Source organism: Nicotiana tabacum, chromosome 9 (genome assembly GCF_000715075.1).
Source record: "Nicotiana tabacum cultivar K326 chromosome 9, ASM71507v2, whole genome shotgun sequence".
Classification (NCBI taxonomy): domain Eukaryota; kingdom Viridiplantae; phylum Streptophyta; class Magnoliopsida; order Solanales; family Solanaceae; genus Nicotiana; species Nicotiana tabacum.
Window position 1 is genome coordinate 97697224 of NC_134088.1, and position 72089 is coordinate 97769312.

The 72089-nt window shown below is 38.6% G+C and overlaps 2 protein-coding genes across 2 annotated transcripts; one reads left to right on the forward strand and one right to left on the reverse strand.

Moving 5' to 3' along the window:
• Positions 1-4308: 4308 nt before the first annotated feature.
• Positions 4309-9798, forward strand: LOC107778551 (FAD-linked sulfhydryl oxidase ERV1). Its single transcript, XM_016598867.2, has 6 exons — positions 4309-4607; positions 5587-5664; positions 6094-6141; positions 7570-7634; positions 9026-9103; positions 9386-9798. The coding sequence occupies exons 1-6, from the start codon at positions 4395-4397 to the stop codon at positions 9492-9494; spliced, it is 591 nt and encodes a 196-aa protein (XP_016454353.1). The 5' UTR covers positions 4309-4394; the 3' UTR covers positions 9495-9798.
• Positions 9799-11071: 1273 nt separating this feature from the next.
• On the reverse strand, positions 11072-20051 carry LOC107778476 (uncharacterized). Its single transcript, XM_016598768.2, has 3 exons — positions 19787-20051; positions 14172-14419; positions 11072-11754 (listed from the first exon to the last, which is right to left on the reverse strand). Exons 1-3 carry the CDS (start codon positions 19971-19973, stop codon positions 11353-11355), a joined length of 837 nt encoding a protein of 278 aa, XP_016454254.2. The 5' UTR covers positions 19974-20051; the 3' UTR covers positions 11072-11352.
• Positions 20052-72089: the final 52038 nt, after the last annotated feature.

Sequence of the window (72089 nt, forward strand, 5' to 3'; positions counted from 1 at the left end):
AAGTTTATACTCAAGGGAACTGACAGGGTTGTTAAAGAAATAAAAGCATTTGAGTCAAAACGCATGTGTTCAGAGGCTCCAGAATCAATAATCCATGTATTAGAATTAAAAACTGAGAAACAAGTTCCAGAATATCTTGCAATGGTACTAGCTACAATATTGGCGTTGATTTCTGCTCCTGAATTTCCTGAATCTGCAACCTTGACTTGCTTAATCAGTTGCACTAGCTGAGAAAAATGATCTTGTGATAGGTGTTGATTGATCACTTCACTCTGACTACTGCTGTTTTGTTCTGTCTATTCCATTTGAAATGCTCCATTTCCTCTGACTTGCATATGATTTCCCTTTGTGAACTCAAAATCTTCTGGAAAACCTATTATTCTATAGTAATCACTTACAATGTGTCCAACTTTCTTGCAATGACTGCAAGATACATTAGGATTAAACTTGGTTTTCTTTCCTTTGGAAGTTGAATTTATCTGAATGGAATTGTTAGTTCCTTTTTGCATGTTGTTTCCAAACTTTGGATACTGTGCATTCCCTTTTTGAGTATGCCTTCCTCCTTTTTGTGCAAAGTTGTTTTGGTTGGTGACCATGAAAGCTGATGAATCATGACAAATGAGTGGATTGGTAAAGATCTCTTTCTGGCTTTCATCTTGTAGCACAAGAGAGTATGCATGATTGATGCTTGGCAAATGATTCATCATGAGGATGTTTCCTCTTGCTTGTGTATAACTGTCATTTAAACCCATAAGAAATTGAATGAGTCTTTCATCATCTAGTGACTTTTCTAATCTCTGCTTTCCTTCACACACACACACAAGCAACTGCACTTCACATCACAATTTAGTGAATCCAACTCATCCCATAGTCGTTTGAGTTTTGTGAAATAGCTTGCTATGTCACTTGTCCCTTGGACTAATCCTGACAATTCTTTCCTCAAGTGATAAAGCTTAGCTCCATTTGACTAACCAAATCTGTGTTCCAAACTGGTACAGAGGTCCTTAGAAGATTTTGAGTAGATGACACTATCCCCTATGTCCTTGGATAGTGAGTTGAGCAACCAAGATGTCACCATATCATTGCATCTACTCCAGGGCTGGAAATCCTTTGTACTAGGAGTTGGAGCAGGGCAATCACCATTGATGAAGCCTATCTTGTTCTTGGCTGACAGAGCTTTGAGCACTGACCTTCTCCAACCTTAAAATCCTATGCCATCAAAGGCAGTGTTGACAAGAGATATGCATGGTGCATCAGAGGAATGAAGGAAATAAGCATGATTGGAATCGATGGGAGATATTACACCAGTGGTGGTTTGAGTGATTGTTGCTTCAGTGTTATCAGCCATGGTTCAAGAATCACACTGTAAAGAAAGAGATGATGGATCGAGCTTCTATTGCTCTGATACCATGAAAGAATACTGTAGAGAAAGCAGTATAGAATTTTTTGTATTTTATTCATTAACTTTACATGTATTTAAACAGATAAAAGAATCAAAAGTTGTTTAGCTACTGTACAGGTGTACTTGTCATGACCCAAACCGATGGGCCGCGACGGGCACTCGGTACGTTACTCAATCGAGTACCAACATAACGTATCTTTTCGTATCATACTATCATAGATAACTGAGCCGGAGAGGCTGTCGTGAGATAGGTAGAATACAACATGTAATATCAACTTATACATAAGACATATGGGCCTATAAGACCAAAATAACCACCCGTACACTGAACATAGGCCGACAAGGCCATACAATCTTTTACGTATATAACATTTGTCTACAAGCCTCTAAGAATACATAATTATCATACGGGTCGAGACAGAGCCCCGCCATACCAAACAATATACATCTAAATCATACTGACAAAACAAGCAACTCCAGAGCAAATGAAGTACACCAACATCTTCTGCTGAGCTGATCGCCTACTTGGAGGACTCTCGACCTGTCTATCGAGACATGCGGGCATGAAACGCAGCGTCCCCGGGAAAAAGGGACGTCAGTATAAATAATGTACCGAGTATGTAAGGAATGAAAATCAGTAAATAATAGACATGAGAGAAACATCGAGTAAAAGACTCGACATGTATGTTTGCATAGCTCTGTGAATCATTTCATTTTTATAATGTCATGCACATGCGTATAAATGTCATACCATGCATAGGTATATGCGTTCATAATATCATCAAGCCTCTGAGGGTGTCCCATCATATCATTTCAGCCACTGTGGGCAAATTATCAACGTATACTAGTTGATCAGGTGGTGATGCGTATATAATGCCATAACCTTTTTCCATATCTCATATACATATAATATACATATATACGCGTATATAACGCCATCTGTTCATGGGTCAATGTACATGTATAAATGAATAAAATGCATATAAAATATGTCAATAAAATCTCTCGGAACGTCATAAAAATAATATGCCTGTCGGATAAATTTTATTAAATACGTATTTTTCTGAGACCCATGAACAGAAGATATAATAATAATTCACATGGGGAATCAAGAATATAGACACCCCTAATAATTTTATGAATAGAGTAATTTATGAAAATTGTGCATTTGCTCGTTTCGTTCGTGTCGTATAGATCACGCCAAAAGAAAGAAGGGATAGCCTTAACATACCTGAGTCGATTCTCTTGAGAAAGATTACACCGTATTCCCTTAATATTGCAAAATTTCATAATAGTAACATAAATACAACGCCTACTAAGTGCTTCACCATGAGTAATTTGGTATCGGGATTGGAAAAATATTATGATTTTCTTCAATTCTGGTCTAACGTAAGTTCCTTATAGAAAGAACATTTAGCTTGAATCTCTTGAAAATTTTAAGAGGCCAAAATGGTCTCAAATCTTAAGTGATCTTGAATGAAATGTGGGCCCACTTCAAGTGGTGACTAATCACTTTAATCTTCAAAATAAGAGTCATATTAATGTTTGGGGGCTGGGCTGGGGGGCTGTCACGTTTTTGGACCCATAACTTATCCCTAAAGTCTTAATTATCTACTAATAATTTATTTAACTAATTAATCCCTCATCTAACCAATAATTAACTAATTATCCATATAATTAAGAATTATCTCAAATTACATAAAATGATACTCATTTTTTATACACTTTATACACCTTACTATCATAGTCATGTGGTACCTTATATAATACTAGTCCATAAATACAGGGTATTATAGCTCGAACCGTATTTTATTCCAAAATATCAAACTTCGACGAAATTTATTTTCTTCGATTTGCTTACCCTCTCACCTTCACGAATTTACTCATCACTTGATTGAAATAGCATAATGCTTATAATCTCCAAAATAATCTCATTCCCGAACTTACGTCAATTAACTTACGACGAAACCTTAACATACAAAAATGCAGAATGTAACATCTCATTTCCGGGCTTATATCAATTTATTTATGGTGTACTTCCATGTACGAAAATATGGGGTGTAACAGTACTATTTCTATTTGTCTAATCCTAACCAACCTTCTAATATGCAAGAATATAAAAACAAATTTCTTTGCATTGTCACGTGCTCACATGCATAGGGAATAATTTAGAATAGGTATCCTAAGTTGATAGGTGTGCCAAATCAACGGTGTTGGTTAAAATGAATCCACATGAGAGAACGTTTGAGATTAAAATACTTGCTCTGTATTGGACGGCTGAGATCTGTTGAATTATTAAAGGATAAAAGACTTTGGTTATGCTCTCATTGAGAACATCATCTTTCGTGTACTCTTTCTTGTATCACCTAAAACCTCATAGTAGATGTTGAATAACCAGCTGAATAACTATCTCTAACAGTTGATGATGATGTTTTTAAGTTTAAAGGGTTGAGCTATTCTTGTAAGGATTGTAGTACAAGAATCGGCTATTACAATATTAACAATGTCAAATTATTATGTAGTGTATAAAAACGTAATATTTGTATAGGGTGAATATAAAGGTAGGAATTGCCTATTTTTAATGCATTTTTGTCTTTATATTCTCTTATCAAGGTATCACTAAAACCTATTATTACTTCAAGTCTAATTTTGAATAAAACAATATATAACTTCTCGCATAAGTTATGCAAGAATTAATAATACAGAATTAACTAGAAAAATTTAACTTTGATTAACTAATCAAATGTTGTGTTAACAGAAATTAGATAATGAGTTTTATATTGCAAAGCAAATGATTAGCTATGTAAAATTTTATACTAATATTAAATTTTTTATTTTAATTTCTTAATTTGCTTTGGGGGCTCGACTAAAAAATCCCCTATTAAGATAAAGTGCTCCTACCAAAAATATAAATATGAGTTCAAAATACAAACGAATCAACGGGTTTGGCTGGAGAAAACATTCTCAATCAAAGACTCTTTAACTCCTCCAAATGTCTGAAAATCCATTGCAGCTTCTGTTCAGAACATACGAGAAAGTATCAAACTCTATCCAAACTCAGCTTTCTCATTTAATATCTCTCCCAAAATCTCCTTCATCTCATAATGATGACCACTCCTTCTCTTTGGGGCTCTCTTCATCTTCTTCCAAGAATCTACCTCCTTCAAAATCTCCAACTTCTCAACATTCTGAATTGCCCAAGCAGGTAATTTTCCTTAACGGCCTTTAATTATTTTGTAGTTTCGAGCTGTGTTTTAGTGCTGCTGCACTTATTGAAGGATTGGAGGTATGTAGATAATGCCTAATAAGTGTTTGATGAAAGTTCTCACAGATAGTCTGAGCGTCTTTTTCTATTATACCGTAATAATATTGTTGGCTGTTGAGTTGAGATAGGTTTTTAGTTACATAAACCGAATTGACAATGATGCTAGAGGACGCAAGTTTTCACCATATACTACTAAAGAAAAAAAGAAAGATTATTTTTTCGAATCAAATGCATGAAGGGTGTTGAACTCAACCTATATGAAAAGTGTAGCCAGTTCCAATGCCAGATTAAAAAAAAAAAGCAGTGTTGCCGTGTGTAGATAGCAAGCCTGAAATAGCTAGTTATGATAAGCCTGAAATAGCTAGTTATGATAAATTTCTTAGTACTATTGACTTGCTTACTTAAATACGCGCTACATTGATGAAATGGAATTGACTTGAGTATAGCGGAATGGGTACTGAGGATTCATATAGCTGATCTGAATTGGTTGGTGATTGAGGTTTTAGTTGATGATATCAATGCATGAGGATGTTGCAGTTTCCTCCAACAGGCAAAAGATTACATAAGGAATAGATTGATTTCTTCAGGAGTCTGGGTAGAAGAGGAGGAAAGCGAGTATACTGGCTAATTGGGTTAGTTTGAGCTATGATTTCTTTGACTTGTAACAAATTCATTGGTGCGGCAGGTATAGTATTGGACTTTATGTTTAGCATTGGTTGTTTTTGGTTGAGAGCTGTTGTTTTAGACGGCGAGTATCTTGTGCAGCAATTGGTCTTAGTATGTTAAATCTGGGAGTTGATGCATATGTTAAGTGCTCTTTATTCTCCAAGAGAATGTCACCCAGCATATCTTGGTTTTCAATTGCTTGCTCTTTTTTTTTTCCGCCGCAATACAATTTTTGATCAACCATCCTTCTCAGGAGAGAAATGCCGGCCCAGTGACTAAAGAAGATCTTGGAAGAGCTACTTGGACTTTTCTTCACACTCTTGGAGCTCAGGTCAAGTATCCACTTTTTCAATAGCAGAAGTTCTCTTTCTACTCAAGCTGTAAAGACCTTTCAGTAGAGAAATTTTAGTCCGAGTTGCTTAGGCATTTCAGTTGTCAACTTCTTAGGAATTGTACAGCAAGACACTTTCATTAATAATATTGATAGCACACAGTTAAGCAAGGTGAGGCCACTGAATTATTCTATTTTGATAATTAATAGTCTGGTTATAGTTTTGCTCTACTATTTTGTTGTATATCTAGTCTACCCAATGCTCTTGATGGTTAATAAATTGGGCAATATACAATAGTGTTCCAAAGGGTTCCTTATCCGCCGGGTTCTTTTGTTTTCTTGGTGCTAAAAAATAAATCACTTTTATTTATTGAATATTCTTACTTGTTGACCTATATGATCATAATAGCTCAATTGTATTTTTTTCAGTATCCAGACAAGCCAACCAGACAACAAAAGAGGGATGTGAAAGAACTGGTATGGTACTCAGTCACCCTAAATGATTATTTTTCTTGATTTCAGAATTGTGAATGTTTAGAATCCCAACTGCTTCGTCATCAGATTCCAAGGAAATTTTTGAATATCTTCCTGCAAAATGATAACATTTTGACCTTGTCTTCTCATGCTGTGGACATATCCAAAAGGATCTCTTCTCTTTCGAGAGCTCAACTGAAATTGATATTTTGGATTTCTGTTTGCCTGCATTTGAGGTGCAAGGTGGGTGTCCATAAGAAATAAGACAATCATTTGGGAAATTCTTGTGCCATTATAAGAGTTAGAGGTTTATGCAGTTCAGAAGATGGGAAGTAATAGAAGGATAAATTTTGAAAGGAAGTAAACAATAAGTGCTCTATAAGATAGTGGTGTGAATAATTGTTACCCTTTCTCAAAAAAGATAGTGGTGTGAATAAGTAATTTGAGAATGCTGCCGATTCCACGACGCCACTATCATTGTTGCTTTTTTTTCTTTCTTTGCATTGATTTCATATATAACTTACCCTTATTGGGAAGTTTGGATTGCTTAATGTTGATTAGGAATTTTTCATTCTAATTTTCTTATTGGATAATGGATATGTGGATTTGACATCTGTCTTACTGTGAAACCTAAGATTAGTCCCTATAATGCCAGATTTAAGTTTTGGACGTATGGTTCTTACAATTAGAAAAAACAAATAAAATTTAATTTTATAGAAAAGAAGGAAAAAAGAAAAATGGAAACAATGAAAGGAAGTGCTTTAGGAACAGGAAAGTACGGAGTGGAGAAGCAGAAAACCAAAAATGAAGACATAAAATAGGTATTCGTGAAACTAGCACTACCACCATACTAGGTACATCTAAACTATCCTCACCCCAGCCCGCTGTCCCTTGGGACTGCCCTTCCTTTATCATCTGCTCCTATATGCCCACCCCAATGACCCATTATCAGACTACCATACCCTCAAAATCGTGAAATCTATCTTGCAGTTCACTTTTTTACCCACTCCCATTCCCATCCCCTGACTCAATTCACACCTCTACCTTCTCCCTCGTCCTCATCGGGTCCAACCCCCCCCCCCCCCCATGTTAGTTGTGTTTGGAAGGTGATGTTACATATAGACGCAAGGATCTGCTTTAAAATATTGAGGGCTTATCTAGGGTAGAATAGTTTCCCTTATCATAGTTCAAAATGCTCAAAATCCTTTCTGTTATGATTTCCATAAGCAATGAGACAAAATTAAGGTGACCGTCAGTATGGGAAGTGTTATACATTGATGTCCCCAATTTATGATAAGTTTTTCCATTATATTTACAAGGATTTTATGTGTTTACAACTCTGCCTGCAATAAGGATTTTGTTCATAGGGTTGGAGTGAAAAATGGGGCTGTCTTTTGGAAACTAAAGGATTGCTTTTCTTTTTGCATGCAGATGGCAATATTATCTCGCATGTACCCTTGCAAAGAATGTGCAGATCACTTTAAAGAAGTTCTAAGGTACCTAGTTTATCAGCTTGCATGAGAGCAATTGGTAAATTTTCTTTTTTCAGAATTTTCATTTCTAGATTTTAAACTACAACAAACAATAACGCCTCAGCTCCAAACAAATGGGGATTGGGTATATGAATCCTCATCATGTTTCTCCATTTAGACTCATTGTCTGTCAATATTATATAAAATAAAAAGTACTACCATAATTTCGTTATATTTTCTACTGCATATAAATATTAAGCTGTTAAACCTATCGGTATGCAGTTGGCTTAATATTCTTATGTATAAACCATCCATGTGAAAGTCACCCGTTGGTGACATGTCAAACGAAGCAATGATATAATGGCACGTGTAACTTTTGGGGAAAATTGCCACCTGTAATTTAAAAGAGAATTACAATAATTAAAAAAACAAAAAAAATTAAAGAAAAAAAGGGCCTCGAACCTCCCCCTCTCACTTGTCCAAAATAGTGAAAGAACAGAGAAACAACCCTCCTTAGCCCTTCCCCATATCCCCTCCGTCTCCCCCATCCCTTACCGTGAAGGAGTTTCAAATCACCAATAATAATTTACCTTGGTTAGTAGGATCATTTTGAAGCACCAAATTGTCACTTGAGAGCCAAGAACCCTAATCCCTTTTCTCAAAATGCAAATTTATCCCGAAATAGTTATATTTATAGTGTTGGGGTTCCATGCTCTGGCCATGCGCTGCATGGCCATTGAATGGCCTGTGACTGCACGGCAACCCTTTGTGAAACGGCCATAACTTTTTATACTGATCTTCAATTGACGTACGATTTGAAGTGTTGGAAACCAGACTTCAAGGGCTACAAGGAACCTTGGAAAAATTCCTTATATATTAAGAGATTAATATTTTTGAAGTTGGGGTAATTGTTTTCACTAAATTTCAGGAACCCCATGCAATGGACATGCGGCACATGTCATGGTTCCAGGATTTGGGTTGTGAGCCAGTGACATGCGATTCCCATGCAATGGAACCTTAGTCCGTTGCCTCCTCTGTCTTCTTGTCCAAACTTTCTTAGTGTCTCATGGCCTGGAACTTTCCACTTCGATCCGTTTGCTTCTGTTTTCTTATTCCCCGATCCAAACCTCTTCCAATCCCTTAGGCATGTTCACATATACCCAGGTCATTGTTACCCTCGTGTGAGCCAGCACGCCCTTTGAGACTAATTAAATCACAGTTTAAATTTGTAATTAGCTTGAATTAGATAAAAAAAAATTATTAGGGGCTTTACAATCTCGATAGTCGGTGACGTCATTGGGCCATAGTGCCTTTCTGTGATGTTATGACATAGCCTGCCGCCGTGAATGCTCAGAATACCTTATAGAGTTTCTTATTGTATGTTGATGAACTTTGTTTCTCATGCTAATTGACAGAGCAAACCCTGTACAAGCTGGCTCTCAAGCTGAACTTTCACAATGGTTATGTTACATGCACAATGTTGTCAATAGAAGGTACTGCATCTTAAAGCTTTTTCTGTTTTCAGCTATGCATCTCTTATGTCAAGAACGAGGACTTAAAACTCTTAAATATGATGTGAACTCATTGGCTCCCAAACCGTTTAACCTGAATCCAGTTTGCGACAGAACTAGTTTTCGTAATTGCTCCCCAATCTTGTCTTCAATGGGTCTTTTAAGTATAAAGTTTTTTTCATCGGGTTAGTTCCTGTCTCTTTGAAAAAATGGTATTTAATTTATTACTGAATTTCTGAAGCAAACTCCAACTATTTTCTACAGTTTGAACAAGCCTATATTTCCATGTGATCGAGTTGATGCACGATGGGGCAAGCTTGACTGTGAACAACGTGCATGTGATTTGCAAGGGAATGATAAATTTTGGCCATGAGGTACAGTGAAGCTCTTATATTATGAACAGCATATACAGAAACCATAATCCAGAATTTGTTCTCATTCACACCACCAATCCAAGGAAACAAGATACAGATTTTGCTAGCTACACTTAAAAGAGCATTCAGGTAGTATTATGTATCTTTCCATTGATGACTTGAAGTCGCAACCCTTTCCGAGGTGAAGCTCTGTTCACAGGGAATTGTATAGTTATTCTACAACGCAAAGTGGCATCTGTAACTATATTCTTGAGTGCTGATTATAAACCATCCAAAGCCTGGAACAAACTCCAGTTGTGTGAATGAACTCCCAAAAGATTTTTATTATGTTTTTATTTAGAAGTGACAAGGTCTAATTGACCAACTGAGTTATAGGCCGTAACCTACATCCAACTTGAGAAAGCACTTCCCTAAGAGACCAATTTGCTAACTTAGCTAACACATGAATACCATTTCCCGAACCTGTTAATATAAGAGAAACTATAAGATCTAAAGAGCAATTTCAGCACCCAAACATCTTCTCAAATTGTTGACACCTCCCCAAGAGGGCAGCATTCTTTTCTTTATTATGTGAACAAGTATATCTTTGCAACCAGTAACATGTGCACATTTTTCATCCTTCGTTAATAGCCAGAAGAGTAGCAGTCCTAATTGCAATGTTTGGTCTCTGTTATTGGGCAACCTTATGTTGACCATTGAATAGTACTTGAATCAAATGGGATAATGATAGCTTCAATTCTTCATTGTTATTTCAACCGTGTTCTATGGAGAAACAAAAGGTAGCCCTATAATATTTGTAAGTGCCAACCAAATAGGAGACAATGTCACTGTTTGCCTTTTAAAACTAAAATATTCTGTGGAGAAATAAAGGGTGTGTTATGTTATAAAGGGTGTGAAAAATAAAGGGTGTGTTAGTTGGCTGATCAAAATCATTTTCAAGCCCAATGGAAGAGATGCCCTTTCCATGTTTGTTCTAGGAAATATAGGGTAGAAATGGCGTCCGATAGCCACTTTTTAACATGGTATTTAATTTTTATCCAGTATTTTTAATGCTGAGCAAAAATAGCCATCACTCTATTAAAATAATACGAAAAGATGTTACCCTTTCTTCATGAGTGTTCTGTAAATATTAAGGACATGGTGTCCTTAACATTTACACTGCACACATGAAGTTAAGGACGCCGTGTCCTTAACATTTACACTGCACATATGAAGTTAAGAACATGATGTCCTAAAGTTTAACAACGGAAGGTGTAATTACAGGACACTTTGTCATTAATATTTATACAACATTCATGAAGTTAAGGACACCATATCCTTAATATTTACACAACACTCATAGAGTTAAAGACACTATGTCCTTGATATTTACACTGCACACATGAAGTTAACAACACCATATCCTTAACATTTAAACTGCACATATGAAGGTGCCATAAAACCTTTAGGAAATATTTATCTAGGAGTATAGCATGGCAGCTCAAGAAAAACTTACTCAGATCGGCGCATTCACATTAATATCATGGTTCCTGCGAAATTGAGGTAAAATACATACTCTATTAATTACCATGGGGACTGATGCACTTCTTACTTTTTGGTATTCCGTAGTATTAATAAACCAGTATAAAATCATTCAACAACTGTAACATACCGATCGTCTTCAGCAATCCATGCCAAGACCATGAATCCTCAAGATGGACACTAGAAGGTTAAAGGCGAGAATAGTTTTCTTATTACAGCATATGATCTTCACTGCCATCTGATAAAAGCTATAAAGACAAGAGTATGATATGCCGCTACAAGAACCTAGTCAAAACAAACTAAAAGATAGAGTAGATACTACCCCTAAGCAGTTACTCAATAGTAGCGTGAACCAGTGTCATAAACACGACCCCCAGGGTATTGGACTCTAGGTTCATACCCATGATCCCTTCCACTGCCAAGATATCGAGCATTCTCCCTATAAGAGTCATAATTATCAGCATTATAGGCTGCTGCTTGTCGTTCGCCTGATGGGGAGTTCATTGCCACAAATCCACGAGCTGCTTGCCGTTCTCCTGATGGGGAGTTCATTGCCACAAATCCACGAGCATTGTTAACGCTCATGCTACTACGTGGATAGTTATCCAAAGCAACTTGCTCATACTGTTGTTTTCTGGCATGAGACTCCCTTCTAAGGACTTCATCTCTGCGACTAGCATGCCGAGAGCGAAGGGCAACTAGTTGTTCTTGATATTGTGCATTGATTGCATTTATCCGCTGAAAAAACATAAGCTAGTAGTGTTACTCTCATGGAAACAAGAATTGTATAACAATAAAAGATTCACACTCATTTGAAGCAAAACCTGTACAAGAACAAGGAGAACCTCTACTCCCAATAGTTCTTTTTCTTTTTTGATGAAGTACCTCTACTCCCAATAGTTACCCCTGACTGATCTAAAAGCAATCCTAATGCAAAGAATCGTGCAAGATTTTGCACTGGATTGTCCATATATGTGCCTCAACTATGTACTGACATTTTAAATGTCAAGAGTAATTTATAATTTACAAAAATAAAACATCATTACGTGACATGAATAGAATATAAAGAACAGAAGCATGTGGGGTAATGTCATAAACTAAGAATCCTAGTCTTGACCAGTTCATTTTCAAGGCTAATTACATCATAACATGACTAAATATTCAAGAAAACTATGAAGCAGCACCGAGTCTAATAATAAATTTCTTCAATTCTATTCTTTAATCGCACATTCCAGACATGAGGTATGTATTACTACTGATATTGGAAGGAAATCTCAGTAGCAGCTATGGCAGCTAAGATGTAAATTCAGTCTCAAACCCTACTTTTTCTTTCTTCTATCCTCCAGCTACTGCCATTATTATACACCCTCCTTCCCTCACTCCGAAGACTGATGCTGCTCCCCTTCCTCTCACATCCATGTAACATCCTTTCAACATCGTCACCAGCAAGAAGTCACAGCCTAAAAATTTCACTTCAGAAGTCATCTTACAAGCCAGATAAGAAACCTATTTTCCCTTTACCGTAACTAATTTTCTATTAGGCCCCTTTACCATAACCAAGAACCACTTCTCCCTAGAACGCCACCTGCAAAGTGTCCAGGCTCAGATATATCACGGCCTAATTCTACCTGATTCCCTCCACAATTATTCCCAATTCCAATGTTTTTTCCTCCAAAAGAGAAGCCATAGATGCTGTGATTGCCATTGCTGATTTTCAGCTTCATTTCAAGAATAATTTTCTGCACTTATTCTATCTATCTAATTAGCAAAACAGCTGAAAAGGCATAAAGCATCAGGGAAAGTCTTTTTATTCAACCTACCCCCAGTCTCGCAAGCATCATCAGTTAAATAGACATCTCTAGAAGACACAAAGACAAAAGCCTCAGAAAAATTCTAGACCTAGCAACCCTCTTTTACACCATGTACTAGCTGACAGTCAAACTTAGTTTAGGTGTATCAAGCTTTCTTGATCTGACAGGCATAGTGGAAACAAGAAAGTTATACACAGAGTTCCGGTTCTGTAAAACCAATTTATTAAGTCTAAGAAAATTCATTTGTAGCTTATTGCAGCAAGTAGATATGACAATTTCTCCTAAGGGGGGTATATTCTAGAAAAGCGGTAAAAGAGCAAGGACAAAAGTTTTAGCACCTAAATATATGCAGAAGGAAAAACGGATAATAGAAGGAACGTCAAAATAGTGTAACCTACAATAATTAAACAATGAACACGGTACATCTTTTAAAAACTTGAAAGTACAAGCTTAAGCTTGGATCCTTACTCTCAACCTCATGTACGAGACTCTAAGTCAATCCAAATATTGGAAGACAAAGAAACATCGTTCAAACTCATTGAGTGGCAGACAACTTTGGGAAAAGTGTCCATAGAAAATGTCCACTCATCTACAAGTAGAGCATGGTAAGAGCACAATTTCAGAAAGTGCTCTAACCACTGCCATTCCTAGGAGTAAAGAGCAGTTTTTACGAATAATAGCCAATATCAAACCGCTCTAATGCAGTTATTTGTTTGCAGCTGCTAGGACAAAAAAAATTATGAGGTAGGGGTTTAATCCCTAATGCAGTCAAGTTTAACCCCTATCAAACCGCTCAAATATTATGATTCTTATGGTTTATGGATTGCCATCAAACTTTGACAAAAATAATATGAGGTAGGGGTTAATTTTTATCAGTTTGAAGCACATATAACCACAACTTGCAAGACATTTTCTGGTTACTAGGCTTGGATATGTAATTTTAACAATTCTCTTTGATCTAACTTATTTTGTTGATATGTCATATTTTGATCTGATTTTTCTGTAGTGCCTATTAAGGTAAGGTGTCGGTTTTCTGTTACAAGAACCTTAAGGAGAAGGCAAGTTTTGAGGAATTGCAAGATTGCTCTTTGTTAGTAAGAACTAAGATGTTAAGATAATATCTGGGTCTCTCAGTTGGATCTATCCAGTTCTGCACAGAGCCACAGAGTTGATAGCTATGAAATATGGTTGGAGATTGAAAGCTGTGCATAAATATTTGTTTATCCTAAAAAGATATAGATGATGCAAATTGCGGTATCGCCCTTTTGATGAACCTCTTTAGAACTTGACTTACTAACGAAGAATTTACCATGTTATGGCAGCACTTAAGTAAGCTGAACTAACCTCCCTATGCCTAAAATTTTCTGCATCTTCGGCATCATTTTGTTCCTTGGTGAGTTTCATTATATCATCAAGAAATTTTTTTTCTAGCCCTTCCAAAGACGGCTGCACAGGATTATCTTCGTAACCAATATCCATGTCTTCTTCACGAGGCTGTGCTCTGGGATCCTTGCCACCTTGATTCTCTAATGCCATCCTTGGATCGGTCCTATGGCCCTGGTAGTAGGACCTAGATGCTTCACTCCCCTGACCTATAGAAAAGGCACCGTCGAATGAGTTGAAGCATAGAAGGACAAACATTAGTTTTCAAAAAAAAAAAAAAAAAAAAAAGCTGAATTCAGCAATCACCAGCTTATAAAGTTACCTATTTATCACTAGGACAGTAGAGTGCCCATAATTGGAATGAGCAAATTCAACACACGCAAACACATTCTAACATTGATAAGTCAGTGTTATTAACAAGAGAGGAAGTAAGAACGAAGTAAACCCATATATGGAAAGATAGAAAGAAGCCTAAAAACTACAAAGCTACATTATCAGCTTGGATGGACCCACACCATGACTTCAATAGCAGTTGATGTGAGCGATCAAGACAGTTGTGACCTCATTGTACCTAGGGGTGGCAAAACTAACCCAAACCCATTTGACCCGCCCAAGTTTTAATGGGTTTGGGCTGGAACAGTTTTGAAGATGGGTTGTTTTGGGCTAGCCCAAGTTAACCCTTCACAAATCATCAGCCCAAATGGACCCTATGATGTTGACCCATGGAAATGTTCGATCTTAAAGTTCTACCTTGACCTATGTTATAATTTCAATCTCTCAGGCACTTGGTAATTAGTAATTTCTTGAAACAAAAAAAAAAGATGTATCAGAGAAGATAAATCATAAATAATTCACTAGAAAATATCTTCTGTCTTTCGAAGACGTCGTCTTTTGCCTTTTTATTGTTAAAATATATTATCTAGCATATTAGCTAGGAACTCACCCAAAAGTCTTCGCTTTGCATTTCACGTGTAATGAATTAAGATATGAAGTAAAAAATTTCTTTTGCAAATTTAAATAGGGAAAAAGGTCATATTTTTCCTTCTACTTTAGTAAATTGTTCACGTTTATCCCTAGTTCTACTATCCGTTCAAATATGTCCTTATCATTAAGAAAGTAGACAAAAATATCTCCAACCCTAATGGTTGTCCACTGTGGCAAGGGAACCCCTCAATAAAAATGCCACGTAATATAATAGAAACGGTGGATTCTCTGTGTGTCTAAAACAAAAATTAGAAATGAAATAAAAAAAGAATAAGAAAAATTAAAAGGAAAATATAAATAAATTAAAAAAAGTAAAAGATCTATGCTCATATCCTTCCCTTCCCCCTCTTTGTTCACTTCATCAGATTATTCCACGCCACCTCCCATTTCCACCTTATTTTCCTCTTTCTGACCATATTCCCCATGAACATCTCACGTCAATTCTTATTTCTCAAGCTCTCACTTTCCTCATTCTTTCTCGTCTTTGGTCATAAACCACCTCTTCCACTATCTCTCATTCAAGTGGCTCTCAATCGTTAAAAATCTAAATAGAAAATTTTTTCGGCAAAGTTTTTTATTTCAGGCCAAAGGTTCTTTTTTTTTAAAAATAATTATCTTCTTTGTTTGAGAAGAAGACTGTTCCATCAAGATTTTACTGGTTCTGATATGCTCAAGCAATGAAGAAATTCTAATACAAAGAGGTGAGCGAAAAAGGTTTTTCTGATGTTAGATGGAATTTTAAAGAGAAATAGGGGATCGCTAGTAAATGGGTTTTGACGTAGGTTTTCTTTCTTCTGGATGCTCTTCTTCTATTTGTAGGAAAGGAGTGTTGCTGGCCGGTTATGGCCATTAGAGAGGAGCTAAGAGGAATTGAGGTGTTCCCTTCAATTAGTAGTCAATTTATGCACTTCAGCTTTTAAGCACAATAGGAACACTAAGTAGTCATACTTATGTTGATCTATTAGATGGAAATAAAATAAAAATAATTTTATCTTAGATATAAGATCTTGTCAAGATTGATCCCAGTAAACAACTCAATATTCTCCTACTCTGTCACTCTTGTGACTATTTTCTTGCTCATATCCTTTACAAAATTGAAGGGGAACCTTGGAGCAACGGTAAAGTTGTCTCTTTGTGACCTACAAGTCACAGGTTCGAGCTGTGGAATCGGTCACCGATGCTTGCGTCAGAGTAGACTGTCTACATCACACCCCATGGGGTTCGGCCCTTCCATGGACCCTGCATGAATGCGGAATGTGGAATGCACCGGGCTGCCCTTTAATCCCTTACAAAATTATCTATTTTGTTCATAACTTGACTATTGTTACGTTTGCTGCCACCCTTTTTTATTTGATTTATAAAATCAAAATTACATCACAAAACAACTACTTCCATTCTATATGCAATTTATTCAAGGGTACATCTGGATTCTGGAAGTGTGGAACAGATGTGTTGGTTTTTTACAAAGAATGAAGTACTCTATTCGTCTCATGTCTGACCAGAGAAGCTCTCTAGAATGAACAGTCAGTCCCTCTAACTCTATTAAACCATAGGCAGAAAAACACATTTCATGGAAACTTTTGCATTCATACTATGCCTAAGATGCAAATACCAAACACTGATAAAGAGTTGCTTCACCAGAGGACTCAAAAGGGCTTCTCAAATATAGCAAATGATCTCTACCAAATATATTTGAGCACTCCCTCCGTCCCAGCAAAGAATGGGAGTTTTGGAGTACGAGGGTCAACTCATCTAATTATCCAAGGGAATTCTGACATCAATTCTTTATAAATCATAATTTTTTATGTGAATATACTTTTAAAATGTTTCAAAAATCATAGTCAAAGAAAAATTCTTTGACTCGTAAATAGTAATAATGCCAGATAAATTAGGAAACATGGAGTAATTAAGCACCTTGTACATCAAAACAGTAACAAAGTCAGGAATGAGTCAAAACCAGGGTTCTCAGAGTTGCATTCACAGAGAAGAACAAGAACATTCAGGTATGACAATGAGGATAACATAGATATCCATAGCATCAATTACCTGGGCTGAGACCTAACAACCTGCTATGCTTCTATAAGCCTATGGTAGGTTTAAGTCAAAAAATACAGAGATGGACTTAATTAAGTCTGTTATCCACATTGAAAGGCACATCACTCATCAAACCGCTATCAAACAGGAATAAAGTAACTACATGCACATGACGCTTCTGTTTGCCATTGAAAAGCATGAACAGAGGAGATCCCTGACACTCCGACCACCATCACCACCCAAAGAAAGAACACATAATACACACAAAAGCATACATAGAGCACGAACAACCATGGATAGGAGATCATTCTCAATGCAAAGCATGAAACTTCCAACTATATCTGTCATATAGCATTGAAGCAAGAAACTTTCCGTGCATCGGGATTTTCTTGGAAAAAGCCCAACACCAATTAGTGTTCCCAAATTCGATCACAGAATTCAATTGTGTTCAGACCATCAAGTAGCTGGGATCAAACTCATTTAATCAAAAATAAAATTCCAAAAACAAGGGGGGAAATAAACAATTGAAACAACAATGAGTACAATTTGACTTGGATGGTGACCAAAATGAAGGGCGAAAATTAAAGCAACACTGAGTCAATCAATCAATCAACTATACCTCAATTCATTGGGGATCAGTCATATGAATCCTTTGGAACCATTCCGCTCTACTTCGACCAGAATCATTCGGATGCTACTTTACACATAAATAATTTGCCTTAGGAAATATCTAAATTAGAGATTCTCTAAATCTCACACTTATCCTTACACGGGCATGCTAAACTTTAATTCCAAATAATTGGTATCACCTATATGGATCGTTTGCTACTGAAATATTGTCCTTAACTAAGTCCACATTGATTCTGATAAATTGTAGGTCTGTTGAGACAACTTATCTCCGTTGGATTTTAGGTTTGCATCATTCTACTTTGACACATTCCATCATCATAGAGTTGCATCCATGAACCAATAAATGTAGGGGTCTACATAGGACATGACTAAACTATATTAAGCGACATCCATTATTTTATCAAAAGGGTAATTAGAGCCTTTTTTTATCAAAATGGATGTGTGTTCGCAAAGACACTTATGTGAGCATCCGATTCAAATACTTAACTTGAATATATGCCAAAGCGCTCCATATCGACGGATTATAATAGCAATACAGAACTATAACTTTTTCTTCGTATGTATTACTTCACCCTCTTATCACATGTGATAATGATTTGCCTTGTCAGATATTGCATGACTACAGCGATGTCAAGATAGACATTTCTAAAATACTTATCTTGTGATATAACATTGCTGAACTCATCATAATTCTATCAAGTTGCCTTTTACTCAGTTAGGTATCTTACCATCGCAAAGCAATCCAACAGCACCCCTCATTCCAGACATCCTATTTTATTTTTATGTGTTACATCTGCATCTATCATGATGTCAATTCTCTTGGAAGACTGACTACATATCGTAGTGTATTCATTAAGGCACCACATTCTCGTCTAATCTCGCTTCACATTTATTCTTCTCATAGAGGCTAAACTGACAGGACATATCTTCTAATTTACTTATTTCTCCATAATGCCAGCTTTTGATTGACTCTCTTCCTAATTCCGTTAATTAATACAATATCATCCGCCAACGGCATTCAGAATCGAACCTCATCTTATATATTATTATTAGTTAGCTCATTTATAACTAAGGTAAACAAGTACACATTCAAGGTAGATCCTAGTATAAATCCATATAAACAAAAAGCTACTATTATCTCATCCCACTATTCTCACTTGAGATTACTTCCTTGGACGTATGCTTTACGACATTCATATCACAAGTATCCACTAAAAAACTTATCTTCATATTCTATCATTTGCTTTCTCAAATCAATGAATATCATATGGAGATTCTTTTCCCCTTGCAAATTTTCATCAATCTTTTTAGCTAAATATAACTCATGTTGTGGATCTACTGTCCATAAATCTAAACCGGTACTCCATCAACATTGTAATGTCCTCAAGTCTACGCTCCAATATTCTTTCCCAAAGTTTCATCGTATGACACACAAGTCTAACACTGGGATACTCCGTACAACTTTGAATATCTCCTTTTTTCTAAGCTTTTCATATAGCCAAATAATAGTACTCTTTCTTACCTGTTTGGCATCTTTCTACTTCTTCATATAACATCGAAAATAACAGTCTCTAAAGAAGCTTATATGGTCTTGACTATTCTCCTACACATTGGACGCAGCGATTATTCCCAAAAAATTCCCTAGCAAAGAATCAGAAGGAAACTAACAAAATCGCAGTTTGCGTTGGTTCCTCACTTTAATCTAACTAATGGATATCTCTCATTATGAAAGATAGAGCAGCACAACCAATCTTCTTCAATTTTTTTTTAAACCCCCCACCACCCCCCAAAAAAAATACCCAACCTAGTTTTCTAGGGAAAATTCTATAAAAGGACATCTGAAAAAATAAATCTTTTAATTAATTTATCCACAAAACATCAAATAATTCAGCAAAAAAAAGGGAAAGATATCAAGAGAAGAAAGTTACCATCAGGAAACATATTGGGAGACATGGAATTAGTGGGTAATTTAGGGCTCTCTCGTTCCCATCTCCATTGATTATGTTCAGATTTTATCTGCTGCTGCTGCTGTTGCATCGTATGAGGGTCTGAGTTATATGTAGCGTCGGCGCCGGAATCAGCACCACCACCGTAATGTCCGCCGGGCCGTCTCATTTTTTCAGAATTCGTATCAATTTATTCTGCCACTGCCCACCAAAATGCAGGAAAGGGTTTGAAGAGGCGAGGTCCATTTTTGGTATGTATACGAATTGTACACTTGCTTTTAGAGATTGTACATTGTTTTTGTTTCTTAATTGTTATTATTATTCTTAATTCTTAATCTTAATAATTTTGTTTGGGGGTCCCACTCAATTCCTTTCTCTCTTTTTTTTTCTTTTTCTCGGAAGTCTCAGCAACAATAATGTGGCTTTTGCATCTGTGCCCGATTTTGGATCTATGCCCGATTTTGGGGTTACAATTTAACTTATACCCACTTTGTAAAAAAGTTTGCAAGCGTACCCGTTTTACGATCAGCTTCAAACTTATCGGATCTGAAGTTAAAAAAAATTAGTCTGAAGTAAAAAAATTGCACTTCAAATGCACTTAGGGCCAAATAAGTCTGAAGTGCAACCAATGATTTCATGCATTTAAGGCTAATAAGTTTGAAGCGAAAAATTGCACTTCAGATGCACTTAAGGCCAATAAGTCTACCCATTTTTCGGGTAACTTCAGACATACGAGCCTGAAGTAGCAAAAATTTATGTCTAAAGTTTGAACTTCAGAATTTTTTGCCTAAAGTGTAAGCTTATCAAAGCAAAACTTCAGATATTTTTGCCTGAAGTTTGGCCTGACTTGCAAAGCCAATTAGACAAATTTCAGTTCATAGTGCAAAGATTCTATTGTAAAGCTTCAATTGTGTATGTCTAAAGTTTGAACTTCATAATTTTTTTTGCCTAAAGTGTCGCCTTATTAAAGCAAAACTTCAAAATATTTTCACCAGAAGTTTGGCCTAACTTGCAAAGGTAATCGGGAAAACTTCACTTCATAGTGCAAACTTCAGACAAATTAGTCTCAAGTTCTTCCATTTGTAGTGCAAACTTCAGACAAAATCAGCTTGTTATATTTGAACTTCAGATAATTTTTTCTGAAGTCTGGCGTGACAATTGTCGAAGTCTGGCATGACAATTGCAAACTTCAGAGAAAGTTTGGCCCTGCAGTCCCAGACTTCAAACTCGTATCTTTGAACATGTTCAATAATTGAGCTCCGGATGCTTCTTCGAGTTTCACGCTCCCGGACAATGCTCAATCACATTTCCAACAAGGAATACAGATCCAAGGATTTTAGTCAAATAATTTTGAATTAACAAACCTGAAATTTCATATTTAAATACCTAGATGATTTCAAGATTAGATCTTCAACATCTCAATTATTGATTTGAGTTTTCAAGTTCCTTTAATGGTGACTTTAATTCAAAACTCATACCCTACTGCTAGATCACTATATACTTCATATCCAATCAAAGTCTCATGTGTTTGAGAGAGAAAAGAAGAAGAGAAAAAGAAGAGGAGGAAGAAAGAAGCGCATAGGTCAGGAGGAAGAAGAGGATGAGGCGTCTAAAGTTGTCAAAATTAGGGTATAGGTTAAATAATTTTAAAAATATGGATATAGGTTAAATGGGGGCGACCAAATAGGGCGCCCCGTGCAATGTTTACAACAATAATGGATTTGCGTGACAGTAAAGGGGCTTATTTAGTTTAAGTTATGGATGTCCAACGGGACGGGACGGGACAACATTTAACCGGGACTGTGGCGGGACGGGATGAAACGGTAGGCCCATCCCGTCCCGCTAATAAGAGGGATGGGATGGGACGGGACGGGACAGAACGGGACGGGACGGGTTCGCGGGCTTTAAGTGCCGTTTTAAAAAAAAATTATTTAAGCATTAAGTTTGGCAACGCCTATTTTTTTGACAATGACTAAGTTTTTAAAGTTTGCAACGGCTAGCTTTTTGACTTATTTAATAAACTTAAAAGTTAAACGGAAATTAGGAAACTAAGTAAAGAATTATAAAATATTAAAATAAAAGACTTGTAATGAAATATTCTAGTAATTATAAATTAGGAGGTGACGTACATGCTAGGTGACGGGCGTGTGGGCATGCACTATAGAAATTGTGACATAATTATTTATGTGTAATTTTGTAGTTAAATAATCTTGGCATTTTTCATGCGGTTTTATGAGTTAGAGAAATTAAGTTGAAAAGCATATTAAAAAATCATGATTAAGGCTATGTGCCAGTATTATTGGGACTCACATATGTCATATTGCTGTGAATTATTTATTTTAAATTGAAAATTCATACTCAGTCATATTCATTTCATTGCATATCATAACTTAGTTTTATGACTCTACTTTGATGCATATAAATATTTTGGGTCGAATGCCCTGTTTTACTGAAATGCCCGAGTGGCTTGAGAGATTTATGACTGAGTGAGGCCGAAGGCCTGATTGTGAGGATGAGTGTGGATCGGGGCTGCCCGCCTGCAACATACTTTATTATTATAGCACGTGAGTTGTCCGTGCAGATTATAGTGCTTGGGCTGAAGGAGCCCCTCCGGAGTCTGTACACATCCCCAGTGAGCGCAGGTATCTACTGAGTACGAGTGTCGAGTGCCGAGTGCTGAGTGACTAGGAGGCATGAGTGATTGTGAGGTATGTCCGAGTGGCAAGAGTGATTGTGAGGTATGCCCGAGAGGCAAGAGTGATTGTGAGGTATGCCCGAGTGGCATGAGTGACTGTGAGGTTTGCCCGAGGGGCTGTATATGAGTGATGTTCTGCCCGAGGGGCCGTTTATGATTTTATCACTGAGTTGCATTGCATTGGCATGCACACATGACATACAGCATAGAGATGTATTTTTCCTCATGATGTACAACTTCACATCATTTATGATTTCTCACACATTTTGACAGATGGGTATAGTGATGCATTTGTTTTACACGGGTTATCTGGAAAGAAAAATGAAATATATTATTTATTATTGAGAAGGTTTTTGGAGAAATTTATTATTTTCAAACTATTCATATTATTGGCAACTTTGGGAAACGATTTGGATTTTCACTGATGTATTTGAAAGAAAGAACTACTATTTTTTTGAAATCATTACTTGGCTGAGTATTTTATCCCTGAGTTACTTCTGATATTATTTACTTTATGTTGTTATGGATTGTTGTGGACTATTGATTTTAGATCCGACCTTGGTGGAAGCTCGTCACTACTTTCAATCTACGACTAGATTTGTTACTTACTCAGTACATGGGGTCGGTTATACTAATACTACACTTCTGCACATTGCGTGCAGATGTTGGCTGCTGTTGTTGTTGTGCTCAATGGTTGCGGGATTTGAAGATGTACCAGTGTTACTGTTGTAGTTACCTCTTGTTCAGGGTAGCCTTAGATTTGTAAAAGCTCTATTTATGTATTATTCAAACAGACTATGTATTTATTTCATTTCTGCTTTGTATAATCTATTCTTAGAAGCTCATGATTTGTACTACCAGTTCTTGGGGATTGTATAAGATCAGGATTTTTATTCACTTAAATTGCTTTAATAATTATTATTGAAATTGGTTAGTTGGAAATTGACTTACCTAACGGGATGGGTTAGGTGCCATCACGACTAGTTGGATTTTGTATCGTGACAAGGTGGTATCAGAGCTATAGGTTCATAGGTTCTACAAGTCATGAGCAAGTGTCTAGTAGAGTCTTGCGGATCGGTATGATGACGTCCATACTTATCTTCGAGAGGCTACAGGGCATTTAGGATATATACTTCCCATTTTTCTCTCCTTATCGTGCGAGATTGATTCAGCTTGAGACATAAACTTTTTGAATTCCTTCCACGTATTCGTATGCTCACATGAGCGCTCAGTATCAGCTGTGCATCACCGACTTGTGATTCTATGAACGAGGTTCGAGGTGAGTATTCTGTGTTTTGGTGGTGGACCAGTCTGGAGGACTTGAGTCCATGGTTAGACCGCAGCTTAAGCTCGGTAGCTTCAGTTGTAACTCGTACAATTGGACTTATATATCCGGTGATGACCTTACAGTGAAATTTGTGACTCGATGAGCGGTGAAATGGCTGTATGATGGGTATGATGTGACCGCGGGATGTGTTAAGACGATTTGAACATAACGAGAAGTGTTTCCTTCATATGTAAAGGGAAGGCCATTGGATGCTTGATTTTTGATTTGATGTGACGTATAGTCTCGAGTTTGAATGTTTTGAAAAATCTTTCACGTGTTTAAATTGTGGGAAAAATTAAACTCTCAGGTCTGGTTAACGAGTTTCGACTCAGAAAGATTTAGAGATTGCGTAAAAATTGTGGCTGCGAAAAGATATAACAAGATATCAATTTGAGGCTAGGGAGGTGGGTTATCTCCTGGAGAGTAATCTACGTAGGTATGTTCCTTGTAATATGAGTGGAGGGTTTCTTTTCTGCCAGTGGGGCGTATGTGTGGAGAGTTGAATTTGAATCTGGCTGAGAAAGTTGACTTGAGTGTCAAGAGAAAGATTGCGAGCTTAGCGGATGATTTGAGATATTTTTATGGTTGGCGTTGTATGAGCTTGAGAAGAATTTTTCGTTGAACTGACAGAAGTATTAGGGTAGTAGTAGAGTATGGATATGGTGAGTTATGGAGCGATTAAATTTATGGCTTTGAGCCAAGTGGGGGAGCCTGCTGCAGACGGCTTAATTTTATGGTTATATATTAAATTTTAGTTTTGGTCTGAGGCATACTTGTGGGTTAGCCATGACTTGAAGAAGTTGAGATCGAGGATGACTCGAATAAGGAAATTCCTGGTTAAGGATTATATTGCACGTATGAGTAAATGAAGTTCGCAGGATGAGTGAGTTGTTATTGGTGAATGATGTAGTGCACACGGAGTATGAATTTGATATGTGGTGTTAAAGTAGAGTTACTTCTTTGAGTGTTGTGGTGCTAATGGGGCATGTGTCTTTTGGCCCATTTGGGTGGTGCAATTATATTTGAGCAAAGTGTGTGACTCCCGAGAAAATTTCAGTGGGTTTGAGAATTATATATAGCAATTGAGAATGTTTTCGGACTTGTGTATGGATAAAATCCGAGATTTGTGTTTGATAGTGCCTGGACTTGCGGAAATTCTATATGACTTTGGATTCTACATTTTTGTATAAGGAAGGTAAGAAGAACAATTTCAAATTCACATAATGTATTCTCAGAGTGAGTGTTATAGTTATGGTATTTTTGAAGGTGCTTAAGAAGAATACAATTGTTTATGGGCCGTAAGGCGTTGTGGTTCTATGCTAAGGTTTGTAGGGTGAGTTGTGGTTAAAGATCATGGTATTTTAGCAAGAAAAAGTATCAATCTGAAGACAAATTCGAAAGGGACTCGGAGGAAAATAGGACAACTGGGTAGTAGGTTGGATCAGTATAGTAATGGATATGATCGGTTCTTTGGGTGCTTATGATGTGGGGGTTTTCTACAGGTGCTTTGTGGCAATACACCTAGACTTGGCGACCTGCGTGGCTTGGTCGAGTTAGAGGAATTTAGTTTTAAGGGCTTGATTATGTGCAAATGGATTTCAAAGTATTCTTGATGGTTTCTACCGGTGTGGAGAACGTGTTGTGTATTGTGATTTCCTCCTCGAAAGAAGCAAGAGAAAGGTTTCTAACTAAAATGGTATGTAAATTATTGGTGACTCAAGTTGATAATAAGATTCTTGTGCTTTCATATGATGGCAATATAGATGTTATGTGTTGTACGAAAGCTAGATTTTCATGTACAAGGTGGCAGTACAGTCTTGAAGAGAAGGTAATGAATGTTGGACAACATAGACAGTTTCAAATAACTAGATGAGTACTATTACTACTTGGTGTTGTATGAGAAAGGGGCGGACTTTAGAAGGCGCATTGTATTTTGACTTACGGATGTATAAATTAGTATTGCAATACTCACGTGGTTGATAGACTGCTGATATTCAAATTTTGTCAAGTGGTACGGAAGAACTTTCAAAGTATTTCTCGTGGGATGATCGTGTATGAGAGAGGTGTTAGGCATTCGGGCGGTGGAGATGGAATCAAATATGGTGATTCGCGTGTTCTATGGATTTGGAGATTTGGAGTTCCCAGGAGCAGATAGTTTCATGGTTGTGGACTGTGAAGTTATGGCCGGAGCTAGCCAGATGATGAAATGTGTTATGATTCAGTCATTATGGATTTTCAGAGGGATTTTTATCTATTTGTGGGTAACCCGAGTTGATTTGGGGGTCCCTAGGTAGGCCCAATTAAGATGTGTATTCTACACCGAGTCGGAATGGTTGACTCCATACTGCTATTATTGAGGGATGTGTCATTCGGTTGATGTTGAACTTATTCGTGTTCTCAAATGATCTGTGAGTTACTCCTTTATGCTACAAGGAGTTGTGATTCATTGGTTATGTGCACAAATGATGCGGTTCTATTTGAGCTTTATAGCGGAATTTGAGTGTGATGAGCACTTGGTGTATTGCATGATCAATAACGTAATGGTTATGTCCTTTCAGGTTTTGTGTGGTATTTTTGTCATTTGCCTCTCCGTCGTTATTAATTCGGAGCAGGGTGGCTCGGAGTATATAAAATGAACCTCGTGTTAGAATCGGGTGATGGTTCTACGGTGTATGATGAATTTTCAGCGTTTCGTTGTGGAGGTACTTGTTAATGGTGGGGCAGTTCTCTTAATTGAGTCATTTTCCATGACTAGGTACATTTGAATTGTTGCGTATTGGTGCACGGATAGCACGAGTTGTGGCTCTGAGTTATATTGTTGAGGCATGTCTATGGAACAGTTGTGGTTAGTAATATAAAGTCATTGGACCTAGAATGGATACCATCATGTTTGATTTCGGTATATTCGGGAGTATAATATTGAAAGTCGGCCTAGAAAGGGATTATGGTTCTGGTTGGGGCGAGAGGGCTCCGTGACTTGTTGATCTAGTAAGGGGTCATGAAATTTCGCGTGTTTCGTTTATTATCAACAGTGTACGAAGGTTTTAGGATGAGGTTTGGTTCGATATGGGTTTAATACTACTATGCGGTTGGTTTGGAGTAGTCACTGCGATCAGGAATGGTGCTACGAGCATGCGAGTTGTGTAATATGTTGGTTGATTTTATCCGTGGTTATAGTTCTAGATCGATGCAACTTGTCCGGACTTATACGGTGTGTAAATGTAAGATTTGTATCTTAAAAGAAATTTTAAAGGTTGGAAATTAAACTCCAAGGTTTATGGGCTAAGGTTAAATTAATGATTTTCAGTTGCATTGTGTAGTCAAGCCTTATGTGGGATAGGGTGACATGGGTTCACCCCCGGGTATGTGTGTGGTAAGATGGAACAGTGATTTGATGGCTTAGAAACAACTCTCGGCACGTTCGAGGACGAACGTATGTTTAAGTGAGGGAGAATGTAACGACCTGACCGGTCATTTTGAGTATTAGAACCCTGCTTCCCCCTTTACCGCTCGAATTGTACTTTACAGTTGTTGTGTGAATTATCGGGATAAATGGTTCGGGTCCGGTGAGATTTTGGAATGAATTGGAACACTTAGTTCCAAGGTTTAAAGCTTAAGTTAAAATAGTGATTGGATGTCGACTTATGTGTAAACGACCCCAGAATGGAGTTTTGATGATTCCAATAGCTCCGTATGGTGATTTTGGACTTAGGAGCGTGTCCAGAAAATATTTTTGAGGTACGTAGTGGAATTAGGCTTGAAATACCGAAAGATGAATTTTTGGGAAGTTTGACCGGGGGGTTGACTTTTTGATATCGAGGTCGAAATCCGATTCTGGAAATTGGAATAGGTCTGTAATGTGAAATGTGACTTGTGCGCAAGATTTGATGTCATTCCGGATTGATTTGATGTGTTTCGGTACAAGATGTAGAATTTGAAAGTTCAAGGTTCATTGATTTTGAATTTAGGAGTAATTCGCAGGTTTCGATGTTGTTAGGTGTGATTTGAGGCCTTGAGTAGGTCCGTGTTATATTATGGTACTTGTTGATACAATTGGTTGAGGTCCCGGGGGCCTCGGGTGAGTTTCGGACGGTTAATGGATCAAATTTGGACTTAAGGAAATGCTGGAATTGCTGCCTACTGGTGTGATCGCACCTGCGAAGATTTTGATCGCAGGTGCGAAGCCGCATGTGCGTGAAATAAGCCACAGAAGCGGCAGGTGCTCGTAGGTGCGAGGAATTGCCGCATCTGCGAGGCGGCAGGTGCGAAGGTGTTGACGCAGATGCGGACTGGGGGCTGGCCTGGGGCGAATGCAGGTGTGAAGGGTTTGCGCATCTGCGAGCCCGCAGATGCGAGGTTTTGAAAGGTTGGAATTGTCCGCAGGCGCGCAATTTATTCCACAAATGCGGATGCGCAGGTGCGAGCCCAGGAACCGTAGGTGCGAAAATGCCTGGGCAGTGTTTAAAACGAGAGTTCCGAGATTTTTTCTCATTTTGGACATTTTGGAGCTCGGTTTGGGCAATTTTGGAGAGGAAATTTTTCATACAACTTGGGGTAAGTGTTCTTAACTCCCTTGTGATTATATTCCATGAATTAATCTTCATTTTTGGTGTAAGATTATTGAATCTTCAAGAGAAATAGAAGAAAATTTCTATAATGTCACAAAACAAATTTTTCAAGTTTGAAGGCCGAGTTGTGGTCGGATTTGAGTAATTTTAGTATGGTTGAACTTGTAATTGGATGGGTTGTCGTATTTCGTGAGTTTCAGTAAATTTCGAGACATAGGCCCCACATGTGATTTTTGGGGCGTAATTTCGGATTTTATGAAAAATATTAGTGTTTTGATATGGAATTAATTCTTATAAATTGTGTGGACTGAGTCAAATTATTGTGACTAGATTCGAGCCCTTTGGAAGTTGATACGCATAGAATGGAATTTCTGGAGCATTGCTTAGCTTGCTCGACATTAGATTTGGCTTGTTTGAGGTAAGTAACTCTTCTAATCTTGGAGTTGAGGGTATGAACCCTGAATATATATATTATGTGAATTGTTGGGAGGTGACGTACATGCTAGGTGACGGGAGTGTGGGCGTGCATTATAGAAATTGTGACATAATTATTTCTGTAGAATTTTGTAGTTAAATAATCTTGGCATTTTCCATGCGGTTTTATGAGTTAGAGAAATTAAGCTGAAAAGCATATTAAAAAATTATGATTGAGGCTATGTGACAGTATTATTGGGACCCACAAAGGTCATATTGCTGTGAATTATTTGTTTTAAATTAAAAATTCATACTCAATCATATTCATTTCATTGCATATCATAACTCAGTTTTATGACTCTATTTTGATGCATATAAATATTTTGGGCCGAATGCCTTGTTTTACTGAAATGCCCGAGTGGCTTGAGAGATTTATGACTGAGTGAGGCTGATAGCCTGATTGTGAGGATGAGTGTGGATCGGGGCTGTCCGCCTGCAGCATACTTTATTATTATAGCACGTGAGTTGTCCGTGCAATACGTGAGTTGTTCGTGCAGATTATAGCGCTTGGGCTGAAGGATCCCCTCCGGAGTCTGTACACACCCCCAGTAAGTACAGGTACCTACTGAGTGCGAGTGTCGAGTGCCGAATGCTGAGTGACTAGGAGGCATGAGTGATTGTGAGGTATGCCCGAGTGGCAAGAGTGATTGTGAGGTATTCCCGGGTGGCAAGAGTGATTGTGAGGTATGCCCGAGTGGCACGAGTGGCTGTGAGGTTTGCCCGATGGCCTGTATATAAGTGATGTTCTGCCTGAGGGGCTTTTTATGATTTTATCACTGAGTTGCATCGCATTGGCATGTACACATGACATATATGCATAGAGATGCATTTTTTCTCATGATGTACAACTTCACATCATTCATGATTTCTCACACATTTTGACAAATGGACATAGTGATGCATTTGTTTTATACGGGTTATCCAGAAGGAAAAATGAAACATATTATTTATTATTGAGAAAATATTTGGAGAAATTTATTGTTTTCAAACTATTCATATTATTGGCAACTTCGGCAAACGATTTGGGTTTTCACTGATGTATTTGAAAGAAAGAACTACTATTTTTTTTGAAATCATTACTTGGCTGAGTATTTTATCCCTGAGTTACTTCTGGTATTATTTGCTTTATGTTATTATGGATTGTTGTGGACTATTGGTTTTAGACCCGACCTTGGTGGAAGTTCGTCACTACTTTCAACCTACAGCTAGGTTTGTTACTTACTCAGTACATGGGGTCGGTTGTACTGATACTATATTTTTGCACATTGCGTGTAGATGTTGGCTGATGTTGTTGCTGTGCTCAATGGTTACGGGATTTGAAGACGTACCAGTTCTTGTTGTAGCTGCATCTTATTCAGGGTAGCCTTAGATTTATAATAGCTTTGTTTATGTATTATTCAAACAGACTATGTATTTATTTCATTTCCGCTTTGTATACTCTATTCTTAGAAACTCATGATTTGTACTACCAATTCTTGGGATTGTATAAGATAAGGATCTTTATTCACTTAAATTGCTTTAATAATTATTACTGAAATTGGCTTACCTAACTGGATGGGTTAGGTGCCATCATGACTAGTTAGATTTTGGGTTGTGACAAAACCCTACCTGAAGAAGCATGTTGTATCTCTACAAGAGTATCTTGCATCCCTATCTCTGCACAAGTGTAATGATCCGATAGGTCACTTTGAGTTTTAGCCTTCATTTTTGTGTTTCGAAACTTCAAATAGTTTCGTTTAGCCTTTCTCGATTTGCGCACGCAGTCTGTGACTTTTTTCTGGAAAATATTTATGTGAAAAATTGGAAAAAATATGAATTTTGACCTTAAAAATGATTTGAGTTGACTGCGGTCAATATTTTATGTAAACGGACCCGAATCAGTGTTCTGACGGTCCTGGTGGGTTCGCATCGTGATTTGGGACTTAGGCATATGCCCGAAATCGAATTCGGAGGTCTCTAACTTGATTTAATATGATTTGTTGAAAACCAGTAATTTGAAGGTTTAAAGAATTCATAAGTTTGACTGTAAGTTGACTTTGTTGCTACCGGGTTCGGATTACAGTTCTGGATCTCGAAATAGGTTCACTTCACTATTTATGACTTGTCTGCAAAATTTGGTGTAAAACGAAGTTGATTTGACGTGATTCGGATGTCCGATTGTAAATTTGGAAGTTCTTAAGTTTCTTTAAAAATTTCATTTATTTTGATGTCCAATTCATTATTTTAGGTGTTATTTTGGCGTTTTGATCGTGCGAGCAAGTTTGTATGATGTTATTACACTTTATGTACATGTTTGGTTTGGAGCCCGAGGGGCTCAGGTGAGTTTCAAATAGGCTACGGATTGCTTTTGAAGTTAGGAGGATTGCTAATCTCGTCCAATTTCACACCTCAATTCAAGGTTATGAAAATGATCGATGCAATAATAATACCCAACAAGAGTCGGGGTCGAATTCTGCAAGGAGCTATAAATGGGAGTTAGTATTATATATCGTACCGTGAGAGTTTAGATATCTAAGTTCACTCTTCCACAAAATGGGGTTGTTTTAAAGTCTAATTTAAAAATACAATTGCAAGTTTGAAAATAAAACTAAGAGATTGTTTTTGTTATTTTTCAAGTGTTGTAAAAAGCCTAGGGCTATGACCTTCACCTAGGTGTTTGCCTAATGGGATATAAACATTAATGCTTGTTTTATTGATCGGGTTGTATTATAGCTATCAACACTCAATTACCTACTCAATACCTCTCGGTCACAAAGTGATTTTGCCCAATTTGGCTCCTTTAATTCCAAATAGGTATTGAACAAAACGGTTGATAAAAGCTCGAGTCGGGTTATTACTATCTCTAGGTTGAACCCTTTAATTGAGATTATCAATCTCTCTCGATTGACCAATTTCTTGTTAGCCAAGTTTTCCTAAACTAAGTCTTTTTTTCCTCAAGTAAAGACCAAGTCAAATAGGCATGAACTAATATTTGCAACCATTAATTCCACAAATAAAAGCAAGAATAAAGCTAAATAATAAACACCCAACTATAAACAAACATTAAGTCAAACACCCATTAAATTTACACACTAGGGTTGAGTCACAACTCTAGTAAAAATCTAGCTACTCATGCTTGAAATGGAAGAAATAGAAGAAGAAATGATAATTAAACTCATATTGCAAGATCAAAATGATAAAATCTAAGTTAAAATAGCTCAAAATATGAAAAACTACTAAATGGAGTAAAAGGAAACATCTACTGTAGCAGCTTCTGTCAAAAGTTGACCTTAAAAATGTGAAACTCGTCTATTTATACAGGGCTGGAAATTTTGAACAAAAATGCCCTTCGGGAGGTTCTGCGGCCGCACAATTCCATGTGCGGTCCGCACTTTTCTTCAATTTTTCAGGATTGGAAGTCTGCGGTCGCATAATTCTGATATGCGGCCGCAATGCACTCGTTCTGCGGTCCGCACTTTTACATCTACGGCCGCATAGCTCTTCTTCTGTGGCCGCACAATTCTTGTGTGGTCAGCACTTCTGGGGGACTTGGAATGCACATTCTCTGAACTTTGCTCCTGGCTTAGCTTTTGCGGCCGCACAATTCTTGTGCGGACCGCACTTTGTACCAAACTCTTATGGCTTTTCCTTTATAACCTTCGGCCCCAGATGATATTCTACGGACCGCACTTTGCACCAAATTCTTATGGCTTTTCCTTCATAACCTGCGGCCCCAGATGATATTATGCGGTCTGCACTTTTGAGCTTCTGTGCCTTTTATGTCCTTGAGTACAAATTACTCCTTTTTGAGTTGGATTTCATCTCGGGAGTTCATCCTCTGGAATTAAGCACATTTCATTAGTTTTTGGGAACATAATTAAACGCTTTTGGACTAAAACAAAAGCTAAAAGACGCTAATAAGTAGTCAAAATCCCCACTTATCAATTCCCCCAAATTTAAGTTTTTGCTTGTCCTCAAGCAAATAAAGTAGTTCCCACCTCCACAAGTTAAGAGCCATTCCAGCCAATCAAAAGTGAGTTATTCACACATCAATTGGGACCAACAATTACCCACATCGTTATGAATTATGACAACAAGTTAAACTTTCATGCACAAATAGTTCTAACGTGACACTTGAGCATCAAGAGTTGAGTTTATTCATCAAGGAAGCTCGCTCTTTCATGTAGGTCATTGTGGATCCCAAACTCCTCCTCCTCTACTCTCCGTTTGCCTATCTCGCTTAAGAATTTAGCACTCAATCCAAAGATTTGCGAAAGATTCACTCATCTCTCTCAAAAGAATGTTGCAAGTACGACTTTAAGTACCATAGGCTTGCCCCTCATGTAGATCACCACTAATGTAAGCTCACCCGACTTGAAATCACGTAGGGCTTTTTCAGAATGCAATGAAGGCTTTTGGACTAAGGTTGGATATGTTATTATAAAACAGGTTCATCTTTCCTTAAGCACTCCATTTTCATTTCTAGGCTCATGCTTTGCCAACTCTTTGAGGCATTTTCTTTTCCTTGGGGGAACTAGAGATACTTAACATCACTCTTTCTTGATCATGATATTCATTTCCTCCCTCTTTTGATTTCTCCATGCTTTGCATCATCACTTTTCTTTGAATCCCATCAATTCTTCAACTTATTCACTTTCTTTTTACATTTTTCTTTTTGTTCTTTCCTTTCTTTGCCTTTCCTTCTCATCATTTCTTTTCTTTTTGTGCCTTGATACCTCTTTCAAGTTCCTTATCTCTCCATCAAACTTACATTTTTAGCCAATTGTTTCACAAGAGTGTTAAGGAAAGCTCAGGTGCCAAGAAAGGGTCACGAAAAAACGGGTAAAGACATGTAACATGGTTATCAAATGAGAAGGGTTTTAGATACAAATGGGTTGACTAGGGATAACAACATTGGTGGGCAATGGAAAACTTCAAGCGGGCCAAGGAGAGACTACAATCACTTCTCAAGCCAAGCAAAACTTAAAATTTTGCCTAGAAACATATTCGGGGCAAGTTCTAGACCATTTGCACGGGTACTTGGACTTGCAATACAAACATCTCACCTCTCACGCAGCTGGATTGTTAAAAAGGATAGAGTCGAGGCCCCACAATGACCATATTTAAGATTGAAAATCATTATGGTTCGATTAAACCACTCGATGATTGTCTAAGTCAACACAAGAGTCACAAGGTCACTAACTAGAGTTATTTCTTTCTAAAAATCTTGTTTTTAACTATAAGCACGTAGTTAAGTGTGTTGGTACCAAATGAAGTATGTTTGACTCTTCGAGCATGACTCAATTAGGTTTTTTTATTAATTACTACTACTATTATTACCTAAACACCAAAACAGACTCAGTCCCTTAAGAAGGTTGTCACGTCATCCATCGTTGGGAAGAGTCACCCGGTTCACACAAAAATCACCTTTGAATAGAACCATGGCCTTAAGAAAACCAAAGGCTTATTAACCACTAAAACATAAAAAGAAGCTATTAATTCAAAAAAAAAAATAAACATAAAGATAAAGAAGTTATAAAGCAAAAAACTATTGAAAGTGTAATAAATATACATAAAGAGATAAGAGAGAATATATACATAATGAGAAAGAATAAGAAAATAGTAATAAGTTAATTATAGGACAAAGGTCTCATAGTTATCAAAATACATAATTATCAAAATGTGCCAAAGAAACTCCACCCCCCCTGAATAAAAATAAGCATTGTCCCCAATGCTTAACAAAATAAGAGTAAAAGAAGGGTGATAGTGAAGAAAACTTCCTATGGCTCTGTGTCCATCTCTGTGTCCCTAGTAGTGGCACCGACCTCAGCCTCATCCAATTGGATCTCATCATCCTCAAGTCTGGGAGTGGCTGGGTTGGTGAACATCTGACGGACTGACGACAGCGTCAGCATCAATGTCTGGCTCCTCAGATTGGCCAGTTGGTGCTGTAGGTGATGTATGATCTGGACCTGGGTGGTGCGGGTCAATGAGCATATCAAATGGAATATCTCCGGCTGCTGCTAGCTTGGTGACCTATCTCCAGAGCTTATCCACTGACTTCTTTGAGGCTTGTGACTTCCGCATTTTTTTTACTTCCTTGGCCAGCTCTTCAATCACTGACCCATGCTGCACTAGAGTGGCCATAATCGTGTTCTGGTTCTCCTAGAGCTTATTTAGGGTTTCTTCAACTATGGGAGGAATCTGGGGTGCCAGAATAGATGACTATGCTACAACATGACTGGATATGTCAGACAATTTTACAGTAGCTGTCTGCATCCAATTGTTGAGGCTCGCCAGTGTCTGGGAGACTCGCAGCGTAGAAAGTGGAGCAGAGGGCATAGGCACCGGCTTCAAAGCCTAGGTGGAAGTCACTGAGGCTGAAGGCGCTTCTTAAGTTAAAAGTCAAATTACTTAATTGCCCTTTTAAAACCTAAAATACCAAGCTTACAAAGAAATACCCAACCTTAGCCAAAGGACGCATTGCAAAACTAAAAGACACAACGCTTACGCCTACTAAAAACTCCGGGTTACCCAATGCTTCAGATTTGAAAAAAAGACATGATTGTTATTGAAGTTGTTCCTCCGTTCCTTGTTCTTCTTCTCCACAAAACAATGTTTTTGGGCCAAAACATACAAACAAACTTTAGGTAAACGATTATATTTTTTATTGTGCTCAATTTTTAAAGAACGATTGTGCCTTCTTCATTCTTCTAATTCAGTTTGAGATTGTTGAGTTTTAACTTTTAGAAGTTCAGTATATGTATGTGTGTGTATATATATTACTGATTTTTTTTTCTTTGGATGGGGTATCCGGATTGAGATGAGAAGTTACTATTCAGTTAGGTCTCTAATGGTTCAACCAGCTAATTTTATTTAAACGATGGTCCATAAGTTTGTGCTTATATTATAAGTAATAATCAAAACTCAAAGTAATTTTTTATTATCTTTGCTAAAAAAAATTTGAACTCAAATTGAGAAAAAGTATGTTTAATTTGGTTTAAACAAATGATGATGCAGGCTTTGTTTGGTGTTTTCTTTTCCTTTACATTTGTTATTCTTTAATGTTATTCATTAGCCAAAATATGTAGTCTCTCAACACGAGTTATTAGTTGGACATGGGATTTGTGACATGTAATCAGAATGCTAACTACAAAATGTACAATTTTATGCAGTAAAGCATTTATTATTATGTTTGGATTATACAAACTCTTTACTAATTTCTCTGGGATCGCAAATTTATGGTATATGCTTGTGGATTCCTGCAAATTTTGTTTAATGACCTTAGGTTCCTATTATTCTTTTGCTTAAATTTTCTGTTGGCCAGTAAAGTAAATAAAGTTAATTGGCCGCATATCTGAAGAAAGACTGAAAGAGTGACTTGTATCTGAAGGTGTAGTCTTGTGTTTATCCGAATTCAGAACCTTGCCAGAATTTGGTGTGCTACAAATAGTGGGTGGTTGAAAGAGGATTTCAGAGGAAAAAAAATCATTTTGACCGGTGGATATGGTGTATAAATAGAACGGATTTTGAAAGGGGCTGCTTGATTAGCTTATGTAGAAGAAACTGAATATCCTAATATTTGAAATTTTGATGACCGTTTCTAAATAATTGAATTGACTGAATAAGGGGCTGTTGTGTATGATGATATATTTTTTTTGCACCTGATGTTTTGCCATTGTTTCTTTTAAAGAAGCTTAGCTCCCTCAGTCAAACAATCCTCAATATTGGGTTGTCTCTACCATAACATGTTTTATATAGTTAATTTTATTTACTTATAAGAAGGATATTAATGTCAAAAACAGTTGTGGTTATGACAGAGTAACCTAAACGGATGAAAGGAGTATACACCATGAGTATCGTCCACATGGAAGTATTGGATGAGATGCACTTCACTTTATCTTTGTACCTCATAAAATCAAGATAAGTATAATTATCACATATATCTAAGTAAATTATGATTTTTCATCTTTGTAAATTCATAAAATATACAATCATGACCTCGACAAATAAGTTTACATACGGTAACCCACATTGCTCATTCACAAACACTTTTACGTTGTTATTTTTATAATTATTTACTCAATTTTTTGTTTAAATTACATTAATATTCTTTTACAATCGCATATTACATTCGGTATACCACGTGCAATTAATGCACGTGTCGAGAGACTAGTATAGAATAAATGGACGAACATGCTAATCAGTTTAAGAAACTTTTATTTCCTTATTCTTTGTTACTTTAAGTCTACGAATAAAAGGAAGGAGCCTAATTTTCCTGATTTTACGTTGCACCGTATTTTTAGAACAAGAAGAAAAGAAAAATAAAGTATCGTATAAACTTTCATCTAGCTCTCTAAGTTTTTTAATAAGTAAATATATTTGCATTGTATATGTATGTACGCGTGTTTACCCGAAAAATGGATAGAGTTGAATTTATACGCAGTTCCGAAGATATGCGGTGCAACTTAATACAAAATGTAAGGATAAATAAAATGTGAATATAGACTGGGGAGAATGTAATCTAGACAAAGCAATCAAGAATAGTGAACCTTAGGATTTAACAAATAGAATCAATCTAAGAAACTAGAATAACCACTCTTTCTTGTAAAGGAAATAATACTTTCATTATAATGTAAATCTCAGAAAAAGATGTCCTCTACAGAAATGATAATCAAGCCCTTTTATAGTGAAGGGGTTTGGCTCCAAGCATAATAAAAATAAACATTCAGTGAGAGACCCATGATAAATCAGTTTTTTCATAATTTCTGCCAAGATTCCCTCTAGTGGGATTACAACGGCTTTTGTCTGCGAGATCGGTCTTGCTTAGAATCCTTGATTTTGGTTCGAGCTTGATTTCGGCTCGAACTTGTGATCTTGTTTCGAGCACGATAATGGTTCGAGCCCTCGAATTGATTCCAGGTTGATATAGGTTGGTTTTTGGATTATCAGTACGATAGATCTACCCGCGTCATAGTTCGATCCTTGTTCGAGTTTGATTATGATATCGATCTCAATACGGACCGGCCTCTCCGGGTTCTAGGTTAATTCGTGCTCCCTTCGGGACCTTACTTTGATATACCACCCTTCGAACCGTACCGGACACGCCAAGGCTGAAATCTATTTCGACCGTATACAGATAGTCCCCTCATTTCTCAGAAAGAAATATGGCGAGAAATGATACGATTTTCAACAGCTCGATCGGATTATATCTTGTCGTTTCCATCAGGTTCGACTATGACGCATATAGTAGCTGTCCCGTCGGTTTAATCTTTCAAGGCATTTAATGCAAGTCAGGCGGTGGTCGGCCACTGCTGATAATGAACCGCCGTCGCTTGAACCTATAAATAACTCTCACCTTTATCTTTTACCATTTTTACATCTTCTATCTTCTAGAATTTCTCAATTTCTTTTATACTCTCCAACTTACCAGAAAAGCTGTGATTTTTTCCCGAAAGAAACCCTCATCAATTCTACCAAATCTCTATCACTTTCTTCTACTCCTTACCTTTGAATTCAAAAATGGCGAAAACATCGCAAACCGTTCCTCAGAAAGAGAAGGCTTCATCTTCACAGTGTATCGCCGATGAGACACCGGCAGAACCACGGCCTGAGGAGTGTGTCCCCGTTGCGTGCATCCTTACTTCAGATTTTAAAGTTGATAAAGGTTCATCGGTCCCTGGCCGGTATGAGCCGGTATCGAGGTACATGTGTTCGATAACCGAGACGTACCTCGATCTATTGAAGAAGGATTGCAATTGGGGTGAAAAAGAAGTAATAATACCTACCCCTGACGAAGATATCACTTCTTACGTGAAAGGGTTTTTGAACGTATATACTTATCCTTTCACTTTGGGTCCCCTCGATTCCATCGTTATTGACTTCTGTCGACAATACCAGGTAACCTTAGGCCAGGTCCATCCTTCTTTGTGACGGATCGTTATCCTGATCCGCCATTTCGTGAGCAAAATCGAGGGGATGTCGTTCACCCTCGATCATCTTATCCGGCTGTACCGTCCCCAACTTTTTCGGGGAGGGTTAATAAAACTCCAGTTTCGGGCTACCAAGGCTTTGTTCTCGAGTATTGACGAGGACAGGGACCGGGGTTGGATGAGCAGGTTCGTTCGAGTAAGGACTTCGGACCTGATCCTGACTGAAAAGATGCCCTTTCCCGAGGAGTGGAATATAAAACGTAAGTGTGATCTTGCTGTTGCTTCTATTTTGTTCTTTCATTTACTCTCTTATCGACACTCCTCTTTTCGTGATATAGCTGTTTCCTGGATGCCCGGAGCAGTTCCCGACCTCAAGAACTGGGTTCGAGCTCTTGTTTCGACTTCCACATACACCGAGCGCTCATGGCGTGATTTGTCTAGGGGTCGGTGGGAGGCAAAAAATCACGGTAAGCTCATTTCTCGGACTCTGACGAGGCGTTTCTCAAAATATTTTCTATAATGTTTCCATTTATGCAGGTTTGGGTAAAGACGCGGTCTTGAGGTCTCTGTCTAATGAGGAGGATGTTTCGTCTTCCATCCCAAAGCCGATGAAGGAAAATAAAAGGAAGAGAGCCCCGTTGCCCGAATATCCAAAACTGAAGAAGAGGACGGCTCGTAAGCCGAACAAGATTGTTATTCCTTTGACCGTAGAATCCGTTTTGTGCCTAAGGGATGAAGAAGAAGAAGAAGAAGAAGAAGAAGAAGAAGAAGAAGAAGAAGAAGAAGAAGAAGAGGACAATGAGTCCACGCTGGCGGTCCGAACGAAGAGAGCCACCGATGCTTCATTGCCGACTGGATCGATGATATTCTATGGGGCTCCGCCTCGAACTGAAGATATACCGGAGAGAGGTTCAAATAGAGTCCCCGAACTATCGGATGTCGAAGACGCCTCTCATCGGAGTCAACCGGTAGGGGTTATAATCGAAGAGCCCCTCGAACCCCTCTGAGCCAAGGGAAATGCTCCAAGCGATTCACTTGGGGCAGCGGCGATCGAGGATTCACCTACCTTTCCTGCTTTTTCCGTAGGAGTGATTTGGAAGCTCAAGCTCTGGGGGCCCTCGATCTAGATAGGCCTCATGAAGAAGAGGATCCGTTTCGTGACCTATTTACCTGTATCGAGGACGTTGCCGGTGCCGGTGATGAATCGGATCTTTTTAACGGTTTGCGGCAGGCTTTGAATCAGGTGAGTTAAAAATCTTTTTGTTGGTACTGCCTTTATGTTCTTTTTTCATTAACTCCGCTTCTTGTTTCTTTGTAGGCTGCGGTAGTCCATCGAGAACAATGTTCTCATTCCCAGAATGAGCTGCATCGATACGCGGTCGACCTAAATCGCGCTACTGACAAGAGGAACTCTCTTAGACTTTCCTTAGGGCAGAGAGAGGAGAAAATAAAAGACCTCCGAGCTGAGCTGGCCAAGGCTTATCGAGATCAGAATGATTTGTCTGAGCAGGTAATGATGCTTTTGAAAACCTATGGGTTCGATACCAGAACGATAGCTAACATTTCGGTCTCACAGCTGCAGCAAAAAATCGAGATGGTAGGGAAGCTTCGTGAGGAGGTCGATGTGATAAGGATGGAATCCTTGCGGTGGAAAGAAGGTATGGACCGCTTGCTGTAGAAAAAGAGACTGCTCGAGCCCAGTTATCGTCATCTGAAACCCAACTTCAGAAAATGAAGGAAAAAGGCTTGGCTCAAGCAAGAAAGATTGAGGAGCTTGAGGCTCGGTTGGCCTCAGTACTCGCCAAGGCCGAATCTGATGCTGAAACGGCAAAGGCCTCTGCGGATGTGCTCGTGGCCGTCTATCGGGCCGATGCTGAAGCTGCCCAAGTCCAGGCAAGAGAGGCAGCCGAATCCGCCGATGGTCGGGCGCATTGGGTCGCCGAACTTGCTAAGTACCGATCCAAAAGGAAAACTCTCGAGGAGATTCATGCTCGCTGCCTCGATCTCATAGAAGAGATAAAAAGGGCAAAAGAACTCGAAGCTGATGCTGAAGCTCTGGTTTCCGATGATGATGATGACGACGATGGGAGCAAGAGCGGATCCGAAAACGGGGGGGAACCTGATAAAGAAGAGACTTCTCCCGTTTGAAAATTTTAGTTCTTAGTTTTTATGTTGTAATCACCCATGCAGATAAATTTGTGTATAGGCATATCTTCTCTTTCGCTGACTCGCTTTTGTTTTGGTTTCCTATGTTGCGAGGACTTTATTTGCCTTGTGAATATTTCCATAATGTTTTAAACCACTTAATCAAACTTGGACCTCGCAGTCTCTGCAATCGAGCGAGCGTTTATTCAATTTTGGGGCAATGTAGCCCTTTAGACTTATTAGTTGTCAATGATTTGATCTTTGAAGAAAATATAGCCCGTGGGCGTAACGGTCGAGCGAGTGCTTGCTCGCACTCGAATTAATGTAGCTCGTAGGCTTGGTCGAGTGAATGATTCGAACTCGAATTAATGTAGCCCGTAGGCTTAATGGTCAAGTGAGTGTTTGCTCGCACTCAAAAAATAGCCCATAGGCTTGGTCGAGTGAATGATTTGAACTCGAATTAATGTAGCCTGTAGGCTATTTAGTCGAGTGAGTGTTTGCTCGAACTCGAAATAAAAAATAGCGCGTAGGCTCGGTCGAGTGAATGATTCGAACTCGAATTAAGCTATTTGGTCGAGTGAGTGTTTGCTCGAACTCGAAATAAAAAAAATAGCCCGTAGGCTTGGTCGAGTGAATGATTCGAACTCGAATTAATGTAGCCCGTAGGCTATTTGGTCGAGTGAGTGTTTGCTCGAACTCAAAATAAAAAATAGCCCGTAGGCTTGGTCGAGTGAATGATTCGAACTCGAATTAATGTAGCCCGTAGGCTATTTGGTCGAGTGAGTGTTTGCTCGAACTCGAAATAAAAAATAGCCCGTAGGCTTAATGGTCGAATTATATCTTAATTCTTCGCACGTTATTACATGCTTGGGTTCGGGCCAACCTATATGAGCATGGCACGCTTCGACCATTTGGCTCTTTACAGTTTTCCTATCGGGACCCTGTTGCTGTGAAATAACTCTCTTACGGGGCCTCGGATATTGTTATAAATGCTGCACGACCAGTGGTTGCCTCATTAAAAACCTTGCCGAAAAATCCATTTGGGATAAAATCGGTCTAAGGGAAAAAGAGTGCAACGCGTGCTTTCTGGCGAGAGATCCGTCCCTTGTTCGGACTTCTGCAAGGGTCAGTTTCGAGATATAAACGAATATGGAGAGGTTGTACCTTAACAGTAGTATCGTTTTAGATGTGATACATTCCAGTTTCTTGATAACTGTTCGCCGTTTATAATGCCGATCCTGTACGACCCCTTTCCGATGTCCTCGAGTACCTGATATGGTCCTTCCCAATTCGGTCCTAGCTTCCCTTCATTCGGATTTCGGGTATTGGTGGTAATTTTTCTCAATACTAAATCCCCAGGCTTGAAATGGCGGAGCTTGGTTCTTCGATTATAATATCTTTCGATTCGCTGCTTCTAGACGGCCATTCGGACGAGGGCAGCTTCTCGCCTTTTCGTCCGATAGTTCGAGGCTTGTGTTCATAGCCTCGTTATTTGATTCTTCCATCGAGAATCGAAATCTGGCACTGGGTTTACCAACCTCGACTGGTATCAATGCTTTGGATCCATATACTAAGGAGAACGGGGTCGCCCCCGTACTGGATTTTTATGTTGTTCGATATGCCCAAAGGACTTCGGGTAGGATTTCTCTCCATCTCCCTTTAGCGTCGTTCAACCTCTTCTTTAAGTTTTGAATGATAGTTTTATTTGTTGATTCGTCCTGCCCATTCCCACTGGGGTGGTATGGCGTCGACAATATCCTTCTTATCTTGTGGTCTTCGAGGAATCTTATTACTTTGCCGCCAATGAATTGCTTTCCATTGTCACATACTATTTCGGCGGAAATCCCGAACCGGCATATGATATGATCCCAAATAAAGTCTATAACTTCTTTCTCCCTTATTTTCTCGAATGCCTGCACTTCAACCCATTTAGAAAAATAGTCAGTCATAAACCAAATGAATTTGGTTTTACCTGGGGTCGATGGCAGAGGGCCGACAATATCCATTCCCCATTTCATGAAAGGCCATGGGGATAGGACCGAATGGAGTTGTTCTCCGGGCTGGTGAATCATTGGTGCGAACCTTTGACATTTATCGCATTTACGAACAAATTCCTTCATATCTTTGCCCATATCGATCCAATAATACCCTGCTCTGATTATTTTTTGGACTAATGTGTCGGCTCCAGAGTGATTCCCGTAAGTACCCTCATGCACTTCCCGTAGGACGTAATCGACATCCCCCAGACCCAAGCATACCGCCAACGGTCCATCGAACGTTCTTCGATACACTAATTCGTCTGAAGCCAGAGTGAATCGAGCAGCTTTGTTCCGTAGGGTTTTGGAATCTTTAGGGTCCAATGGGAGTTTTCCATTTTTCAAATATTCGATATACTTGTTTCTCCAATCCCAGGTTAAGCTTGTAGAAATTATTTCGGCGTGTCCTTCTTCGATTACCGATCTTGAAAGTTGAACAACATTCCCCGAGCCCGTGTCATCTACCTCGATCGACGACCCCAAATTCGCCAGTGCGTCGGCCTCATTATTCTGTTCCCGTGGCACATGCCGTAAAGTCCATTGCTTGAAATGGCGCAAAGTGATAAGCATTTTATCTAAATACCTCTTCATTCTACCTTCTTAAACTTCGAAAGTTTTGTTTACTTGACTCACCACCAGCAAGGAATCGTAATTGGCTTCAATGATTTCTGCTCCCAAATTTCTATCTAGCTCGAGACCTGCAATCATGGCTTCATACTCGGCCTCGTTGTTAGTCAATCTGATAGTTTTAATAGATTGCCTAATAATGCCACCCGTGGGTGGTTTCAAAACTGTGCCCAGCTCGGACCCCTTTACGTTCGAAGCCCCATCCGTAAAAAGGATCCATAACCCCGATGATGTACCTGATTTCAACAGTTCTTTTTCGACTTCGGGTACGAGGGCCGGTGTGAAATCGGCCACGAAGTCTGCTAAGACTTGAGACTTGATGGTCGTGCGGGGTTGATATTCGATATCGTACCCACTGAGTTCGACGGCCCATTTGGCCAGTCGGCCTGATAACTCGGGTTTGTGCAAAATATTACGAAGCGGGTATGTGGACAGTACGCATATGGGATGACACTGGAAATATGGCCTTAACTTCCTCGAGGCGCTTATCAGTGCAAGCGCCAACCTTTCTAGGAGCGGATATCTAGTTTCTGCCTCTCCTAAGGTTCGACTTGTATAATAAACGGGGAATTGCGTACCTTGCTCCTCTCGAACTAGGACACCGCTTACGGCGACTTCCGATACTGCCAAGTACAAACAAAGTTTCTTGTCCGTTTTTGGAGTGTGAAGCAGTGGTGTGCTTTATAGATATCGCTTTAGTCCTTCTAATACTTGTTGGCACTCTGGGGTCCAAGAAACATCGTTCTTCTTTTTTAGTAGAGAAAAGAATTTATGACTTCGATCAGACGATCTCGAGATGAACCAGCTTAAGGCGGCGATCTGACCCATTAGTCTTTGTACGGCCTTCACGCTGTCTACGACGGTGATGTCTTCAATGGCCTTGATTTTATCGGGGTTAATCTCTATTCCCTGATGTGACACCATGAAGCCGAGGAACTTGCCCGAACCGACCCCGAAGGCACATTTTTTGGGGTTGAGCTTCATTTTGTATTTCCTCATAATCTCGAACGTTTCCTACAAATGAATTAAATGGTCCTCTACGCGCAGGGACTTGACCAACATGTCATCAATATAAACTTCCATTGATTTTCCTATTTGTTCTTCGAACATTTTATTCACTAGGCTTTGGTAAGTGGCCCCTGCATTTTTTAGCCCGAAGGGCATCACATAATAATAATACGTTCCATATTTGGTGACAAATGAGGTTTTTTCCTGGTCCTACGGGTTCATCTGTATTTGATTATACCCGGAATAGGCATCGAGAAAAGTGAGGATCTCGTGGCCGGTCGTGGCATCGATCATGCGATCGATGTTGGACAATGGAAAAGAATCTTTGGGGCATGCTTTGTTCAAATCCTTATAGTCCACTCACATTCGAAGTTTGTCCCCCTTTTTAGGGACTACAACTACGTTGGCTAACCATTCGGGATATTTTACCTCCCGAATGGACCCTACTTTGAGAAGTTTGGTTACCTCGTCCTTTATGAAGGCGTTCTTTCTGTCGGACTGGGGTCTTCTTTTTTGCTTCACCGGTCTGAACCTAGGGTCCAAACTTAGTTGATGCATCGTTATGTCCGGTGGGATCCCTGTTATATCTAAATGGGACCAGGCAAAACAATCGATGTTATTGATAAGAAATTGAACGAGTTTCTTCCTGAGTTCAGGGCTCAACCTCGTTCCCAAGTATACCTTTCGCTCGGGCCGGCGCTCGATCAATATGACTTGCTCTAGCTCCTCGATCGTCGATTTTGTGGCGTCGGAGTCATCAGGAATTACGAAAGATCGAGGGACCCTTTGGTCTCCATCCTCTTCGATTTCCTGGTTGTCTGGCTGGGTTGAAGCCGATGTCTGTGATTGCTATTTGGTATCCCGTTCTCCTTCCGGGCCCGATCCTTTTATCGGTGAAAGTGAGGACACTGGTTTGACTTCATCGACGATGAACATTTCTTTCGTGGCTGGTTGTTCTCCGTACACCATTTTGACATCTCCCGACGCCGGATATTTGAGGACCTGGTGTAGGGTCGAAGGCTTAGCTCTCATGTTGTGGATCCATGGCCTTTCGAAAAGGGCATTATACCTCATATCGCCTTCGATCATGTGAAACTTTGTTTCCTGGATGGTTCCAGCCACGTTTATTGGTAAGACTATCTCTCCTTTGGTGGTTTTACATGCCATATTGAACCCGTTTAGGACCAGAGTTGCAGGTACGATCTGATCCTGCAGGCCGAGCTGCTCCACTACCTTCAATCGAATGATGTTGGCCGAGCTATCTGGATCGATCAACACACGCTTAATTTTAGTTTTATTTACGAGTACGGATATTACCAGCGCGTCGTTATGAGGTTGGATGACCCCCTCTGCATCTTCATCACCAAAGGACAGAGTCCCCATGGGTGTGTAATCTTGAGTCCGAGATCGCTTTTCCCTCAACATTGATGTTTTAGTGCGTTTAAGCATTGGTCCCCGGGGGGTATCGATGCCGCCGATGATCATGTGGATAACGTGTTGTGGTTTTTCTTGCTCGTTTTGCTTGCCGAAATCCCTACTTCTAAAATGGCTCTTTGCCCTATCGCTCAGAAACTCCCGAAGATGCCCTTTGTTAAATAGGCGAGCTATTTCCTCTCTCAGTTGCTTGCAATCTTCCGTTCTGTGGCCATGGGTACCATGATATTCGCACGTTTGATTGGGATTTCTTCGGGCAGGATCGGTCTGCATTGGTCGAGGCCATTTAGTGTCTTCGATACGTCCGATGGCCGACACGAGGGCAGATGCACCAACGTTGAAGTTATATTCTGATAATCGAGGTGCTTCTATAGGTTCGGCATATTTATCGAAGCCGCCTTTACTCATAAGCCCCCGAGAATTTTGTCCCCGATCAATTCTTTGATTGTTCTGAACTGCGTTGCGTGTTGAACCGTTGTTCACTCGATCGGCGATGTACGGTCGATATCGGTCTCTGTTCGACCTTTGTTCTCTGTCGATCTGCTTTTGATTAATAACTATCTTGTTCTGATGAACAGATCCATACGGGGCCCCCGACTGATCATCCTCGACCTTAATTTTCGATTGATATCGGTTGTGCACATCTACCCAAGTTACCGCTGGATACTCGATCAAATTTTGTTTCAGCCGATGTGATGCTGTTGAACTTAGCTCGTTCAACGCTTGGGTGAAAGCTTGTACGGCCCAGTCGTCTGTGACCGGGGGTAATTCCATGCGTTCCATTTGAAACCGGGATACGAATTCCCTCAGCATTTCTCCCTGCCTTTGCTTTACTTTGAAGAGGTCTGATTTTCTCGTTGCAACCTTTATGGCACCAGCATGCGCTTTTACGAACGAATCTGCTAACATGGCAAAAGAATTGATGGAATTCGGTGGTAAATTGTGGTACCAAATCATAGCTCCTTTCGAGAGGGTCTCCCCGAACTTTTTTAACAGCACGAATTCGATCTCATCATCTTCCAAATCGTTGCCTTTTATGGCACATGTGTAAGAGGTGACATGTTCGTTAGGATCGGTAGTACCGTTATATTTGGGAATTTCGGGCATACGGAATTTTTTGGGGATTGGCTTCGGTACCGCACTCGACGGAAAAGGCTTTTGTATGAATTTTTTCGAATCAAGCCCTTTTATCATTGGTGGAGCCCCTGGGATTTGGTCGACCCTGGCATTGTACGTTTCCACCCTCTTATCGTTTGCTTCGACTCGTTTTGTGAGTTCTTCGAGCAATTTAGTAATTTCGGGGGTAGTCCCCGATTCCTGCTCGTTAGATTTCACTATGGCAGGCTCTGTTCTGGGGGTGATTTCTCGAAGTGGATTGGAAACCGGCCTGCTATGTGCACGAGTTTGGCTCTGTAGCTGAGCTATCGCTACTTGTTGGGCTTGCAACATTTCGAAGATCATGCGTAAGCTTGCCCCGATTTCTCCTGGGCTTTGGGTGTCTTGGGCTATGGATCGAGCACCGCCCTGAATGCTTCTTTCTAATTCGGAACGCTGGCTTGCTTCCAAAGCAATTTATGAATTGACATCCAGTGGTATTTCGGCTCTAATCTCAGGTGCTTGGATTCGAGCCTCGGGTGGTGCCAAGTTGTTGGTTTCATCTTGAAGGCCGGCTTCGTAATCGGTCGGTGGAGCCATTCGATCGGTTGCTATTCGTAGTCGACCCTGAATTGAAGATGTTTTCGGAAATGAGTGACCACTGTTATCCTCGGTCCCACGGTGGGCGCCAAACTGTTTACCCGAAAAATAGATAGAGTTGAATTTATACGCAGTTCCGAAGATATGTGGTGCAACTTAATACAAAATACAAGAATAAATAAAATGTGAATATAGACTGGGGATAATATAATCTAGACAAAGCAATCAAGAATAGTGAACCTTAGGATTTAACAAATAGAATCAATCTAAGAAACTGGAATAACCACTCTTTCTTGTAGAGAAAATAATACTTTCATTATAATGTAAATCTCAGAAAAAGATATCCTCTACAGAAATGATAACCAAGCCCTTTATAGTGAAAGGATTTGGCTCCAAGCATAATAAAAATAAACATTCAGTGGGAGACCCATGATAAATCAGCTTTTTCATAATTTCTGCCAAGATTCCCTCTAGTGGAATTACAACGGCTTTTTGTCTGCGAGATCGATCTTGCTTAGAATCCTCGATTTTGGTTCGAGCTTGATTTCGGCTCGAACTTGTGATCTTGGTTCGAGCCTGATAATGGTTCGAGCCCTCGAATTGATTCCAGGTCGATGTAGGTTGGTTTTTGGATTATCAGTACGATAGATCTACCCGCGTCATGGTTCGATCCTTGTTCGAGTTTGATTATGATATCGATCTTAACACGGACCGGCCTCCCCGGGCTCTAGGTTAGTTCGTGCTCCCTTCGGGACCTTACTTCGATATACCATCCTTCGAACCGTACCGGACACGCCAAGGCTGAAATCTATTTCGACCGTATACAACGCGTAATCAGAAAATACTTGATTATTATTTTGTTTGACTCAATTTGTGACAAACAACTTAAACTCTATAATTAACAATTTAATAATATTTGAGTTATATCACACAGTTATAAGTTAATAATTCTGTTTTCAAAGTTTTTAAGTTTTTATTCTAATTTATAAAATTCGGAATAAAAATGAGAAACATTTCAAAATATTCTTATTTAAGTAAATTATCTTTGTAGAATGTGCACAATAACAAAAAGGTTTTTAGAAAATATATATAATTAAAAAGACATTTTCCAAAATCAATTTCGGACTTACTTTTAAAAAGCTTAATTAAAATGAGAACTGGTCATAACGTACAAGAAACTAAAACAATATTAACTTTTATTTTGTAACTCAAGTACAAAATTTAGTGGCAGAGTATTTGAAGAAATTGTTGAGACAATCTCTTCAAAACTCTGTCGAAATTCCTCTTACACGTGCAAAGAAGCTGAGACCCTCCTTAAGGTTCCTCTTTTGTTTTCCTACTGTTTGCATACACATACAAATCATTTCAGCTGTTTGAGATGAGGACAATAATCACATTTTCTCCGAGTTATCAGTCAAAGGCAGATCCAGAATTTGAAACTTATGAGTTTCTACCGTAATTTCAAATTAATATGTAATAATATTTGGGTTCACAGTTAGATATTTATAAATATTTAGTAATTTCTTAATATAAATACAGGGTCTACACAAAAGTTACTGGGTTCCCAAGAACCTGTAGACAATGCTCTAGGTTCGCCCCTGAATACAAACAAATAATAAAATAATAAAAATACATCCTCGATTCTTTTTTAGTTGTTGGAAAAAATTGAAAAAATAATAACCAAAATTTAATGTGAATTGCGTACAATTATTCCTAAAATCTAAAATATATAGGGTATTTTTATGTCAATCGAAAGGTAAGATTATTGCATTTGAATATATGCCATACACTACATACCTGCAACATACTAAAAGAATAGCAAAATATGCATATAACATCATTAATGATAGCGTATTCATCATCAAACTTGAACTGAATTCTCAAATAATGCCATATGTTCAACTCTTCCCTACTCCATAACCAATGAAAATTATGCACAAAAAAATTGTATGAAATAATATAATTGCGGCAAAAGCAATAACAACGAAAGAAAAACAAAGAAAAGGGAAAAAGAAGAAAGTAGAAAGAAATTTTATGTACATAAAGTTTCGAACGAAAAAGAGAGGAATTATTAATGAAGAAAAGAAGTTGTGAAGAAGAGGATGTGTGTTAGTATTTGTAAAATTTATAATAACCAATATAATTAGTAACTGACATTGGGTAATAGAAATGGGAAGAGTAACGTCTAGTGAGTAATTGTAAATAATGGAATGAGTATTAAATCTAAAGTGTAATTGTAATTGACGTGTTCTTTTGAACGTGTCTTTTAAGAATATGAGGAGTGGGTAACCGAAGGAAAACAATATAAGTGGAATATTTGGGAGTTATGAACACAATTAATAGAGGATTTATAGGGGGAGGGGAAAAGTTTGAAAGAGGCAATAATTAGCTATTAAGATATCTAATAAAGAAACGGTTATACGTTGGTCTTATAGAGATTTTTGGGCTACTAAAAATAAGATAAATGCAAAATTGAGGGAAAAAACTCAAAAAAAATGAGAAAAAAGTAAGGCAGTTAATTTATGAAAAGAACTCAATCCTTGTAATCAGAGAACCCAGAATCACTGATTTCATAATTTCATGTAATAATGCTGGAAACCAACACAATAACAACAACGAATACAACACACATAATTTATTGCGGCACGCAACCCGATCCCACCCTACTCACACAATCCTCCCTTATTTAACCATAGCATCAATTATCAATATCAAGAATCGCAAATAAAATCCGTTGCGGCGTGCAACCCAATCTCACCATATCATCATAATTTATGTCATAATCCTCCCTTATTTCATCAGGTCATAATTTATTAATATCAAGTATTAGGTACGCAACCGTTACGGCGTGCAACCCGATCTCACCATATCATTATAATCAATATCAAAATCCTCCTTTATTCCACCACTAGTTAATTAATATGTGTTTCGTACAGTCAGACATTTCTTTTCTTTCTGTCAGACATTAAAATTGGACTCTCACATGTGCGGAACCAAGACGCAATAACTTTACATATTCACAAGAAGATATTGTCAAATAGTTATACTAAAAGAAAAAATAAAACAAAAATTACATAAAATCTTCTAAAGACAAATGATTATTTGATTTTTCTTTTATTATTAAAAAACGTAAGATTCAAACTCAAAATGAGAAGAGTATCAAGAAGAAGAAGAAGAAGAAAGAGACTATGATTGTTCCCTTGTAAGTCACAAAAAAGTGTAATTTCACCCTCTACCCCTCCCCCTACTCCCCGCTCCATATCAATAACAGCACGGGAGAGATAATCTTATAAATATTACGAAATATTATTAACTTTACCAGTATTCCTTTTTTCATATATATGCATAACCAGAAGACCAACATAATACGAATACCAAAAGAAGCAAGTGCACACTAAACCCAGGGAAAAAAAGGATATAAACAAATTTTAAAAAAAAATGTATGATAAGAAGAAACAGAAAAATAAGAAAACTTCAAATCCAACACATACAAAATATATATTCAGATCTCTAAAGTATGAGAAAACTTCACGTCATACACAATATTTGGCTGAATATATAGACAGTATTTGTTGTCGGTTTGCTTTCGAATGTTTGAGCTCCCGTTGTATGATAATCTATCAAACACAAAAGAACAAAATTAATCGAAACCATCAGTAATAGCAATATCTTAAGTACATATAATTATACATCCTAATTTAAAATTTAAAATTAAATAGCAAAAATCTCTACGAAAGATTCAACACTACCGGACATACTGAAAGGGATGAAATAAATGGGCAAATATATGACATTTGAAAATGATTAAAATTGGGAGATGTGGATATGCTTTTAGATCCTCTTCAGAACTGTTTTTCTTTTCTTCTTTTTTTTAAATCTTTGTTTTTTGGGTGATGAGACTTTTGGGTTTTATAGTTGATATTTGATAGAAAAATGTATGTGAGGCTTCTGAAATTCCACCAGAAAGAAACGGTTCTTTATTTATGAGGCGTTTCAATTTTGAATTGGTGGAAACGGTTGTTTACTTGATAATGAATTGAGGCATTTATACATTAAATTGGACATAAAGAATAAGAGGAAAAAAAGGAAAAAAATCCAGATAAAAGATAAATATGAATGTTGGGCAATGAGATGTGCCACGTCATTCTTTTTTTGTCCGGCTTTATATATATAGATAGATATTATAATTGTTGCGGCGTGCAACCCGATCCATAAACATTGTCAATAAAAGCAGTCAATTCAATAGCTCAATTTACAAGAATCTCTACAATCAAGGAATATAAAAGCAAAGCAATAAAAGAACCACATACTAGTCAAAGAAATGCTAAAAATAATATAAAAATAATAAAACAAGCCAAGTACGTGACAGTTAAGGTGTACAAGTAAGACGATTAAGGCAAGTAGCAATTAATCATGGAGTCATGGAAGGAACGAACAATTCAATATAGGAATAATTAATGACAAGTAATAAATAACGGCATATAAAGCAATTAAATCATGTAACGGTTAAGGCATGGAGTGAGATAATTCATGAAATACGAGAAAGAAATGTAAACAATTAATTTGACGGTACATATATACTCGTCACCACGCATATACGTTGTTTCACACGTAATTCACATAACATATAGTTCAAAGGTTCCTAACTCCCTCATATCAAGGTTAGACCCAATACCTACCTCATTCCGCAATCAAATCAAAGCTCAATCGGGACCTTTTATTTAAAATTTGCCTTCAAACCAACCGAATTTAATCAAAATCGACTTACTATCATCAAACAATGCTAGGAAAATAAATTACAATAGATAAAGTAAAGATCTTTACACTTTTTTCAAAAAGTCAACAAAAGTCAACCATGGGTTGCTTGGTCGATACTCGAGATTCGGACCAAAACCAATTACCCATTCACCTCCGAGCTCGATTAAAAAATCTCCAATTCTACCCAAATCCCTAATTTCTACTATGAAAGAGCATAGATTAAAGGTTAAAAATCAATTAGTAGTGATAGAAATTGAAGAAAACTAGTTAAAATATTCTAACCTATGAAGTGGGGATAAAACTTTTCTTCAAAATCGCCTCTAGGCTGAGTTTTAATGTGAAGATGGTGAAAAATAAAGAAAATGCCGTATTTGGGATATTTTAAATCACTGGCGTCGGGTCTTCATCACGTTCGCGAAGGACCTGACATGACTACGAAGCACTGCAGCCCAATTGGCCTTCGCGTTCGCGACAGCTCTCCCTGCTAGCCTTCGCGTTCGCGACCCTTTGATTGTGTTCGCGTTGAACACTCAGTTGTTCTCCTCCCAGACCCCTTACTCATCACGTTCGCGAGTGAAAAGCCGCATTCGCGGAGGGTTACCCCTCCAATTCTCCGAGTTTGTGAAGAAGAAATCCTCCCTAATCCCCAGTTACCCTTCGCGATTGCGAAGAAGGATGCACCAAATATCAAAATCTTAGAAACCAGCAATCCTCCTAAGTTCAAAATCAAACTGTAGCCTATCAGAAACTCACCCGAGCCCCTCGGGCTCCAAACCAAACATGCACATAAGTGTAATAACATATACGAACTTACTCGCACTATCAAAACACCAAAATAACACCTAGAACTACGAATCAGACATCAAAATAAATGAAATTTTCAAAGAAACTTAAGAACTTCCAAATTTACAAGAAGACATCTGAATCACATCAAATCAACTCTGTTTTGCACCAAATTTTGCAGACAAGTCATAAATAGTGACATGAACCTATTTCGAGTTTCGGAACCAAAATCCGAACCAGGTAGCAACAAAGTCAACCTACGGTCAAACTTAGAAATTTTTTAAACCTTCAAATTACTAGTTTTCAACAAATCAAGTTAAATCAAGTTAGGGACTTCCAAATTCGATTTCAGGAATACACCTAAGTTCCAAATCACGATACGAACCTACAGGACAGTCAGAACACTGATCCATGTCCGTTTATACAAAATATTAACCGTAGTCAACTCATATCATTTTTAAGGTTAAAATTCACATTTTCTTCAATTTTTCACATAAAACTTTTTTGGAAAAAAAAAGACACGGACTGCGCGTGCAAATTGAGAAAGGCTAAACATAGCTGTTCAAGGTCTCGGAACATAGAAATAAAGGCTAAAACTCAAAGTGACCTATCCGGTCATCATATTCTTCACCTCTAAGACAAACGTTCATCCTCGAACGGACATAGAAAGGTACCTGGACTGGTGAAAAGGTGTGGATACATACTCCGCATGTCGGACTCAGACTCCCACATGGCTGCCTCGATCGGGTGACCTCTCCACTACACTCGAACGGAAGGATAACTCTTAGACCTTAACTTCTAGACTTGCCAGGCTAGAATGGCCACTAGCTCCTCCTCATAAGTCAAATCCTTCTCTAATTGGACTGAGCTGAAATCTAACACATGGGATGGATCACCGTAATACTTCAAGAGCATGGAGACATGGAACACCGGATGAATTGATGATAAACTATGTGGCAATGCAAGCTTGTAGGCCACCTCACTCACTCTCTCAAGAATCTCAAAAAGTCTGATATACCTAGGGCTCAACTTGTCCTTCTTTCCAAACCTCATCACACCCTTCATGGGTAAAACTCAGAGCAGACCCACTCTCCAACCATGATTGCAATATCACGAACTCTTCGATCGGCATAACTCTTCTGCCTAGACTAAGCTGTGCGAAGTCGATCCTGAATAATCTTGACTTTTTCCAAGGCATCCTAAACCAAATCGGTACCCAATAACCGAGCCTCTCTCAGCCCAAAGCAACCAACTGGCGAATGACACCGTCTCCCGTACAATGCCTTATAGTGAGTCATCTGAATACTTGATTGGTAGTTGTTGATGTAGGTAAACTCCGCAAATAACAAGAACTGATCCCAAGAACCCCCGAAATCCATAACACAAGTGCGAAGCATATCCTCCAATATCTAAATAGTGCACTCGGGTTGTCTGTCCATCCCTGTGCCTAACTCACATTGTACGACCCTCCAGAAGTGCGAGGTGAACTGCACACCTCGATCAAAAATGATGGACACGAGCACACCATGAAGACGGACGATCTCGCGGATATAGATCTCAGCCAAACTGCCACTGGAATGAAATGTGCCGACTTAGTCAACCTGTCCACAATGACCCATACTGCGTCGAATTTCTTCTGAGTCTGTGGGAACCCAATAACGAAATCCATAGTAATACGCTCCTACTTTCTCTCAGGAATCTCAAGCCTCTCAAGCAAACCACCAACCCCTCTCTGATGCTCGTACTTTACTTGCTGACAATTTAAACACCGAGCTACATATGCAACTATATCATTCTTCATCCTTCTCCACCAATAATGCGGCCGCAAATCCTGATACATCTTTGCGGCACCCGATTGAATAGAATACTGTGAACTGTGGATATCCTCCAGAATCAACTCATGAAGCCCATCCACATTGGGCACACAAATACGACCTTGCATCCGCAACACCCTATCATCTCCAATAGTAACCTTCTTGGCACCATCGTGCCGCACCGTGTACTTAATGACAAGAAAATGGGGGTTGTCATAGTGACGCTGTTTGATGCACTCATATAAAGAATACCGAGAGACCGTACAAGCTAGAATACGACTGGGCTCTAAAACATCTAACCTCGCGAACTAATTGGCCAAAGCCTGAGCATCTGATGCTAGCAGCCTCTCCCTAATTGGAATATACGCTAGGCTACCCATACTCACAACCTTTCTACTCAAGGCATTGGCCACCATATTGTCCTTCCCATGATAATACAAAATGGTGATATCATAGTCTTTCAATGGCTCCAACCACCTCCTCTACCTCAAGTTGAGATCCTTTTACTAGAACAAATACTGTAGACTCTGATGATCCGTGAACACCTCACGCGACACGCCGTAGAGGTAATGCCTCCAAATATTTAGCGCATGAACAATGGCTGCCAACTCTAGGTTATGAACATGGTAGTTCTTCTCATGAATCTTTAACTGCCGCGACACGTACTCAATCACCCTACCATCCTGCATCAATACTACGACAAGCCCAATACGAGATGCATCACAATACACCATGTAGGATCCTGAACCTGTGGGCAATACCAACATTGGCAGTGTAATCAAAGCAGTTTTGAGCTTCTGAAAGCTCAACTCACACTCATCAAACCACCTGAACGGAGCACCATTCTGGGTCAATCTAGTCAATGGGGCTACTATGGATGAAAACCCCTCTATCAACCGCCGATAATAACCCGCCAAACCCAGGAAACCCTGAATCTCTGTATCTGAAGTAGGTCTGGGCTAGTTCTGAACCTCCTCAATCTTCTTAGGATCCACTTTAATTCCCTCGGCCGATACAACATGCCTAAAAGAGGCAATCAAGTCCAACCAAAACTCACACTTTAAAAAATTGGCATATAACTGACTATCTCTTAGAGTCTGAAGTACAATCCGATGATGCTGCTCAAGCTCCCCTCGACTACGGGAGTAGATCAAGACATCATCAATGAATACGATCACAAAAGAATCCAAATAGGGCTTGAATACCCGGTTCATCAAATCTATATATGATGTTGGGGCATTTGTTAATCCAAATGACATCACTAGGAACTCATAATACCTATACAGAGTTTGAAAAGTTGTCTTAAGGACATCTGATACCCTAATCTTCAAGTGATGATAGCCAAACCTCAAATCACTCTTCGAAAACACTGGGGCACCTTGAAGCTGATCAAATAAGTCATTAATCCTCGGTAACGGATACTTGTTCTTGATAGTGACTTTGTTCAACTACCAATAGTCTATACACATCTTCATCGGACCATCTTTCTTCTTCACGAACAACACTGGCGCACCCCAGGGCGAGACACTAGGTCTAATATATCCCTTATCAAGCAAATCTTGTAACTGCTCCTTCAATTCCTCCAACTCCGGCGGGGCCATACGGTATGGTGAAATGGATATGGGCTGAGTGCCTGGAGCCAAATCAATACAAAAGTCAATATCTTTGTCGGGTGGCATCCCCGGCAGATCTGCTGGAAACACCTCTAGAAACTCACACACAATTGGTACTGAATCCATGGAAGGAACCTTCACACTAGAATCGTGAATATAGGCCAAATAAGCAAGACATCCCTTCTCGACCATACGTCGAGCCTTGACATAAGAAATAAACCTACTGGTAGAATGGCCAAAAGTTCTTCTCCACTCTAATCGAGGCAACCCCGGCATGGCTAAGCTCACCGTCTTGGCGTGGCAATCCAATATAGCATGATACAGTGACAGTCAATCCATGCCCAAAATAACATCAAAGTCTACCATATCAAGAAGTAGGAAATCTAAACTAGTTTCAAGACTCCCAATAGTAATCACACACGAGTAATACACACGGTCTACAATTATAGAATCTCCTATCGGCATGGACACATACACAGGAGCACTCAAAGAATCATGAGGCACAACTAGATATGAAGCAAAATAGGATGACATATAGGAATAAGTAGAGCCCGGATCAAATAGAACTAAAGCATCTCTATGGAAAACTAGAACAATACCTGTGATAGCGGCGTCAGATGACTCGGCCTCAAGTCTAGCTGGGAATGCATAAAATCAGGGTTGGGCCCCACCACCCTGACCTCCGTCTCTCGGATGGCCTCTAGATGGCTGGCAGCAACCTCTAACGGCCTGACCTCCACCTCTAACGGCTTGACCTATACCTTTGGCAGCCTGACCCCTGCCCCTAGCTGGCTGAGCGGGCGGTGAAGCAATCAGTTCTGGAACCATGGCACGAGAACTCTGTTATGGCATACTGCTCAACAATCTAGGACAGAACCTCCTGATGTGACTAATACCCCCATACTCAAAAATTTGACATGTTGTTGTGGCTGCTGAAGCTAAAATTGCCCTAAACGGGCAGGATAACCATGGTGGTAGCTCTGGATCGGAGTCGCTCTAATAGGAGCTGATGGTGCAATGTAGACTGGCTGCCCAGAATGAGATACATAAGGACCACGACTTCCCAAAGCACTGTGAGATACCTGAAGCACTAACCGAAATGACCTGAGAGGATGGCCACTACCAAAAGTACCCATGCCTCTAGATGAGGCACCACTGATACTACTGGAATGGCGAGGCCTCTTATCAAGCAATGACCCCCTCTTCTGACTACTAACCATCTCGATCCGTCTAGTAATATCTACGACCCTCTAGAAAGAGATATCATCTCCAGTCTCTTTGGTCATTTGTAGCCTGATACTAAAAGTGAGCCCATCAATGAATCTCCTCACTCTCTCCCTCTCAGTAAGGACTAAAATAATGGCATGGCGAGCTAGGTCAACAAATCGAGTCTCATACTGGGTAACAGTCATATTAACCTACTGAATACGCTCAAACTGTCTGCGGTAATCCTCTCTTAAAGTGAAAGGAATAAATTTCTCTAGAAATTACTGTGAAAATTGATCCCAGGTAAGTGCAGGCGAACCAGCTGGTCTAGTCAACATATAATCTCTCCACCATCTCTTGGCAGAATCGGTCATCTGGAACACTGCAAAGTTGACCCCATTGGTCTCAACAATACCCATGTTGTGCAACATCTCATGGCAACGGTCCAAGTAATCTAGTGGGTCCTTAGAAGATGCACCACTGAAATGAACAGGAAAGAGCTTGGTAAACTTATCCAGCCTCAACAAGGCCTCAGAAGACATAAGAGGCATCGGCCTATGCCAACCAGTTGAACCACACTAGCTGACTGGGCTGCTGGAGTCAGATATAGGGGAGCCACCTGCTCCAGGGTGTGAGTACCGGGAGTTTGTGCTCCTCCCCAAGCCCGAGAGACGGCTGGTGCCATCAAAAATGCACCGGTCTGGGCCACGCTCTCCATAAGGCCCACCAAGCGGACTAGAGCGTTCTTAAGCACTAGAGTGGCTAGAGCCCCTCCAGGACCTGAGCTGGTCTGACGAGTACGATCTGAGCTGGGACCTCCTCCTCATAATCCATCTGAGGTTCCTCTGTGGGTGCTGCTACCCGAGCTCTAGGCTGAGCTCTGCCTCGGCCTCTGGCTCGACCTTGGCCTCGGCCTCTGCCCCTGATAGTAGCTTCCATAGGGGGCTCCGGCTCTTGTCCGGCTACAGATGTTATGTGTATTATCGCCATCTACGATAGAACAAAAATATAATGGTTCAATCATCAATGATAAAATAAAGTCGCACGATAGAGAAGGAAAGAAGTGAAATTTTACTAAATCCCTATAGCCTCTAGAAGATAAGTATAGACGTCTATGTACCGATCCTCCAGACTCTACTAAACTTGCTCATGATTCATGAGACCTAGGCAATCTAGTGCTCTAATACCAACTTGCCACGACCCTGAATTTCCACCTTCGGGACCATGATGGCGCCTAATATTTCACTTGCTAGGTAAGCCAACATTAGCTATATGTATTAACCATTTTTAACGATTTCCCAATTAAATGATAATAATAGAACCGAATAGTCTGAAATACGGTAATAAACTAATAAGTGACAAAATCCAAATACAAATCTCGGAACCGGTATTACGAGTATATGAGCGTCTAGAATATTACAAATAATGGTCTGAAATAAATATAACTGTCTGAATCAAAATAAACAACTAAAACGAAGTAGAAGGGGACTTCAGAGTTGCGGACGCCGTGTAACTATACCTCGAGTCTCCACCGATAGCTAGATCCGAGCAAGTCTGTTGAACGCCGCTAGGACCAACTCTAAAATCTGCACAAGTGTAGGAGTGAAGTATGAGTACAACCGACCCCATATACTCTGTAAGTGCCGAGCCTAACCTCGACAAAGTAGTGACGAGGCTAAGGCAGGTCACTTACATTATTATTGCAGTATTATTATTATTATTATTATTATTATTATTATTATTATTATTATTATTATTATTATTATTATTATTATTATTATTATTATATAATAATAATAATAATAATAATAATAATAATAATAATAATAATAATAATAATAATAATAATAATAATAATAATAATAATAATAAAAGGAGAGGCAAAAACACAATATTAAGACAAGTGGCATAACCACAAAAAGCCAAGTGGCATTAGGACAAAACAAACTACCTTTCTATTTGAATTAATAAATAAGATATCTTATAATTAGTTATAATAAAAAAAACGAATATATATATAATCTCATTCAAATTGGGGAGTAGTTTCAAGTTGAAGTTTTAAAATTATTTTAAATATATATCTATATATCTATATATAATAAAAGGAGAGGCAAAAGCACAATACTAAGACAAGTGGCATAACCACAAAAAGCCAAGTGGCATTAGGACAAAACAAACTACCTTTCTATTTGAATTAATAAATAAGATATCTTATAATTAGTTATAATAAAAAACGAAAATATATATTAAAAAAATCTCATTCAAATTGGGGAGTAGTTTCAAGTTGAAGTTTTAAAATTATTTTAAATCTATATCTATATATAATAAAAGGAGAGGCAAAAGCACAATATTAAGACAAGTGGAATAACCACAAAAAGCCAAGTGGCATTAGGACAAAACAAACTACCTTTCTAACTAAAAAATCTTTTGAATTTTAAATTTTGAATTAATTGGTTGGTTACTCTATTTATTTGAATTAATATATATATATATATATATATATATATATATATATATATATATATATATATATATATATATATATATATATATATATATATATATATATATATATATATATATATATATATATATATATATATATATATATATATATATATATATATATATATATATATATATATATATATATATATATATAAAAGCATAATATTAAGACAAGTGGACATAACCACAAAAATTCAAGTGGCATTAGGACAAAACAAACTACCTTTCTATTTGAATTAATAAATAAGATATCTTATAATTAGTTATAATAAAAAAAACGAATATATATATAATCTCATTCAAATTGGGGAGTAGTTTCAAGTTGAAGTTTTAAAATTATTTTAAATCTATATCTAAATTGGGGAGTAGTTTCAAGTTGAAATTTTAAAATTATTTTAAATCTATATCTATATATAATAAAAGGAGAGGCAAAAACACAATATTAAGATAAGTGGTATAACCATAAAAAGCCAAGTGTCATTAGGACAAAACAAGCTACCTTTCTAACTAAAAAACTTTTTGAATTTTAAATTTTAAATTAATTGGTTGGTTACTCTATTTATTTGAATTAATAAATAAGATATCTTATAATTAGCTGTAATAAAGAAACGAATATATATATAGTGGGCTACTTTAGTGGTGAGCATCCTCCACTTCCAACCAAGAGGTTGTGAGTTCGAGTCACCCCAAGAGCAAGGTGGGGAGTTCTTGAAAATAAAAAACAAAATTAAAAAAATAAATTGCCAATTTAAATTGGGGAGTAGTTTCAAGTTGGAGTTTTAAAATTATTTTAAAATAAAAAAACCAAAATAAAGAAATAAAAAACTTTCAATTCAAATTTGGGAGTAGTTTCTTTCTAATATGATAGTCTATATCTATATCTATATCAATATCTATCTATATCTATATATAATAAAAGGAGAGGCAAAAGCACAATATTAAGACAAGTGGCATAACCACAAAAAGCCAAGTGGCATTATTAAGACAAAATAAACTAATTTTTTAACTAAAAAACTTTTTAAAATTTTTAATTGATTGGTTACTCAATTTGAATTAATAAATATATATATCTTATAATTAGCTATATTATATATATATATATATATAAATCCAAAAAGTTTTTCTTTATTTCCAAAAAAAATTTTAAAATTATTTTAAAATAAAAATCTATCTACTATATTTTATTTTATTTTATATATAATAAAAGGAGAGGCAAAAGCACAATACTAAGATAAGTGGCATAGCCACAAAAGGCCAAGTGGCATTAGGACAAAACAAACTACCTTTCTAACTAAAAAACCTTTTGAATTTTAAATTTTGAATTAATTGGTTGGTTACTCTATTTATTTGAATTAATAAATAAGATATCTTATAATCAGTTATAGTGCATTCAAATTGGGGAGTAGTTTCAAGTTGAAGTTTTAAAATTATTTTAAAATAAAAAAACAAAAATAAGAAAAAATAAAATTAGCTATAATTTTTAAATAAAAATAAAAAATAAGAAAAAATAAAATTAGCTATAATAAATAATTTCCAATTACTGAGAACAATTGAATAAACTTCAAAATACAAAAAATATTTCAAGAGTAATAAAATATTAAACAAAGTAATATGCTAATAAAAATTTCTATTAACAATGTAATAATACTAAAAATTGGATAATATAATAAAGATAAATACATAATAAAAAAGTTATTCGATGAATAAATAAGTTCCTTTAATTTGATAGTGATTTTATTATTAGGTATATCGTATTGACAAATAAGATGAAAATTGAAACTTATTAAAGCGTTACGATCTAATGTTCAAATAAGTCCGATCACAATTTAATTTAATTAATATATTTTAATATTGACCGTGCATCGCGCGGGTACGACTACTAGTAATAATTATAGGAAAGGAAAACATGAAATTAAAGTAAGGCAGTTAATTTCCGAAAAGAACTCAATCCTTGTAATCAGAGAACCCAAAATAACCGATCTCATAATTTCATGTATTAATGCTGGAAACCAACACAATAACAACAACGAATACAACACACACAATTCGTTGTGGCGCGCAACCCGATTTCACCGTACACATGCAATCCTCTCTTATTTCAACATAGCATCATTTAATAATATCAAGAATCACATATAAAATCTGTTGCGGCGTGCAACCCGATCCCACCATATCATCATAATCAATGTCATCCTTATTTCAGCAGGTCAGAATTTATCAATATCAAGTATTACGTGCACAACCATTGCGGCATGCAACCCGATCCTACTATATCATTATAATCAATATCAAAATCTTCCCTAATTCCACCATATCACATCCGTTGCGGCGTACAACCTGATCCGTAAACATTGTCAATAAAAGTAGTCAATTCAATAGCTCAATATACAAGAGTCTATACAATTAAGGAATATGAAAGCAAAGCAATAAAGGAACCACATACTAATCAAAGGAATGCTACAAATAATACAAAAGCAACAAAACAAGCCAAGTATGTGACATTTAAGGTGTGCAAGTAAGACGATTAAGGCAAGTAGCAATTAATCATGGAGCCGTTAAAGGAATAAACAATTCAATAAAAGAATAATTAATGACAAGTAACAAATTATGGCATAGAAAGAAATTAAAGCATGGAGCGGTTAAGGCTTTGAGTGAGATAATTCATGAAATATGAGAAAGTCATGAAAACAAATACTTTGATGGCATGTATACGCTTGTCACCTCGCATATACGCCGTTTCACACGGAATTCATGTAACATATAGTTTAAGGGCTCCTAACTCCCTCAAATAGAGGTTACACCCAACACTTACCTCGTTCCGTAATTAAATCAAAGCTCAACCAGGGCCGCTCCTCTAAAATTCGGCTCCAAACCAACCGAATCTAACCAAAATCGACTTAATATCATCAAACAATGCTAGAAAAATAAATTACAATAGATAAAGCAAAGATCTTTATACTTTTCTTTAAAAGTCAACAAAAGTCAACCCCGGGGCTGCTTGGTCAAAATTCGAGATTCGGACCAAAACCCAATTACCCATTCGCCCTCGAGCCCGATTATGTGATTAGTCTCGAAATCCTACCTCAATTTGAGGTCTAAATCTCAATTTTACAAAATTTTCAATTCTACCCAAATCCCTAATTTCTATCATGAAAGAACATAGATTAAAGGTTATAAATCAATGGGTGTTAATAGAAATGGAAGAAAACTAGTTAAAATATACTAACCTATGAAGTGGGGATGAAATTCTTCTTCAAAATAGCCACAAAGATGAGCTCTAATGTGAAGATGGTGAAAAATAAAGAAAATACCGCCTTTGAGATATTTTAAATCACTGGCGGCAGGTCTTCGTCGCGTTCGCGAAGAACCTAACGTGATCGCAAAGCACTGCGGCCCAATTGGCCTTCGCGTTCGCGATGGCTCTCCCTTTGGCCTTCGCGTTCGCAACCCTTTGATCGTGTTCGCGTAGAACACTCAGCTGTTCCCCTCCCAGACCCCTTACTCATCAAGTTCGCGAGTAAAGAGCCGCGTTCGCGAAGAAAAAATCCTCCCTAGTCCCAGTTACCCTTTGCGATCCCGAGAGTAGCTTCGCGATGAAGAAGGATGTACCAGATATTAGAATCTGAGAAACCAACAATTGATAAGTAGGAATTTTGACTACTTATTAGCGCCTTTTAGCTTTTATATTATTCCAAAAGTGTTTAATTGTGTTACCGAAAACTAATAAAATGTGCTTAATTGTAGGAATATTGGAAGATGAACTCCCGAGATGAAATCCAACTCATAAAGGAGTAATCTGAACTCAAGGCCATAAAAGGCACAGAAGCTCAGAAGTGCGGACCGCAGAATATCATCTGCTGACGCAGGTTATGAAGGAAAAGCCATCAGAGTTTGGTGCAAAGTGCGGTCCGCACACGAATTGTGCGACCACAAAAGCTGAGTCAGGAGCAAAGTTGAGAGAATGTGCATTCCAAGTCCCCCAGAAGTGCGGAGCGCACAATTGCTGTCGCAGATGTAAAAGCACGGACTGCAGAAGTGCAAGGTGCGGCCGCACATGTAAAAGTGTTGACCGCAGAAAGAGTGCATTGCGGTCGCAGATCAGAATTATGCGGCCGCGGACTTTCAATCCTGACAAATTGAAGAAAAGTGCGGACCGCACATGGAATTGTGCGGCCGCAAAACCTCCCGAAGGGCATTTTTGTTCGAAATTTCCAGACCTGTATAAATAGACGAGTTTCATATTTTTAGGTCAACTTTTGACATCAGCTGCTACAGTAGCCGTTTCCTTTTACTCCTTTTAGTAGTTTTTCATATTTTGAGCTTTTTTAACTAATTTTTATCATTTTGATCTTGCAATATGAGTTTAATTATTATTTCTTCTTCTATTTCTTCCATTTCAAGCATGAGTAGCTAGATTTTCACTAAGGTTGTGACCCACCCCTAGTGTGTAAACTTAATGGGTATTTGACTTAATGCTTGTTTATGGTTGAGTGTTTATTATTTAGCCTTGTTCTTGCTTTTATTTGTGGAATTAATGGTTGCAAATACTAGTTCAGGCCTATTTGACTTGGTCTTTACTTGAGAAAGAGAGACTTAGTCTAGGAAAACTTGGCTAACAAGAAATTGGGTCAATCGAGAGATTGATAATCTCAATTAAAGGGTTCAACCTAGAGATAGTAATAACCCGACTTGAGATTTTATCAACCGTTTTGTTCAATACTTAGACTTGAGGAAGCCCAATTATGCAAAATCACTCTGTGATCGAGAGGTATTAAGTGGATAATTGAGTGCTGATAGCTATAATACACTCCGATCAATAAAACAAGCATTAAGGTTTATACCCCATTAAGCAAACACCTAGGTGAAGGTCATAGCCCTGGGCTTTTTACAATATTTGAAAAATAACAAAAATAATCTCTTAGTTTTATTTCCCAACTTGCAATTGTATTTTTAAATTACACTTTAAAACAACCCCATTTTGTGGAAGAGTAAACTTAGATATTCAAACTCTCACGCTACGATATATACAACTAACTCCCATATATAGCTCCCTGTGGAATTCGACCCCGACTCTTATTGGGTACTATTATTGCATCGACCATTTTCATAACCTTGAATTGAGGTGTGAAATTGGACGATATCAATTTTTAGTGTCGTTGTTGGGTAGCTAAAAATAGTGTTAGCTATATATTTAGGTGCAATCATGGCAACCAATGAGCTCGGAAACTTACCTTTGGGGGATGTGGACGTTGAGGATGATGAAATGGATGAGGTACCTCTTGCACCTCAAGCCAATAGACGAGGCCGAGCGCCTCAAGACAATGTGCCCGCTCCACCCCACCTCCACCACGAGCGGCTCCACACCGGGTGTTGCCGAATGAAGGGTATGCAAGTGCTATAGTCCCTCCCCGTGTTAGGGCGGGCAACTTCCAAATAACCAACATGATGCTCACTTTGCTCGAGCAACGAGGGTTCTTCACCGGTGCACCGGGTCAAAATGCATATAAGCACTAGAAGGGGTTCGTAGATACGTGTTGGGGGAGTAAACAAACAAATGTCTCTGAGGAAGCTTTGAGGCTAAGGCTTTTTCCTTTCTCTCTACGGGGGAAATCTTTAGATTGGTTGGAACGTTTGCCAAATCATTCCATTCATGAGATGAATTAGCAAAGAAATTTATTTCTAAGTACTTCTCTCCCGAGCACATGGCTATTCTTCGGGATAAAATTCTAGCATTCAATCAAGAGCCCAATGAAGCACTACACGAGATATGAGAAAGGTATAGAAAAATAGTGAAAGAGTGCCCCAACAATGATATGACGGAGAACATGATTCAACAAACTTTCTATCGGGGGATCAATACAACCAACCAATGTATAGTGAATCAACTTGCCGGTGAGAACTTCATGGCTACGCCTTATGCGGAGGCGTGTGATATCTTGGATGAAATGGCGGATATTTCATAGGCGTGGAAATCTCGGGCCAATGTTCCACAAGGTGATCCCAATGCGATTCTTCTTCACAAAGAGTTGCATGATCATGGACAAGCCATAGCCGAGTTGACTACCACCATGAACCAATTGGCAAAGGCTCAATTTCAACAAGTGCAAAACCCGAGGCAAGTCAATGCAATGGAGGGAGTAAGTATGATGGTGAACAAGTGAAGAACAAGAAGTCCACAAGTGCAACAAAGAGTGGACAACTTTATGCAAGGTGATAGTGGATTTGATCATGATGAATCTTATAATGATCAAAAAGAAGAGGTCCAATATGTGAAACAACTTTTAAGGGAAAAGAAATAACTTCCAAGGCACAATCCAACAATAATGGAGACCTCAAAATAGTCAAGGCAATTGGAATTCTCACAACCGAGGTAATTGGAGTGGTGGAAACAATCAGAGCAATTGGAATAACAACAACAATAAAGGAAATTGGAGTGGAAGCAATATAATCAAGGAAATTGTCATAACAACAATAACCAAGGTAATTAGGGGCAACAATCAAGTCGGGTGGAATAACAATCAAGGAAATTAGGGGTCGGGTTTTCAAAGGCCCCCGATGTATCAATAACCAAGCAACCCACCTATTTATCCTTCCCATGGTCCTAGTTCTTCAACAATGAAATGGGTCATATTGAGAACATGTTCAAGCAAATGATCGAGAAAAATGCCGATTCTGATGCCCAACTTGCTTCACACAACAAGTCGATTCACAACTTAGAAGTACAAATAGGGCAAATCTCTCAAGCGTTAAATTCTCATCCTAAGGGGGCACTACCAAGTGATACGGTGGTGAACCCTAAAGGTGGGAACAATATGGGACATGCCATGGCCATTACTACAAGAAGTGGAAGAGGTGGGAATTCACCCACCTCAAGTCAAAGGAAAATTATGGATGATGAGCAAGTAGTAGAAGAAGAGGAGATCCCGAGAAATATGGTGCAAGCAAATAATGAAGTGCGGATTGATATAGATGATACAATGGAAGAGACTCAAGAGGAAGTGAACCCGTCTAGGAATTATGTGATTGACATACCGGAACTGGTAGTGCAAAGGGCTAAGGCACCATCACCTAAGCCACCTCCACCATATCCTCAAAGGCTCGCCAAGCAAAATGGCGAGAATCAATTCAAAATGTTCATTGACATGAAGAAGAGTCTATCGATAAATGTGCCATTAGTTGAAGCCTTGGAGTAAATGCCCAGTTATGAAAAGTTTATGAAGGACTTAGTGACAAAGAAGTCGTTGGTGAATTTTGAAACTATCAAAGTCACTCATTAAGTGAGTACAATTGTGCATTTGATGGCTCCTAAATTGGAAGATCCTGGTGCTTTCACAATCCCTTGTACCATTGTAAGTGCCGAGTTTGCAAAAGCTCTTTGTGATCTTGGGCAAGTATCAATTTGATGCCCTATTTGGTTTTCGAGACCTTGGGAATTAGGCAACCAAGACCCACATCTATGAGATTACAAATGGTCGATCGTACAATGAAGAGACCGTTGGGGGTGATTGAAGATGTCTTTGTTTGTGTTGATAAGTTCATTCTCCCGGCGGATTTTGTTATTCTTGATTATGAAGTGGACTATAAGGTGCTGATTATTCTTGGAAGGCCTTTCCTTGCTGCGGGGAAAGCTGTTATTAATGCGGAAGCCGGAGAACTCACTTTCCGGTTGGGTGATGAAAAGGTGGTGTTCCACGTGTACAAATCTATGCGACAACTGAATAGCAATGAAGTGTGTTCATTCGTGGACTTGGTGACTGATGTTATTATTGAGGATACAAGTGCCACGATTAATGTGGGTGATATTTTGGAGTCGTCTTGCTCAATTTTGATGATGACGAGATGGATGGCTTCATGGAATATGTTAATTCTTTGCAAGGAATGGGGTCGTACAACTATACACCCCGGAAACTTTCCTTGGATCTTAAGAATAAGAAAACTCCTCCTACAAAGCCTTCAATTGAAGATCCTCCTATCTTGGAGTTGAAGCCATTGCGTCCATATCTCAGGTATGAATTCCTTGGCCCTTGTTCTACTTTACCGGTTATTCTTTCCTCTTGTTTGACTAACGTGTAGGTTGACTCTACATTGGTGGTGCTCCACAAGAGGAAGAAGGTTATTGGGTGAACTTTGGCGGATATTCAGGGAATAAGCCCCGCATTTTACATGCATAAGATTAACTTGGAGGAAGATGCCAAACCATCCATTGAACATCAAAGGAGACTAAATGAATCCATGCAAGACGTGGAAAAAAAGGAGATCATCAAGTGGTTAGATGTCGGGGTTGTCTACCTCATTTACGACAGTTCGTGGACTTCTCCGGTGCAATGTGTCCCTAAGAAGGGGGTCATAACAGTGGTCACCAATGACAAGAATGGGTTGATTCCCACAAGAACGGTGACCAGGTGGAGAGTGTGTATGAACTATCGGAAGCTAAAAAAAGTCACAAGAAAAGACATTTTCCGCTCCCCTTCCTTGACCAAATGCTTGATAGGTTGGCCTGCCGTGCTTTCTATTATTTTCTAGATGGATATTCGGGCTACAACCAAATCCATACTGCCCGGAAGATCAAGAGAAAACAACTTTCACTTTCCCCTATGGCACTTTCGCTTTCAAGCGGATGCTATTTGGCTTATGCAATGCACCGACGACTTTTCAATGGTATATGATGGCGATCTTTACATATATGGTATAAGACTACCTTGAAGTCTTCATGCATGATTTCTCGGTAGTCGGGGATTCCTTTGATGATTGCTTGGCAAATTTGGATAGAGAATTAGCAAGGTGTGAAGAAATGAACTTGGTGCTAAATTGGGAGAAATACCATTTCATGGTTGAGGAAGGAATTGTCCTTGGCCACAAAATTTCAAATAAGGGCATAGAGGTCGACAAGGCAAAGATAGAGGTAATTTCTAAATTTCCACCTCCAATCTCAGTGAAAGGCGTGAGAAGTTTCTTGGGTCATGTGAGGTTCTACCGGAGCTTCATAAAGGATTTTTATAAAGTCGTGAACCCATTGTGCAAGCTCTTAGAGAAGGATCCTAAATTTCACTTCAATGATGATTTCATGAGAGCCTTTGAATTGCTAAAGTTCAAGTTGACAACCACTCCCATTATCACCGCTCCTAATTGGAGTATTCCTTTTCAGTTCCTGTGTGATGCCTAGTGATGTAGCGGTTGGAGCAGTTTTGGGGCAATGTATCAACAAGGTTTTTCATCCGTTCTACTATGCTAGTAAGACCATGAATGATGCCCAAGTCAGTTACACCGTTACAGAGAAAGAGCTTCTTGTCATTATGTTTACAATTGAGAAGTTCTGCCCAAACTTGATGGGTACAAAAGTTATTGTTCACACGTATCATGTGTCACTTCGCTATCTTATGAGCAAGAAATATTCAAAATATAGGTTGATGAGATGGGTACTATTGTTGCAAGAGTTTGATATTGACATCCAAGATAGAAAAGGGAGTGAAAATCAAGTGGCAGACCACTTGTCTCGTTTGGAGGAGGAGGGTAGGCCGCATGATGACCTTGAAATAAATGACTCCTTCCCCGATGAGCAACTCTTGGCTATTTCAATGAAGGAGGTGCCATGGTTCGCAGATCTAGCAAACTTCCTTGTGTGTGGAATCATCCCGGATGAGTTCTCTTCAAATCAAAGGAAGAAACTCAAACGAGATTATCAAGATTATTATTGGAATGAGCCATACCTTTTTCGGATTTGCACGAATGGGGTAATTAGAAGATTTGTACCAGACAAAGAGCAAAATATTATTCTTGAGGCTTGCCATTCTTCACCATACGGTGGTCACCATGGCGGAGCAAGAACAGTGGCTAAAGTGCTAAGTTGTGGTTTCTATTAGCCCACTCTTTACAAAGATGCAAGTGATATGGTGAAGTGATGTGATGCATTCCAACGGGCCGGTGGAATCTCGAAGAAGAATGAAATGTCTCTCACTACTATTTTGGAGATAGATATCTTTGATGTGTGGGGTATTGACTTCATGGGTCCTTTTGTGAGTTCTTGTGGAAACACCTACATCTTGGTTGAAGTTGATTATGTGTCTAAATGGGTTGAATCCATTGCTCTACCCAACAATGAAGCGAGAAGTGTGGTGGCGTTCTTGAAGAAGAATATTTTCACAAGATTTTTACTCCGCGGGCTATCATAAGCGATGGGGGGGGTCGCATTTTTGCAACAAGGTTTTTAACACTTTGCTTAGCAAGTATGGTATCACTTATAAAGTTATGACTCCCTATTATCCACAAGCTAGCGGTCAAGTGGAAGTCTCCAACTGGGAGATAAAGAGTATCTTGTCCAAAACAGTGAATGCTAACCGGATGGATTGGTGAAAGAAGCTTGATGATGCATTATGGGCTTATCAGACTGCTTTCAAAACTCCTATCAGGATGTCTCCATACCGGTTGGTGTTCGGCAAAGCTTGTCATCTTCCGGTGGAGCTTCATCACAAAGCCATGTGGGCTTTAAAGAAATTGAATCTTGATTGGGATGCAACCGCTAACTTGCGGGTTGCACATTTGAATGAATTGGATGAGTTCCGGTACCATACCTATGCAAGTTCGTCCTTATACAAAGAGAAGATGAAGTACCTTCATGACAAATACATCCAAAATAAGGAGTTCAAGGTGGGATATCTTGTTTTGTTGTTCAACTCACGATTGAATATGTTTCCCGAAAAGCTGAAATCTAGATGGAGTGGTCCCTTTGAAATTGTGGGTGTGACACCTTTTGGTGCATTGGACTTGAAGAACAAAAATAATGAGGTATTCCGAGTCAATGGTCACCGGGTGAAGCATTATTTGGGACAAGTTGATGATGGCCATGTGGTGGCAGTTATTCATTTGAAATGATGATAATCTGCGTCGTATTGCAACGTTAAATCGGGTGCTTCTTGGGAGGCAACCCATGTTTTCTTTTTCTTTTCTTTTCTTCTTTTGTAGATAGGTATTATTTTTGTGCTAACTGGATTTGAAGTGTGTTGCAAGGATGAGTGTACTTTACAGGAACTGTGCCCAAAACATTGGCAAAGTGTGGAGAAAAGTGCGGACCGCATGTGTATTATGCGGACCGCACAATTTAGGTTGCTACAGCAGAAGGGAACTGCGGCCGCACAATTGTAGTGTGGACATCACAAATTGGAAAGGGAAAATGCAAACTCTCTGAAGTTTGGTATGTCAGAGAAATGGCCAAAGTGCGATCACACATCAAAATATGCGGTCGCACTATAAATTCTGCGGACCGCAGATCAGAAAAGGCTTTTGAGCCCCATAAAATGGTGAGATATTGAGGCCATGGAGATACGTCAAATGGGAGGGGTGAACCTTCCAGAGGTCGAGGAAAAAGTACTTTACCCCTCGCCCTCCAAAATATAATCACCAAGATAAGCACCTCCAAAGATTCGGAGAGTGCAAGTCAGGCTTCGGAGCCCTCCTCTACACCTGTCCCTGAGGCACCTACAATTGATGATATCCCGGATGATGGCCGAGGGGGAGATACCACAGTTGCCGGCCTTGAGAGGTCGAAGAAGAAAGAGGTCTAGGAGGACCGTTTCGTCAGTCTAGCTACCTTCACCAGCTTTCGTGGGTGGTGGCCGGTGAGATCGCTCACTCTTGAGCGACAGTTCCAACTTAAAGATCTTGACAAGTATAATCCAACAGTATTGAG

Bases quoted from the DNA above. Each gene is read 5' to 3' on its own strand.
- LOC107778551 (XM_016598867.2), top strand. From the start codon at position 4,395: ATGTCTGAAAATCCATTGCAGCTTCTGTTCAGAACATACGAGAAAGTA. The intron at 4,608-5,586 runs GTAATTTTCCTT...CATCCTTCTCAG, and splicing joins ATTCTGAATTGCCCAAGCAG to GAGAGAAATGCCGGCCCAGT. The intron at 6,142-7,569 runs GTATGGTACTCA...TTTTGCATGCAG, and splicing joins AGAGGGATGTGAAAGAACTG to ATGGCAATATTATCTCGCAT.
- LOC107778476 (XM_016598768.2), bottom strand. From the start codon at position 19,973: ATGAGACGGCCCGGCGGACATTACGGTGGTGGTGCTGATTCCGGCGCC. The intron at 14,420-19,786 runs GTAACTTTCTTC...CCTTTTCTATAG, and splicing joins TCCCAATATGTTTCCTGATG to GTCAGGGGAGTGAAGCATCT. The intron at 11,755-14,171 runs GTTAGTTCAGCT...ATGTTTTTTCAG, and splicing joins AAAATTTTAGGCATAGGGAG to CGGATAAATGCAATCAATGC.